Genomic DNA, 60,948 nt, shown 5'->3' with positions numbered 1-60,948 from the left:
TCCCACTGTCACACTACACAACCCTTCCACTGTCACACTACACAACCCTCCTCCCACCGTCATACTACACAACCCTCCCTCCCACCGTCATACTACACAACCCTCCCTCCCACTGTCACACTACACAACCCTCCCACTGTCACACTACACAACCCTCCCTCCCACTGTCACACTACACAACCCTCCTCCCACTGTCACACTACACAACCCTCAAACTGTCACACTACACAACCCTCCCTCCCACTGTCACACTACACAACCCTCCCTCCCACTGTCACACTACACAACCCTCCCTCCCACCGTCACACTACACAACCCTCCCTCCCACTGTCACACTACACAACCCTCCCTCCCACTGTCACACTACACAACCCTCCCCTCCCACTGTCACACTACACAACCCTCCCTCCCACTGTCACACTACACAACCCTCCCTCCCACTGTCACACTACACAACCCTCCCTCCCACTGTCACACTACACAACCCTCCCTCCCACCGTCATACTACACAACCCTCCCTCCCACCGTCATACTACACAACCCTCCCTCCCACTGTCACACTATACAACCCTTCCACTGTCACCATGCACCATGTCTCATCTGTCTGTAAAATCCAGCATGACATATTTACAACAGGAAATCCTGGACCTGAGTAAACTGCACCGCAGTTTCAAATGTCATGTTTCACTCTCTGTGTGTGTCTGTGTGTATGTACTGTATGTATGTATGTATGTATGTATGTGTGTGTGCGTGTGTGAGTGTGTGTGTGTGTGCGCGTGCACGTGCGTCTGTGTGTGCGTGTGGTGTGTGTGTGTGTGTGTGTGTGTGTGTGTGTGTGTGTGTGTGTGTGTGTGTGTGTGTGTGTGTGTGCGTGCACGTGCGTCTGTGTGTGTGGTGTGGTGTGCATATATATATTTTTTAGGGATTACAAAAACATGCTTTCTCTCTAGTTTCAGTTTTGTCTGGTTGTAATTCTGATAACCTTGCTTTTTGATTGAATCAAGCCCAACATGTCTTTCCTCTGTCTTCCGTAGTACAGTTTAATACCAAGTTGAAGATGGTCGGCGTTGTTTTACCTCTGTCATCAGAAGTTCCTCAGCTCTCCCTCTCGTTATGTCTTTGTTGTACCATCTGAAAAAAAAGAATGTGAATTAGAAACAACAAAGACAACCAATAAGATGTCTGAAATAAAAGGCTGAACAGGGTACAATTGTTATTTTATACTTTATAAATAGTCAGGAAAATCGTATTTGATATATATCAGACTCACTCAAACCTGTTGAAGTTGTTGCAGGATTTCTCCGCTATATACAGTACATGCAAGGTACAAAACCTGAGTTTCTGTTGAAGGAATGGACAAAATGGGATGAATACTGTCGGTGTGTACAACTATAAAACCAATAATACATATTACAGATAGGACCACAGGGTTGTCATAAGGTTATCATATGGCATAGGGTTGTCATGGGGTTGTCATAGGGTTGTCATGGGGTTGTCATGGGGTTGACATGGGGTTGTCATAGGGTTGTCATGGGGTTGTCATGGGGTTGTCATGGGGTTGTCATGGGGTTGACATAGCGTTGTCATAGGGTTGTCATAGGGTTGTCATGGGGTTGTCATGGGGTTGTCATGGGGTTGTCATAGGGTTGTCATGGGGTTGTTATGGGGTTGTCATGGGGTTGTCATGGGGTTGACATAGCGTTGTCATAGGGTTGTCATGGGGTTGTCATGGGGTTGTCATAGGGTTGTCATGGGGTTGTCATGGGGTTGTCATGGGGTTGATATAGGGTTGTCATGGGGTTGTCATGGGGTTGTCATAGCGTTGTCATATGGTTATCACGCTCTCCTTACCCTCTGTGGTCCTGTACCGTCCTCCAGTTATGGTGGGAACTGTCAGTCAGGATGTACTCCTGGTCTTTGTGAAGGGGCAGGTCTGTGTCTTTATGGGGACTGTAGTTTTGTAGCGCTACCACCACACCACCCTCTGGCCCGGGTCAGAGAGCCTCCGCTAGTGGCACGATGTAAGGGAAACACTGATCATTAGCATTAATGTGACTCAGCAACATACTGTACATTTACAGGCACAGTGAAGTAAATAGAGGTGACTTATCATATTTACCTGTGGGTCCGGGGTTGGAGGGAGAGGCGATTAAGGAGTGATTAAGTAGTGATTAAGTAGTGATTAGCATTTTTACTTTTGTACTTTACACCACTGGGTTCTAAGTTGACATGTGGAATTGTTTTAAAAAGGTGCTACTATGAATCATTTAGCTATTTGATTTAGAATTTTAGGACCCCTTTAGGTATCAAAAAAAACAATATATATATATATATATCCTGACCCCTTATGTCAAAGACACACATTTTGGTTTCTTCTGACCATATGACATTCTCCCAATTTTCTTCTGGATCATCCAAATGCTCTCTAGCAAACTTCAGACGGGCCTGGACATGTACTGGCTTAAGAAGGGGGACACGTCTGGCACTGCAGGATTTGAGTCCCTGGCGGCGTAGCGTGTTACTGATGGTAGGCTTTGTTACTTGGTCCCAGCTCTCTGCAGGTAATTCACTAGGTCCCCCCGTGTAGTTCTGGGATTTTTGCTCACCGTTCTTGTGATCATTTTGACCCCACGGGGTGAGATCTTGCGTGGAGCCCCAGATCGAGGGAGATTATCAGTGGTCTTGTATGTCTTCCATTTCCTAATAATTGCTCACAGTTGATTTCTTCAAACCAAGCTGCTTACCTATTGCAGATTCAGTCTTCCCAGACTGGTGCAGGTCTACAATTTTGTTTCTGGTGTCCTTTGACAGCTCTTTGGTCTTGGCCATAGTGGAGTTTGGAGTGTGACTGTTTGAGGTTGTGGACAGGTGTCTTTTATACTGATAACAAGTTCAAACAGGTGCCATTAATACAGGTAACGAGTGGAGGACAGAGGATCCTCTTAAAGAAGAAGTTACAGGTCTGTGAGAGCCAGAAATCTTGCTTGTTTGTAGGTGACCAAATACTTATTTTCCACCATTATTTGCAAATAAATTCATTAAAAATCCTACAATGTGATTTTCTGGATTTCTTTTCTCATTTTGTCTGTCATAGTTGAAGTGTACCTATGATGAAAATTACAGGCCTCTCTCATCTTTTTAAGTGGGAGAACTTGCACAATTGGTGGCTGACTAAATACTTTTTTGCCCCACTGTATAGGTAACAGTTGTTGTGGACAACCTGTTGAGACATTTATGCATATTTGAAAAAACTGTGTCATGGCTTATTTATAAATGAACGTCATTGTAAAGTGTTCCCAATGGTCAGTAATTAGCATTCCAGTCATTAGCATTCCAGTCATTAGCATTCCAGTCATTAGCATTCCAGTCATTAGCATTCCAGTAATTAGCTTTCCAGTCATTAGCATTCCAGTAATTAGCATTCCAGTAATTAGCATTCCAGTAATTAGCTTTCCAGTCATTAGCATTCCAGTAATTAGCATTCCAGTAATTAGCTTTCCAGTGGTCTTACCTGGAAGGGGTACTTGTTGCTGTAGGGGATTGGGACTTCACTGCACACTATCTCCACACACTTGATCCTGGAGAGCTCAATGCAGCCTTTCTGGCTGGGCTTTTTCTAAAGATGAATACAGTTTTCTATTAACATCTTCACAACTTACCATTTGCACATCAAACAATACAACCTCCATAAAGCAACTGTCATGTAAAGTCATATTCCTTCATAACTCAATATCTGATTAAAAAAATTACACTGCTGAACTGTAAAATGTAAAATAATTTCAACTAAATGTAATTCTTGCCAGCAATTATTAAACAAACAAACCACACAATTGATCAATAAATATTGTACATGCCCCAGGGCGCTGTTCAGAATAAATCAGGTCCTGGGTGTCCAAGACAAATAATCTTTCCTTGTAATTGCAGGGCGATGTCCTTCGCTTCTGTTGAGGTTTCTTGATGAGAGTCCCCTTCAAGATTACTGTGGGGAGCATAGTGAACACAGATACCTGGCTAACATTGAGAGACAGGGAGAGAGAGAGACAGCGAGGTGGGCTGTAGAGTTAGACTGAACACCTATGGAGGAGTGGAGAGAAGGAAAAGAGTGTTGGGAGTTAGTGTCGTGTGAGTTTCCAGTGTAGACATAGGTAAACCACTTCCTTGAGCATGACAGATAGAAAGAGACCAACTCTCAGACACATACAAACTCATTCTGCAAAGATACACACTCAGACTAAGATGCACACACACACACACCCCACACAAGTCAAAACATCACAAACTGCATGGGTGCACAGAACCACAGGGCCTGAGCAGCTCTCTCCCCAGAAATGAGGCTAAACACACACTTACAAAACTCAAAACTGCCAAACTAATGAAAACATTTGAGTAAATGAGTGATACAAAGTATATTGCTTCCACACCAGTGTGGTTCTTGAGTTAATTAAGCAATTAGCATACCCTCATGCTTAGGGTCATGTATGAAAATGCTGGGCAGTCCATTATTTTGCCTACCATGACTATGGTAGGATGACAATACCCCCATCCACAGGACAGGAGTGGTCACTGTATGGGTTTATGAGCATGAAAATGATGTAAACCATGGCCCTCTCAGTCACCAAATCTCACCACACTTATAGGAGATTCTAGAGCCACGTCTGAAACAGCGTTTTCCACCACCATCAACCAAACACCAAATAATGGAACTTCTTGTGGAAGAATGACATCACATCCCTCCAATAGAGTTCCAGATACTAGTAGAATCTATGCCACGATGCATTGAAGGTGTTCTGGCTTGTGGTGGTCCAACACCCTATTAAGACACTTCACGTTGGTGTTTCCTTTATTTTGGCAGTTACCTCCATATACACACAATATACAGTACAGGTAACTGACTAAATAAAGGAGATGCCTGATTAAAGGCCCAGTGTTTTATATATATTTCCCCACCATGAGGTTGGAATAATACTGTGAAATTGTGAACATTTTGATAATGCCCCTTTAGTGTAAGTGCCTTTTTAAGAGACCAGCTGAAATTTAAGCTTGTTTAGGAGGGATGGAGTTTTGGCCTGCCTGGTGACGTCACCAGGCAGAAAATAAGTTAATAGACCAATAAGAAAGAAAGTCCCAAACCTCTCTGCCTATAACAGCTAGTTTTGTCCTCCCCACTCAGACCACACCAAGACAGTCCGAGCAAAATTATTGCTTGAGAAATTGCTCTTCGCTGAGAAGCTATTTTTATTTATTTTTGACCATTTATTTTTTTGCATACGTTTTAGCCAGTAATTCTGCAAGTAGCACTCAACAGGCCAAAAGTGGTCCAGGAAAATTACTGTGTGTACATGATGTGCCTCTTGCTAGCTGTCACTCATATGGCGAGAAGCTGAAGCTCATTGGATGAACTCGAATTGCTAGGGGCTGGTCCAGGAAATTGTTTTGAGCTAGGGATTTTGTGGCTAATTGCAGTAAGACAGTAAAAATGCTCGTAGTTTATGCATGTATGAATTGCACATTGACACATCCAGCTCAAAGCAGGAGGTTTTAAAAATATTTAGGAGTCACCAAAGTTCTGGAAGATGTCTTTAATTGTTAACCAGGAATGATTTGATATAGATATTCATATAAGGGGTGTGTCTAATCCTGAATGCTGATTCCAGACATGGTCTATTCCAAACTAATGGTCTATTCCACAAATTACCACAGGCTGAATCTAATATGTTAAAATGCCTATTTACTCTGTTCCATCTGACTGTGCAATGCACTGTTACATCAGCCCAGCCAGGCAATTTATAAACTTGATCTCCACAATAAAAAGCATCTAGACATTATCTCAAATTATCTGCACTAACATTTAGTTTTCAACAGAGGACATTTGTATAAACCTTGCTGTCTGTCTCTCTGACATGTGCAACACTATTTCAATATTCAAATTTGATCTCCAGCTTTCGCATAGACAGGCAGGCAGCTTTTCTCAGCCGGTTGAAATTATGAATCTGCATAATTTTTATGGACATATGCAAAGACAAATCAATAGAAAACAGGTCAAATAAAACTAAGTGCAGCTAGTCTGCAGCAGTGGCGACCCATCATTCAGGGCACCTGTTCAGCTAAAAAAAAGGGGGAAAAAGTGTTGCCTTGTTAAGACAGATAGAACAATGAGCCAGATGTGTCACTGGATGTATACATCTGAAGCTTCGGGTTGGCATTTCCATTCACCACCAAATGTGGTGATGAGAGGAAGCCAAGTGGCCGGCAGTAGGAGAAGATGGTGGTTTCCACTAGTTACCACAAACACAAAGTTCATAAAAAACTAAAATGAGCTTTGGGACGTCCCTACACAACTCACTGGGCACAGAAGTCAATTCCTTTTCATGTTTGTTCAACATAATATCATTGAAATGACGTGGAAACAACGTTGATTCAACCAGGTGTGTGGCCAGTGGGTAACCCTAACACCACCCCTTACCTTAACCCTAACCCCCATTTTACAGGGGGGGACATCCCAAAGAACCCAGAGAGTACATACCGACTCAGAGATCAGCTCAGAGATATTAGAGAAAGGAGGAGACAGGAATCCAATTGGGCAATGGAGTATAACATAAGACCTCACCCAGCAGACTGTTGACCAATCGAGTTCGCATTGTCATGCTTCGTCACGCTTGCTAAGCTAATCGTCATGCAATCCCTTCTCAAAGTCACGGTAGGGTGGTGCTTTCAAGACAACTGGGAAGTCGGAACTCTAGAAAGATGCCCGAGTTCCTGACTTGGAATTCCGAGTTGGATGACCGTTCAAAATCATATTCACTACAGAAGTGATACCTCCTAGCCGTTGAGTTAGCAACAGCAGATGCAACGAGGGTTAGGAAGGAACAGACAGAGTATCCAGTCTATCGCCCAACAACGTTACTACAACTTATCCAATAGACAACCAGAGACATTCTTCAAAGGACAAAGGACTCGGTTTGGCAACACGGCCTTCAATCTACCACCAACCTACTGAAGAGTAAATATTTATTGCATTTTCCTTTTCCAAATGGGCAGTAATTTATAATGCATAAGATACTGTATTTACGATAGCACAGCTTTTGCCTTTGTTCCTCAGTCTCCCGCTCTTTCACTCAACCCATCCCCTTTTCCTTTGTGTAACAAGCTGTCATATCTGTTCCGACGTTTTCCTTTATGACGTAATTTGTAATTAAGTTATGATTAATTGTGTGTATGTGAATTCTGTGTGATTAGTTAGGTATTTAGTAAGTAAATAATTAAACCCCATTTTGTATTGCTGATTCAACTTGTTAGCCAGGGTTCTTGCAGATAACCAAGAATTTACAACTTTCAGATTATGAGACTAAAGTAAGATGACGATTAATATTGATTGCTATTGACGTAAAATATTATTAGGTCTTTAAGAGTTTATTCGGAAGATAACAGCTCTATAAATATTATTTGTGGTGCCCGATTCTCTAGTTAATTACATTTACATGATTAGCTCAATCAGGTGATATTAATTACTGAGACATTATTTTATATAATAGCATGTTTTATCAATGAATCCGGCATAGCCAAAGACACGACACCACGCTCCCATCCTCATCAACAGGGCTGTTGCGGAGACGGTGAAAAACATAAAGTTCCTAAGGTATACACATCTCCGATGATCTGAAATGGTCAAATCACACAGACACTGAGGTGAAGAAGGCACGGCAGCAATTCTTCAACCTTTTTTCTTCTTCTTTCTTTTTCCAATTTTTTGTTCCTTTGTTTTATTTTGTTTGTAGCTTTTTTTCATATATATTTAATATTATAATATTCTTCTTTTTTTTGATTCGCAATTTCGTGGTATCCAATTGGTAGTTACAGTCCTATCACTGAAACTCCTGTACAGAGTCGGGAGAGGCGAAGGTCGAGAGCCATGTATCCTCCGAAACACGACCCTGACAAGCAGCACTGCTTCTTGACACACTGCTCGCTTAACCCGGAAACCAGCCTCACCAATGTGTCAGAGGAAACACTGTGTACCTGACGACCATGTCAGCGTGCATTGCACCCAGGCCACCACAGGAGTCGCTAGTGACTTGGGACAAGAACATCCCTGCCGGCCAAACCCTTTCCCTAACCCGGACGACGCTGGGCCAGTTGTGCGCCGCTCCATGGGTCACCCGGTCGCGGCCGGCTGTGACAGAGCCTGGACTTAAACCAGGATCTCTAGTGGCACAGATGCAGTGCCCTAGACCACTGCGCCACACGGTAAGCCTCTTTGCGGTGTTCTACAGGAGCACCATTGAGAGCATACTGTCGGGCTGCATCATGGCCTGGTATGGCAACTCCACCACCACTGAACACAAGGCTCGACAGAGGGTGGTACGCTCAGCCGAATGCACCATTGGATGCTCAATGCCTACCCTCCAGGACACCTACAACACGCAAGAAGGCAAGAACATAATCAAGGACCTCAGCCACTCGAGTCATGGTCTCTTCTCCCTGCTTCCATCACTCAGGCGCAGCCAGTATAGAAGCATCATGGCAAAAACAGTCAGACTGGCCAATAGCTTCTACCCCCAGACCATCAGGCTGCTGAAAAGCTACTAGGCAGCCACCTGCTCAACCTGTCCCCCTCATGCCCTTCAGACTTCCTACCCACACTGTTGGAGCTCGGCGAATGTGAATTTCACTGTACCCTGCGATTACATCTGCGACCCTGTGCATCTGACTAATAAACTCATCTATCATCTATCATTGGTCTATATATCAGAGCCCCATCTGTTTCGAGACCCACCTGTTTAGCTAAAGAAATATATATATTTTTGGGTTGCCTGTTTTGCATGTAATTTTGGCATTAATACGTGTCGCATATCAGTTTGCAAATCATGTAAAAACAAATAATCATTGAGTTAATAAAGCCGAATACAAACATGGTCTCTTTTTTTGCTTTCTTGGTTAAGGCAGCTCCAAAATGCAGGTGTTCCAGCCTAGCTCAGTGTTTTCTGTGGTGGTGGGGCAGCCAGCGGAAAATACTGAGCGTAGGGGTTGGTAATGTTCTCTAGTTGAGCTGTGATTGGCTCAGTGTTTTGTTACTCATGGCGACACTATGTCACTGCCAAATCTACGGGGAGAGCTTGAACATTCAAGCCCCTTGGGTGCTGCCATAGAGTTTCATTAGAAGTGCCCATCCAAGAAGGCTCCAGGTCATTGGCCACAGATAAAATGACATCAAATAACTTATATAGACCTTAGTTTTGATTGGAATGATCATGTTAACAAACAAACTCTTAGCTAGCAAGCAAGACAAGCAGTCATCATCATGAATCAAGTTGACAATCTACAGGCAAATCATTTTCAATCCTTGTCATATGAAGAGAAATTATAGATAAAACGTATCAGTGGTCTTCGGCCATTGGACATAAACATTACCCAAGAAGTTGGACATAAACATTACCCAAGAAGTTGGACATAAACATTACCCAAGAAGTTGGACATAAACATTACCCAACAAGTTAGATATCACTAATTCAACAATGAGTGGTTTGGAAGGAATCAGGGCTAACTGCAAGTGTTGCAAAGCCATCACTAGCCTGCTAGTGGAGTGGGTGTGTGGTCCGAGTCTGGGTTTAAGTGTATCTTTTCCAAGCATAAAAGGATAAACATTTAACACTATGGGCCAGAAAATGTTGACTACATTGGCCATGCTGTCAATCCAACATGACTTCCGCCGCATTCAAAACAACTGGAAAATCTCAGACTTCAGTGATTTCAAGACAACTGGGAACAGGAAAAAAAAAGAGCTCTGACTGGGAAAATACATTTTGAACGGTCATCCAGGATTTCCAAGTCAGGATCGCTGGCCTCTTTCTCAAGCTCCAACCTGAAGATCACTGACGTCATGATTCAACCTTGTTTTTAAAAAAACAAATTCCCAATTGTCTTGAAAGCTCCATAAATCCAGAAAATGTATGTTGTTTAGTAAACTGTTAGTAGCCCATGTGCCTCACCATAATAATTTGGTCCCTTTCCCCCTCATAACTTAGCCTACTTTTCTGATTTGGTGGTGCACATGTAACCTATAGCCTGTTTTAAAGAAATGTAATCATTAAATATTGTAAGAGCTTTCATTATCTGCTTATATGCCCCCTTTATTTGTCCTAAGGTTCTGACTTGGTTTACAGGGAGAATATTGTAATATAACGCCCATGTTCTGAATTCTGTCGCTGTACATTTCAAAAGTGCTGAACAAATAGTTATATTGACTACGTCTGTCCTAGCTCACTCATTAAAATTAATGTCTTAATCAAAACTACGGAATGCTTCTTATCTGTTCATCATCCCCTTATGCCATAGTTTGTACATCTCAATTGTCAATAGAAATCACATTTGTCTAAGCAAGTCAGTCATATCAGCTATGTTTTTTTTAAAGACAGTAAATGAGGCTGAATCGCTGCCAGACAAGGCTTTGCTGATAGTGAAGTGTAGCAGCGGTAAGGATTCACTCCATGGTGCTGGAAAAAAAAGCTTTATGTAGGACCTAACAGTTTGTGGGCACCGTTTGTCACTGTTATAGTGCAATTTATGTATTGTTTGGTGTTGTTTATTTTTTTTATTTCACCTTTATTTAACCAGGTAGGCTAGTTGAGAACAAGTTCTCATTTGCAACTGTGACCTGGCCAAGATAAAGCGTAGCAATTCGACACATACAACAACACAGAGTTACACATGGAATAAACAAAACATACAGTCAATAATACAGTAGAACAAAAGAAAACAAAAAGTCTATATACAGTGAGTGCAAATTAAACACTGGAATGGTAGATTGGCAGAAGATGAATGTGCAGGTAGAGATATTGGGGTGCAAAGGAGCAAAATAAATAAATAAATAAATACCAGTATGGGGATGAGGTAGGTCGATAGATGGGCTGTTTACAGATGGGCTGTTTACAGATGGGCTATGTACAGGTGCAGTGATCTGTAAGATGCTCTGACAGCTAGTGCTTAAAGCTAGTGAGGGAGATGTGAGTCTCCAGCTTCAGAGATTTTTACAATTTGTTCCAGTCAGGGGCAGCAGAGAACTGGAAGGAAAGACGACCAAACGAGGAATTGGCTTTGGGGGGGAACCAGTGAGATATATCTGCTGGAGCGCGTGGTACGAGTGGGTGCTGCTATGGTGACCAGTGAGCTGAGATAAGGCCGGGCTTTACCTAGCAGAGACTTTGAAGATAACCTGTAACCAGTGGATTTGGCGACGAGTATGAAGCGAGGGCCAATCAACGAGAGCGTACAGGTCGCAATGGTGGGTAGTGTATGGGGCTTTGGTGACAAAACGGATGGTACTGTGATAGACTGCATCCAGTTTGTTGAGTAGAGTGTTGGAGGCTATTTTATAGATGACATCACTGAAGTCGAGGATTGGTAGGATGGTCAGTTTTACGAGGGTATGTTTGGCAGCATGAGTGAAGGATGCTTTGTTGCGATATAGGAAGCCGATTCTGGACTGGAGATGCTTAATGTGAGTCTGGAAGGAGAGTTTACAGTCTAACCAGACACCCAGGTATTTGTAGTTGTCCACGTATTCTAAGTCAGAGCTGTCCAGAGTAGTGATGCTGGACGGGCGGGCAGGTGCGGGCAGTGATCGATTGAATAGCATGCATTTAGTTTTATTTGCGTTTAAGAGCAGTTGGAGGCCACGGAAGGAGAGTTGTATGGCATTGAAGCTCGTCTGGAGGTTAGTTAACACAGTGTCCAAGGACGGGCCAGAAGTATACAGAATGGTGTCGTCTGCGTAGAGGTGGATCAGAGAATCACCAGCAGCAAGAGCAACATTATTGATGTATACAGAAAAGAGAGTCGGCCCGAGAATTGAACCCTGTGGCACACCCATAGAGACTGTCAGAGGTCCGGACAACAGTCCCTCCGATTTGACACACTGAACTCTATCAGAGAAGTAGTTGGTAAACCAGGTGTAGCAATCATTTGAGAAACCAAGGCTGTCGAGTCTGCCAATAAGAATGTTGTGATTGACAGAGTCGAAAGCCTTGGCCAGGTCGATGAATACGGCTGCACAGTAATGTCTCTTATCGATGGCGGTTATGATGACGTTTAGAACCTTGAGCGTGGCTGAGGTGCACCCATGACCAGCTCTGAAACCAGATTGCATAGCGGAGAAGGTATGGTGGGATTTGAAATGGTCAGTAATCTGTTTGTTAACTTGGCTTTCGAAGACCTTAGAAAGACAGGGTAGGATAGATATAGGTCTGTAGCAGTTTGGGTCTAGAGTGTCACCCCCTTTGAAGAGGGGGATGACCGCGGCAGCTTTCCAATCTTTGGGAATCTCAGACGATATGAAAGAGAGGTTGAACAGGCTAGTAATAGGAGTTGCAACATTTTTGGCAGATATTTTTAGAAAGAGAGGGTCCAGATTGTCTAGCCCGGCTGATTTGTAGGGGTCCAGATTTTGCAGCTCTTTCAGAACATCAGCTATCTGGATTTGGATAAAGGAGAAATGGTGGGGGCTTTGGCGGGTTGCTGTGGAGGGTGCCGGGCCGTTGACCGGGGTAGGGGTAGCCAAGTGGAAAGCATGGCCAGCCGTAGAGAAATGCTTATTGAAATTCTCAATTATAGTGGATTTATCGGTGGTGACAGTTTTTCCTAGCCTCAGAGCAGTGGGCAGCTGGGATGTGTTGTGTTGTGTAGTGGCTTTGCTGGCATGCATCAAAAGATGTTGGGTTTGCCCCACCAAGATTTACATGCTAAAATCGCCACTGGTCTGCAGTCTTTCCAGCTTCAGTTTGAAGTGATCATGTTTTAAAAAAAATAAAAAATAAAATTATTTTTTATTTGTCACATGCGCCAAATACAACAGCTGTAGTCCTTACAGTGAAATGCTTACTTACAAGCCCTTAACCAACAATGCTTTAAGAAGTGTAAAACAATTAAGTGTAAAGTTTAAAAAATAGATAAGTAAAACATTTTTTTTTTAAAGTAACAAATCATTTTGCTGTTTTGTTGGCTAGCTCCTTTGAACAACAGTGTCCTGACAAGAGAGCACGTTTTATATGCCAGGTTCAGTGTTGCCATGTTTGTGATTTTCTGGCAAAATTGGGCTATTTTGAAAACGATGTTGCGGGTGAAAATGTATTGTTCACAACAAACAAAAACAAACTAAATATATATATACTGTATATACACACAAACATACACACACACACACATATATATATATATATATATTTGCGAAAAATACATGTATATATATATATTCATAACGTAAAAAGAAATATATATTAAAAATATATATATAAAAAAAAATATATATAGGTTGTCGAGTCTATGGTTGTTGCAAAGGCTTGTGTGTAGCCTACTGGTTCAATTCGTGTCTTTTCGCACGAATTAAGTAGCACATAAATTTGTGTATTTTCTCAAGAATTAAACCACACAAAAATGCACAAAACGCACCAAATCTGCTGAAATACATGATGTACATATATGCACGAATTGAATGTAAGGTTGGGCTGGTTCTTCGGGATGCAGGTTTTGCGGCTATTTTTAAGTTGCACTGCGTCCGCCATGGGAGTTCTCTTAAAAAAGATATATTTCACTGTGACTTGCTGCTGACTTTCGGGCAGTGAGGTTGGCTGTTGCTGAGTGAGTGCGTGGTGGGGAGGGCCGGATGTGTGTGTGTGTGTGTGTGTGTGTGTGTGTGTGTGTGTGTGTGTGTGTGTGTGTGTGTGTGTGTGTGTGTGTGTTGAGAGAGCACTACAGTTATTGGCAGCTAGTGAGCCTTGTTTTAGCAGGTTTTTAAAACTGCATTCTAATGTTGACTTTGTTTAAGGAAAACGTTATCAAGCAAAGTGTTTTATGCTTGCATAGTTCTTGGGTCTCGGGGGCTGCCCGAGCGGAAATTTGAAATGGAAGTTATGATGAGACGCTTGCCTCTGTTGGCCATCAAGTAGCCTATTCATGTATATGCCATTGAAGGCTACCATTTCATACAATACATATGTTGAAATTACGATATCACTGAAGTCACTGCAAATCCATTTGTGCCACTAGTGTCACTTACGTGTATTTATTATTTATAGCCTTGTGTTATTATTTAAATATTAAAGGAAATATTTAGTTAATTAAATTGGAAGTTATCAAAGCTCTATTGCGGATAAGTTGATAAAACGCATTAGATTGACGGTAACAGTGGTCAGATTTGACTACAGGTAAAAATACATCTAAAAAAATAAACACTGGCTGTTGTTGTCAAGTATTTTCAGTTCATAAATGTATTATCAAATCAAATACAATAACACTTGATTTGTCACATGCGCCGAATACAACAGATAAACGGTCTGATATACCACGGCTGTTCTTACTTACAAGCCCACAAGACCAGCAATGCAGTTACGAAAATATTTGCTAAATAAACTAAAGTAAAAAATAAAATAAAAAGTAGCACAATAAAATAACAATAACGATGTTATAAACAAGAGGTACCGGTACCGAGTCAATGTGCAGGGGTACATGTTAGTCGAGGAAATGTGTACATGTAGGTAAGGGTAAAGTCAATATGTATAGATAATGCATAGATATTAATGCATATATATTAATATTTAATTCAGTGTTTGAAATTATGAACACATCCTCAGTAGCCTATCCCAGCAGGCTATTTGGAAACAGGCACTTCTTACCTCAAAATCGCCTCACTTTTCATGTTGAATAAATTCGTATGTTATTTTGAAGCTGCTAAATCGTTCAGTTTACATCTTGCCTACATCTTGTCTAGGCTACTGTAGACTATCTGAAAATAGATGCCTATGAGGGGTTATAGGCTACCTGCATGGCAAAATGGAATTACAATCATAAACCCAGATTTTAGTCTAGCCTATGCCTATTGAAATGACAAGTGACAAGTCAATCTGGCAAATGGGCCATTTATAACGGGCTGTAGTCTTAACATCTGTCACATAATAACAGCACAATTGCCAGAAAATTGTGTGAGATTTCGACATCCTCTGACCAACTTTCATCACTCCAACTCTCCTGTCGGATTAATCTATACAATAGTCATGCACATGTGCAAAGGGGATTTATTTAAACTGGTTACCAACGTAATTAGAGCAGTAAGAATAAATGCTTTGTCATACCAGTGGTATACAGTCTGATATACCACGGCTGTCAGCCAATCAGCATTCAGGGCTCGAACCACCCAGTTTAGAACAGACCATATACCAGTGGTATGATATATATATATATATATATATATATATATATGTTTTACTGTTCGATTTTACGTTGGTAACCAGTTTATAATAGCAATAAAGCACCCGGGTGTTTGTGGTATATGGCCAATATACCACAGCTAATGGCTGTATCCAGGCACTCCATGTAGGGTCATACAGAAGAACAGCCCTTAGCCGTGGTATATTGGCCATATACAAAAAGTCAAATGGGTTAAATCGGGATCCATTGCTAGAAAATGATCTGGGGAGTTTATAAAGGCAAATGATCTTTTCTCTAGGATATATTCCAGTTCCTTTTTGGGGGTCATGTCATAGCTCCAAATAGTTCGTCTTTTGAAGAGAACCGAATCTTGCTTCTAACGCCGTTACAAGTTACTACGATATTCCTTCTTAATTGGCTCGATAAGGTTATGGGAAAAGGATTTATTGCATAAATATGGCTACTTCTCTCTTGCTGTGAAAAAAGTGGGCTAATTTTCATGACTTTTCTGTAGTTTTGAGTGGTCATTGGGATAGATATATGAACTGGACCTGGCAACCTTGGCCAGGTGAAACCCTGCATCATTATACCGGGGAAAAAAGACGTAACGACAGGTTTGATTCTCAGGCAACCGAACCGATAGAACGAACGACCAGCCGGCTTGGGTAGAAACCCTAGATTTGTTTCGGGACTAAATATTGTGGAAGGATAAAATTGTATGAATACATTTATAAAATAGCGTGTTTAATTAAAATATGTAAATCATTATTTGAATATGTTGGTAACCCGTTGTGTAAAAATGATAATGCCCTCGAAGCCGGTGTTTGGAGGATATATTGTCAGGGTTTGCCAGCCGGAGACAAACACCCATGCCAGTAAATCCTCCAAACATCGGCTTATCGGGCATTATCACTTAAATAAACAGCTGCATTGGACCATTAAGACACTTTATGTTGGTGTTTCCTTTATTATGGCAGTTACCTACCTGTATGTTGACCATCACAATGAGACATTAATTTATGTCAGATTGAACATCGCACTTTTGACCTCTCTTACGCCACTTTGTTACAAACCTTTACATTGTACAAGTGTGTTGGATGAAACACTTAAATAAACTTGCCAAAATACATCAAATGAAGCCGCCAGTCTGTGAAAACCAATCAAATCGTGCATTACTGACGAGAAACTGGCCAATCCGCACTGCTAACAAATCATGTCAATCAAAAATCCAACCAATGGGATGGGCTGACGGGCATGAAAGGGAAACGAGAAGCGAAGTCGGGCAAACACATTTCTTGTGAAAAGCAATAACGTTAGTTGTGGTGGCGAATTCAGTCTATATTAAACGCAGTAATTGATGACGCGATAGAAAGGTATGTTTTTCCTTTGTATCATTCCTTGTTGTGAAATGACTTCCAAGTCTGCCAAGCTCGCATGTTAGCTAGCTAACGTTAGCTCGCTAGATACTGAATCAACTGAAAATACTGTAGCTAGCTAGATTGTTCACAATCCGTTTGTAGGCTTGTAACTAGCGCATTAGTCCCCCTTGCTCAGCAGGTTACCTTTAGACAACGTAGTCAAGCTGTCCTACGTAACGTTACACACTTCTAGCTACGCTAATTAGCTAACCAGCTAGACGCGCATGCGTGACAAGGTGGGTATCTCACAAAGCTAACTACTGTTACCAGATTAATAGGGGAAACCCTATAAATTGTCATAAATATCTTTGATAATACAGTCTATATAGAGAGGTAAGCCATCCTCGTTGTAAATCAGCAGGATAATAGCCATCAGGTTCTTTCCCCAGCTTATTTGTTATCAATGACAAGACTACTATAAAGGCAAAGTGGGATGATGAAGTAATGTGGGAGGCTATAAGAAATGTCATCTCATCTTCCTCTATCCAGGCCTCCACCATGGGTGAACCACAGCAGGTGAGTGCCCTACCTCCCCCTCCCATGCAGTACATCAAGGAGTACACTGACGAGAACATCCGCAAGGGGCTCGCCCCCAAACCCCCTCCTCCCATTCGAGACACCTACATGATGTTCGGCAACCAGTTCCAGTGCGACGACCTGATCATCCGACCGCTGGAGAGCCAGGGCATCGAGCGGCTCCACCCCATGCAGTTCCACCACAAACGGGAGCTCAAGAAGCTCAACATGTCCATCCTGGTGAATTTCCTGGATCTCCTGGACATCCTGATCAAGAGCCCTGGCAGTATAAAGAGAGAGGAGAAGCTGGAGGACCTGAAGCTATTGTTTGTCCACATGCACCATCTGATCAATGAGTACCGTCCGCACCAGGCCAGAGAGACCTTGAGGGTGATGATGGAAGTGCAGAAGAGACAGCGCCTGGAGACTGCAGAGAGGTTCCAGAAACATCTGGAGAGGGTCATGGAGATGATCCAGGGATGCCTGGCCTCCCTGCCCGATGACCTGCTGCAGACTGAGGCCTCGAGTGGGGTAGGGGATGGGGCGAGGGGTGGTGGAGCGTTGGGGTTGGCCGTCAGGCTAAAGACTGAGCCCATGGAAGTGGAGGAGGCTGGGGCTAGCTGTATGGCTGTTGGACCACAACAGGACAAAAGCATGGGTGGTGCTGCTAAGAAGGACAGAGTATGGGACAAGGATGCAGCAATGTGTAGTATTATCGACGAGATTGCCTGAGTTTTGTATTTAGGGCTGGGGTCTCTATAGAAGGCTGCAATGATGAAGAACGTTCAGATAGAAATGTGTTCTGTAAAACAGATTGTCTGTTATTCGAGTCCTCTTCATTATATTTCTATAATGTTCAGAATCAAAATGATTCACCTTGCTGAATATAGGTTTCTCTTGTTTTGGTTTGTTTGTTTTATTGCTGTTATTGGTCTGTTTAATTGTGTCGTATGCTTAATCTAGTTCTGATCACATACGCTGTGCAGTTTTATAGTATTTTTCATGGACTATGAAATGTCATGGACAATGAGAACACACCTTCCTTGTTCAGAATTGTTTTGGGCTATCATTAACTTTTGGATGCTCTTTAAAATTCATAATTTGATAAGTTAATAAAGCAACTTCCAAGTCCTGTAACATAATTGATTAATTAAATTTTATATGATTCATTTTCACTATCATGGTTGACTGTTGTATTAGACAATTAGGCCTACCACCCGTTTTTCTGTTTTAATCTAAGACTGGTTGAATTATACCACTAGTGGGTCCTACGGATTCCTTTCAGGTTGTCTTAAAACTGATTCCTGACTAGAAACCACTGTTTTCTACTTAGTTATATTTCATACCTTCGATGAGTGTGTGTGTGAACAAACAATCTATAGGTTTAGGAGCTGAATCACTGCATTACACTATGTAGTCTAAGAATTCTGAAAAGATCTTGCACTATGATCAAACCTGAACTCTATTCACATGTCATAACCTAATGTGATTGAATGTCAGTGATACTGCAACAGTCTTTGTTAGACGAAGGGTTTAGTCTGTGAAGCTTTGTGTGTAGCAGCTTGCTATGTAAGCTTATACTTGTAGCAATGTGAGCTAATGTCTCAGTCAGAGACGTGCTACACTACCTCAGTCTCTGTCACTGTTTGGCTGGAGAGAGACAGAGGTTAGTGTGTTGTGACATACAGACACACTGGGATGAAGTTTCCCCTAGCCTAGTGAACAGCATGAGCTGGTACACACCCAAACATTTTAGTAGATGGTGCTGACTGAGCCAGAGTAAACTGTATAGAACTAGTCTCTCACTATGTAAATGCTCCCAACAATTTAGTGGGTAAATCACAAACCTTTTGGCAACACAGTGCCCTGTACCCTAAAGAAGGCAGTGTTTCTGAAATGGGAATTTGCCCATTCAATTACTGGGATCATTTACATAGTGTATGACTAGGTTTGTGCTATGTAACTACTAAAACATGCAGTAACGTGAGATTGCTCATTGGTGGTGACAGACAAAGACATTGAAACCTTATAGAACATGGGCTGAGCTAGTACTGCAGGCAAGCCTTTGTTGTGTAAGATAAGGTGTGAGTCAGAGGAGGCTGGTGGGATGAGATACAGGAGGACATTAATTGGTGGAATGGCATTAATGGAATGGAGTCAAACGTGGTTTCCATTTGTTTGATGTGTTTGATACCGTTCCATTGATTCCATTCTAGCCATTACAATGAGCCTGTCCTCTTATAGCTCCTCCCAACAACCTCCACTGATTTGAGTATGTTAGTACATTAGTCCCATAGACAGACAGATACACTGAACCCCTAGGAGGATTCTAATTCCCTTATTACGGCATACATACAAGCATTGAATTGATGTGGTGTTCGTTTTGGATCAATGAGGACAGATATACCGCTGCCCGTGAAATGTGAATCTGAATTTCCATTCCTGTGTTATGAAAACATGTTTTGTTATTGAACTTTTTGGGAAATAATTGCCTTGTTTTTCTGCATTTAATGTAGCCTAGATACTACTATCTCTGATTCAACATGTCTGTGAAGTCTGTAGTCACATCAGGCATGTTTTATTTCAACAGAAACAGAAAGCACAATACATGTCATTACAGACCCTGGTTTGATTCCAGGCTGAATCTCGTGATTGGGATTCCCATAGGGCGGCGCACAATTGGCCTAGCGTCATCCGGGTCAGGGTTTGGCAGGGGTAGGCCATCATTGTAAATAAGTATTTGTTCTTAACTGACTTGCCTAGTTAAATAAAAGGTTAAATAAACAACATAGGGTGCCATTTAAAACACAACCCTTCTCTTGGCCAGAGACACACGCCCAGTGATTTACCCCAAAACTGGAAAGGTGTTGTGATGGAACAGGGATGAAACCCTAATTAGGCTAACCCTGACATACATAATGTGTGTTACCTGTGCCATGGAGAACAACGGGGGAAAGGTGTTGTGATGGAACAGGGATGAAACCCTAATTAGGCTAACCCTGACATACATAATGTGTGTTACCTGTGCCATGGAGAACAAAGGGGGAAAGGTCAGAGAGTTTACAGCTATATTTAGACTACTGTAGGACGAGGAGGGGGAGCTAGCTGAAGAACTGTACATGGAACCGGTGCCCCTGTATGTAGGCTTGCTACTATTATTTTATTGTTGCGCCTTAATTATTTGTTATTTTATTTCAGTTTATTTTAGTAAATACTTTTAACACTTTTTTTTTTTTTAACTGTATTGTTGGTTAAGGACTTGTAAGTAAGCATTTCACTGTAAGATCTACGCCTGTTGTATTCAGAGCATGTGACAAATACAATTTGATTTGGGTTATATGGGGATGCCAACTTAGCCTGCCCTGCTGTTATAAAACACATATCTTTGTTGGGTTTAAAGGAATGCCAAGTAGGCTGTAGTAATCATCTAATATGTTTTTTGTTGCACAATCACTCATGGACAGATGAAACGGTGTGAACATGTCAAGGCTCACATAGAATGATGTGATTACAAGCAGCAGTTGTTCCTGTTTGGGGTTTTTGCCGTTGATTATTTGGACAAACCCAGATTGGGTGAAGGCAGTGCATGGACTAACCTAGCAGGCGTTAAAGAAACAAAAGATCTTCTGGCAACCGCACAGGTCGTTGGGTTGTCACAGCTGCAAAGTCATAAACCGCGCCTGTTTCTATCAATTCTCTTATTACATTTTAAATCACAGGAGGTTGGTGGCACCTTAATTGGGGAGGACAGGCTCATGGTAATGGCTGGAGCGGAATCAGTAGAATGGTATCAAATACATGCCATTCCATTTGCGCATTATTATGAGCCGTCCTCCCCTCACCAGCATCCCAGGTTTTCAACCTAACCTTAACCACACTGCTAACCTTATTACTAACCGTTACCTTAAATTAAGACCGAAACCAATTTTATTTTTCATGAATTTTGACAATAGCCCAATTTTGGCTTTGTGGCTGTGGTGATTTGTGACAAACCCTAGCACAGACGTCTTGAAAAGAAGAAAAAACCTGTCAGGGGAGGTTCTCTTCTGCACTGTTCAACCAATCCAGTAAATGTGGAGGAGGAGTTAAGATGGAGTGTTGCCTCGTTAACACAGACAGATGTTTCATTGGACGTATAAATCTGAAGTTTCGGGTTGGCATTTTCATTCACCACCAAATGTGATGAGAGGAAGCCCAGTGGCTGACAGTGGGAGAAGATGGGGTTTCCACTAGTTACCACAGGCACAAAGTCAAAATAGGCTATATCGTAAGAATTCATGAAAACTAAAATGAGCTTTGGGACGTCCCTTCCCTACCCACTGGGCACAGATGTCAATTCAACGTCTATTCCACATTTGTCCAACATAATATCTTTGAAATGACATGGAAACAACATTAATTCAACCAGGTGTGTGCTCAGTGAGAAACCCTAACACCTACCTCAAATCAAATCAAATTTTATTTGTCACATACACATGGTTAGCAGATGTTAATGCGAGTGTAGCGAAATGCTTGTGCTTCTAGTTCCGACAATGCAGTGATAACCAACAAGTAATCTAACTAACAATTCCAAAACTACTCTCTTATACACAGTGTAAGGGGATAAAGAATATGTACATAAGGATATATGAATGAGTGATGGTACAGAGCAGCATACAGTAGATGGTATCGAGTACAGTATATACATATGAGATGAGTATGTAGACAAAGTAAACAAAGTGGCATAGTTAAAGTGGCTAGTGATACATGTATTACATAAGGATGCAGTCGATGATGTAGAGTACAGTATATACGTATGCATATGAGATGAATAATGTAGGGTAAGTAACATTATATAAGGTAGCATTGTTTAAAGTGGCTAGTGATATATTTACATCATTTCCCATCAATTCCCATTATTAAGTGGCTGGAGTTGGGTCAGTGTCAATGACAGTGTGTTGGCAACAGCCACTCAATGTTAGTGGTGGCTGTTTAACAGTCTGATGGCCTTGAGATAGAAGCTGTTTTCAGTCTCTCGGTCCCAGCTTTGATGCACCTGTACTGACCTCGCCTTCTGGATGATAGCGGGGTGAACAGGCAGTGGTTCGGGTGGTTGATGTCCTTGATGATCTTTATGGCCTTCCTGTAACATCGGGTGGTGTAGGTGTCCTGGAGGGCAGGTAGTTTGCCCCCGGTGATGCGTTGTGCAGACCTCACTACCCTCTGGAGAGCCTTACGGTTGAGGGCGGAGCAGTTGCCGTACCAGGCGGTGATACAGCCCGCCAGGATGCTCTCGATTGTGCATCTGTAGAAGTTTGTGAGTGCTTTTGGTGACAAGCCGAATTTCTTCAGCCTCCTGAGGTTGAAGAGGCGCTGCTGCGCCTTCTTCACGACGCTGTCAGTGTGAGTGGACCAATTCAGTTTGTCTGTGATGTGTATGCCGAGGAACTTAAAACTTGCTACCCTCTCCACTACTGTTCCATCGATGTGGATAGGGGGGTGTTCCCTCTGCTGTTTCCTGAAGTCCACAATCATCTCCTTAGTTTTGTTGACGTTGAGTGTGAGGTTATTTTCCTGACACCACACTCCGAGGGCCCTCACCTCCTCCCTGTAGGCCGTCTCGTCGTTGTTGGTAATCAAGCCTACCACTGTTGTGTCGTCCGCAAACTTGATGATTGAGTTGGAGGCGTGCGTGGCCACGCAGTCGTGGGTGAACAGGGAGTACAGGAGAGGGCTCAGAACGCACCCTTGTGGGGCCCCCGTGTTGAGGATCAGCGGGGAGGAGATGTTGTTGCCTACCCTCACCACCTGGGGGGTTACCTTAACCCTTACATGAACCATTTTATGCCTCACCCAGCAGACTGTCGACCAATCACCACGCAATCCCTTCTCAAAGTCAGGGTAGAATGGTGCTTTCGAGACAACTGGGAACTCAGAGAAATATGAGATGTAATCATGACATCAGTGAATGTCAGTTCAGAATGTCGGAGCTCTAGAAAGTTGCCAGAGTTCCGTACTTGGAATTCCGAGTTGGATGACCGTTCAAAATAATTTATCCCAGTTGGAGCTTGTTTTTTCCCAAGTTTACAGTTGTCTTGAATGCACTAAAGTCGGAAGTCTTAAGATTTCCGAGTACCGAGTTCCCAGTTGTTTTGAACGTGGCAAATGTTCAGAAACCTTCCTATTGTCCTTGAAAGTATGTAATATCACTTTTACAAACCTATAGAATATCACAGAGATCATGTGATTTATCTCAAATCTCGGAAAAGATTTGTAATGTACTTCTGGTTCATGATATTCATGCTAATGTTGGGTTTTTGAGCTAGCGCCCAATTGACTCCCATTCACTGCTTAAAGGAGAGCTCACCTTGTCCCAGAATAGGCCATAATGCACCGTGTGGCCAATTGAAGACGCATGGGCAATGTAGACAATGGCCATTAATACGATTCCAATGGAGTATCCCATCTCCTCAAAACTATCTGGCTAGTTTAAACTGGTGCAGTGAAAATGGGCTATATCATACACATTAATGAAAACAAAACTTAGGAACATGCTGGACTTCAATACGTCATTCTAGCTTCTGTGTTATCTGAGAAAATTGATCTGTTAATTACTTTCGCCTCGTTCATTTTTTTGTCCCAGCTTTCCTCTATGTCTGGGCCAGGTGGTGAAGGTAGGTAACATGACCTCCTCCATACTGATCCTCACACTGGGGGCCAAACAAAGGTGTGTCCTCAGCCCCCTCCTGTATGCCCACGACAGCATGGCCTCACACAGTTCCATCTCCATCAAGTTCGCTGACGACACAACAGTAGTAGGCCTGATTCCCAGTAACGTTGAGATGGCCTACAGAGAGGAGTTAGGCACTCTGACGGCGTGGTGCCAGGTAAACCTTCCAACAGAAAAACGACCCTAAGCATACAGCTAAGACAACGCAGGAGTGGCTTCGAGACAAGTCTCTAAATGTCCTTGAGTGAACCAGCCAGAGCCCGGACTTGAACCCGATTGAACATGTCTGGAGAGACCTGAAAATAGCTGTGCAGCAACGCTCACCATCCAACCTGACAGAGCTTGAGAGGATCTGCAGAGAAGAATGGGAGAAACTCCCCAAATACAGGTGTACCAAGTTTGTAGTGTTATACCCAAGAAGACTCAATGCTGTAATCCCTGCCAAAGGTGCTTCAACAAAGTATTGAGTAAAGGGTCTAAAAACTTATGTAAATGTGATATATATATATATATATATTCTTTGTAAACCTATTTTTGCAAAAGTTTGGACACACCTACTCATTCAAGGGTTTTTCTCTATGTTTTACTATTTTCTGCATTGTAGAATAATAGTGAGGACATCAAAACTATGAAATAACACATTGAATCATGTAGTAACCAAAACAGTGTTAAACAAATCCAAATATATTTTAAAATGGAGATTCTTCAAAGTAGCCACCCTTTGCCTTGATGACAGCTTTGCACACTCTTGGCATTTTCTCAACCAGCTTCATGAGGTAGTCACCCGGAATGCATTTCAATGAACAGGTGTGCCCCGTTAAAAGTTAATTTGTGGAATTTATTTCCTTCCTAATGTGTTTGAGCCAATCAGTTGTGTTGTGACAAGGTAGGGTGGTATTCAGAAGATAGCCCTATTTGGTAAAAGACAGATTCCATATTATGGCAAGAACAACTCAAATAACCAAAGAAAAACATCAGTCCATCATTACTTTAAGACATGAAGGTCAGTCAATCTGGCAAATTTCAAGAACTTTGAAAGTTTCTTCAAGTGCAGTCGCAAAAACCACCAAGCGCTATGATGAAACTGGCTCTCATGAGAACCACCATAGGAAATGATCCAGAGTTACCTCTGCTGCAGAGGACAAGTTCATTAGAGTTAACTGCACCTCAGATTGCAGCCCAAATAAATGCTTCACAGTGTTCAAGTAACAGACACATCTCAACATTAACTGTTCAGAAGAGACTGCGTGAATCAGGTCTTCAAATGGCTGCAAGGAAACCACTACTAAAGGATACCAACAAAAAGAAGAGACTTGCTTGGACCAAGAAACACGAGCAATGGACATTAGACCGGTGGGAATATGTATTTTGGTCTGATGAGTCCAAATGTGAGATTTTTGGTTCCAACCACTGTGTCTTTGTGCGACGCAGATTAGGTAAATGGATCATCTCTGCATGTGTTGTTCCCACCGTGGAGCACGGAGATGGAGGTGTGATGGTGTGGGGTTGCTTTGCTGGTGACACTGAATTCAAGGCACACTTAACCAACATGGATAACACAGCATTCTGCAGCTATACGCCATCCCATCTGGTTTGCGCAATGTGGGACTATCATGTTTTTCAACAGGACAATGACCCAATACAACTCCAGCTTGTGTAAGGGCTATTTTACCAAGAAGGAGAGTGATGGAGTGCTGCATCAGATGACCTGGCTTCCACAATCACCTGACCTCAACCCAATTGAGATGGTTTGGGGTGAGTTGGACCGCTGAGTGAAAGAAAAGCAGTCAACAAGTGCTCAGCATATGTGGGAACTCCTTCAAGACTTTTGGAAAAGCATTCCAGGTGAAGCTGGTTGAGACAATGCCAAGAGTGTGCAAAGCTGTCATCAAGGCAAAGAGTGGCTACTTTGAAGAATATACAGTATATTTTGATTTGTGTAACACTTTTTTGGTTACTACATGATTCCATATGTTTTATTTAATAGTTTTGATGTTTTCACTATTATTCTCCAAAATAAAGAAATACCCTAGAATCAGTAGGTGTGTCCAAACATTTGACTGGTACTGTGTATATATATATATATGAAAACAAAACTATATATATATATATATATCTATAAATCAATATAGGTACACTACAGTTCAAAAGTTTGGGGTCACTTAGAAATGTCCTTGTTTTTGAAAGAAAAGCAGATTTTATGTCCATTAAAATAACATCAAATTGATCAGAAATACAGTGTAGACATTGTTAATCTTGTAAATTACTATTGTAGCTGGAAACCTCTGATTTTTTATGAAATATCTGCATAGGCGTACAGAGGCCCATTATCAGCAACCATCACTCCAGTGTTCCAATGGCACGTTGTGTTAGCTAATCCAACTTTAGCATTTTTAAAGAATAATTGATCAGTAGAAACCCCTTTTTCAATTATGTTAGCACAGCTGAAAACTGTTGTGCTAATTAAATAAGCAATACAACTGGCCTTCTTTAGACTAGTTGAGTATCTGTAGCATCAGCATTTGTGGGTTTGATTACAGGCTCAAAATGGCCAGAAACAAAGCACTTTCTTCTGAAATTCGTCAGTCTATATTCTTGTTCTGAGAACTGAAGGCTATTCCATGCGAGAAATGTCCAAGAAACTGAAGATCTCGTACAACGCTGTGTACTTCTCCCTTCAAAGAACAGTGCAAACTGACTCTAACCAGAATAGAAAGCGGAGTGGGAGGCCCCGGTGCACAACTGTGGAAGAGGACAAGTACATTAGAGTGTGTAGTTTGAGAAACAGACAACTCACAAGTCCTCAACTGGCAGCTTCACTAAATAGTAGCTGCAAAACACCAGTCTCAACGTCAACAGTGAAGAGGCAACTCCAGGATGCTGGCCTTCTAGGCAGAGATGCAAAGAAAAATACATATCTCAGACTTGCAAATAAAAGATTAAGATGGGCAAAAGAACAGACACTGGACAGAGGAACTCTGCCTAGAAGGCCAGCATCCCAGAGTATGCCCCCTTTATTTATCCTATGGTTCTGACTTACAGGGAGAATATTGTAAGAATGGCCCATGTTCTGAATTATGTTGCTGTACATTTCAAAAGTGCTGAACAAATAGTTATATTGACCACGTCCGTCCTATCTCGTTCATTAATGTCTTAATGGAAACTACGGATTGCCTCGTATCTGCTTGTCGTCCCCTTACGCCATAGTTTGTACATCTCAATTGTCAGTAGAAACCACATTTGTTTAAGCAAGTCAGCCATATCAGCTGTTTATTTTAAAGGCAGTTAATGAGGCTGAATGAAGAGACGCCAGAAGAAAAAAAAACATTTCACGTTTTTCTGTCACATCATGTTTCTGCAGGCGGCAGATTCCCTGTATTTAGATCACTAGAACGGCCCAGGTCATTATAATAGCGTTTGGAGATTAATAACTTGTCCGTGCGCGTTTTATGATTTTCGAGAAATATATAAAGCCACTAGCAGTCGGAGTAAAAGCGTGTTATGAAATCGGTTTCACAACAGGGCGGGACTCGGGTCTGTCCACCAATAGCATACCCGTCACATGATCTTTATTTATGTAAGGTAAGTCCTTACACTGTGTGGCTTGGGTTTTTCGAGCACTATCCACACGATGCGCTTCAGAGCAGGAAGCCTACTTCTCCCGGCTGTGCTTTTACAGTAAGAGTGAGAAGTACGAGACGCGAAGAGACGATCGGACCTTCTGTTCATCATGATGCCAGGAAAGAGAAGACGTTACGTGGTGTTGTTCCAAACCAAATACTTTATGCTTGGAAAACGCATGTGAATGAATCGGAAGGGTTTTGTCAGTTGGAATTACACTAAGGTCTTTATGGTTGGATCTTGGGTTCCGCTAGCCTTTGTTTACTAAATCAGAGAGTCTGGCAGTCAGGTCATGTTAATCGGAGAAGAGTGTCCGTCGTTGCTTAGATGGTGATTAGATAGGGACTCAAACTGCTCACGGACCGGTGGTGGTGACATAACCCCGCAACTGTGCCACCATGGATCTACTTGAGTGCCCAATATGCCTGTTCCTCATGTGTGAACCGGCCACCATGTCCTGTGGTCACACGTTCTGCCGGAGTTGCCTGGGGAACTACTTGTCATCCGGGTGTCCAGCCTGCAAGGAAATATTTAAACAGAGAGACGCCAAAAACATCAAGAACAACATCCTACTATTCAGTGTCATTGAGAAGTGCTGCCCAGAAGAGACGAGGATAAAGTGTCATATTCTGGAGAAACTCAAAACCAGCGAGTTCACAGAAGCTTTACGCATCGCGAATGAAGGGATACGACTAGGTAGGTTCCTAAAAATAATGTGTGAGCTTGAGCACGTTTGGGAAGACATCTCCTTATGCAACCCTCGAGTAGGCTGCAGGACAGACCTATGATCAAATGTGAATGTTCGTTGTGTAAAATGGAATCCACCCACTTATAAAAGCCCCACACGACCCTAATTACGTAAATTTACCATAAACCGCTATTTGCCCGAAAAACCTCCAGCCAAGACGTATGAAATAAAATGTTGTTTAGATGAAATGATTTTGTCTTCAGTGCAATATAGACTACACAATCAAGCCCCCCTTGCAAAACGGTATTTTCCTGGTTAAATAAAATACTGTTGGAACTGCTATAATATGCTAGTGGTGCAGTGACCTGGCATCATTGGCGACCCGTCATTCAAGGCATTGAGCCCCACCTGTTAAAAATATATGTATATTTTTTGTGTGCTTGTTTTGCATGCTTTTTTGGCATTTACGTGTCAAGTATCAGTTTGCAAGCAATGTAAAAGCTCAGTGTTTTTGTTTAGTGTTATGTAGTGGCTTTGCTGGCATGTATCAACATTTTATTTTTGTTGAGTTTGCCCCACCGAGATTGCCACTGCCTGGCATGCACTCCTTCTTGTAGCCCATAGCCTGGTCACATTAGAGCCACATGGTGGGTGGGAGGCAGTACTGCCGTCACAGTGGTCCAACATTACCTAAAGAAACTGAGGTTGTCACCCTGAGCTTTCATACGTTTGGTCATGTAGTGTATGTGGACCCCTGCTCGTCCAACATCTCATTACAAAATCATGTGCATTAATATGGAGTTGGTCACCTTTTTGCAGCTATAACAGCCTCCACTCTTCTGAGAAGGCTTTCCACTAGATATTGGAACATTGCTGCTGGGACTTATTTCCATTCAGCCACAAGCGCATTAGTGAGGTCGGGCACTGATGTTGGGCGATTAGGCCTGGCTCGCAGTCGGGGTTCCAATTCATCCCAAAGGTGTTCGATGGGGTTGAGGTCAGGGCTCTGTGCAAGCCAGTCAAGTTCTTCCACACTGATGTTAACAAACCATTTCTGTATGGACCTCGCTTTGTGCACAGGGGAATTGTCATGCTGAAACAGGAAAGGGCCTTCCCCAAACTGTTGCCACAAAGTTGGAAGCACAGAGTCGTCTAGAATGTCACTGTATCCTGTGGCGTTAAGATTTCCCTTCACTGGAACTAAGGGGCCTAGCCTGAACCATGAAAAACAGCCCCAGACCATTATTCCTCATCCACCAAACTTTACCGTTGGCACTATGCATTTGGGCAAGTAGGCTACTCCTGGCATCCGCCAAACCCAGACTCGTCCGTCAGACTACCAGAGGGTGAAGCATAATTCATCACTCCAGAGAATGCGTTTCCACTGCTCCAGAGTCCAATGGCGGTGAGCTTTACACCACTCCAGCTGACGAGTGGCATTGTGCATGGTGATCTTAGACTTATGTGCGGCTGCTCGGCCATGGAAACCCATTTCATGAATCTCCCGACGAACAGTTATTGTGCTGATGTTGCGTCCAGAGGCAGTTTGGAACTTGGTAGAGTGTTGCAACTGAGGACAGATGATTTTTATGTGCTTCAGCACTCAGCGGTCCTGTTCTGTGAGCTTGTGTGGCCTACCACTTCGCAGCTGAGCTGAGGGGGGGGGTAGCAAGGGAGAGAGGCTCAAATTGACTCATCTTGGCATGAAGGTCTACTATACAAATTGATGGAAAGCTGTTTTGGTGGAAAAACATACATTATAAAAATCAATGTACACAAACAACCCAGCCAGACTTCTGTAACACTGGGTCCAGTGACATGTAATCTGTTGTGAGTGGGTGACACACGTGCACCACACTCAAGTGGCTGTGTTATAAGCATTGGTTGGTGAGTCTTCACTAATGTTCCTCTTTGCTATGGCCGGTCAGTAATGCCAGTAGTCTTCACACGTGACACTCCCCCAGAGAAGCACAGCAGTGTTTAGGAAGGTGACCAGTGTTACTTCTGAGGTGATAGGCACAGTTTCCTTGTCTTTCTTGTGGTGCATTTTTGTCATTGCTGGTTTTCCCCCCTGTTTGGAGTCGTGACTCTCATGACAGCCTTATCCGGCAGCTGATTTGTTTCTGGGTGCTGAGATTAGATTGGTAGTAATGTGTAACAGACATGCAGAGGTGTCAGGGAGTTATGTTTCATAGTGAAGGCTCATACTAATGGTCTAATGGTCTGTCGTTACATTCAATGTGGATCAACAGAGAATGAAACAACTTCCTATAAGAGTAAGTCTGTGACGAGTCTTTGTCCTCCACCCACCAGTAGTTTAATTGCTTTTCTGTCTGGTTTGTCATACTGGGGTGTCAGTGCACCAAACACTTTGCATAAATAACCGTTTCTACGCACCACACAGGACTATGCATGGCAGTTCTGGTTTTAATGCAACCCTGCTGTGCTATTGTTTTGATACACATAATCACATTATATTAATACTCTGCAGGCTTCGCTGTAAAACTAGTAGGTAGCATAGGGAAGGTCAGGGTATGAGATCAGATGTGCAATTTGTAGCAAGAATGGAGTTGGGTTGAGCTCATGTCACTTCAGGTTTTTGGGAGATGTCCAGTGTTATCTAATATTCCATATGCATTGCAGTTGCAAGGGCAAATCGAACTAAACCAATTCTGACTGGGAAGCTGTCATACTACAATCACTGATAGTGATCACTGTTAATTATATCGAACTATCTCTTCCCTCCCTCCCTCCCACACCCTCCCTCCCTCGCCCAGCTCCTTGTGATGTGAGTCTGAAGGTGTGGAGAGCGGAAGCCAATATGGGACTGAGACTTTTCTCTGATGCCCTGAGGGACCTGGAAGACCTCTCCTGTGTTCACCCCAACTGGACAGAGGTAAGAAACACCATGCTATGTCAAATCAAATTTCAAATCAAATCAAATTATTTTATATAGCCCTTCGTACATCAGCTGATATCTCAAAGTGCTGTACAGAAACCCAGCCTAAAACCCCAAACTGCAAGCAATGCAGATGTAGAAGCACGGTGGCTAGGAAAAACTCCCTAGAAAGGCTAAAACCTAGGAAGAAACCTAGAGAGGAACCAGGCTTATGTGGGGTGGCCAGTCCTCTTCTGGCTGTGCCGGGTGGAGATTATAACAGAACATGGCCAAGATGTTCAAATGTTCATAAATGACCAGCATGGTCAAATAATAATAATCACAGGCAGAACAGTTGAAACTGGAGCAGCAGCACAGCCAGGTGGACTGGGGACAGCAAGGAGTCATCATGTCAGGTAGTCCTGAGGCATGGTTCTAGGGCTCAGGTCCTCCGAGAGAGAGAAAGAGAGTGAATTAGAGAGAGCATACTTAAATTCACACAGGACACCGGATAGGACAAGAGAAGTACTCCCGATATAACAAACTGACCCTAGCCCCTGACACAAACTACTGCAGCATAAATACTGGAGGCTGAGACAGGAGGGGTCAGGAGACAATGTGGCGCCATCCGATGACAGGAAGGATATAACCCTACCCACTTTGGCAAAGCACAGCCCCCACACCACTAGAGGGATATCTTCAACCACCAACTTACCATCCTGAGACAAGGCCAAATATAGCCCACAAAGATCTCTTGGCACAAACCAAGGGGGGGCGCCAACCCAGACAGGAAGATCACATCAGTGAATCAACCCACTCAAGCGACACACCCCTCCTAGGGACAGTATGAAAGAGCCCTAGTAAGCCAGTGACTCAGCCCCTGTAATAGGGTTAGAGGCAGAGAATCCCAGTGGAAAGAGGGGAACAGGCCAGGCAGAGACGGCAAGGGCGGTTTTTTGCTCCAGAGCCTTTCCGTTCACCTTCACACTCCTGGGCCAGACTACACTCAATCATATGACCCACTGAAGAGATGAGTCTTCAGTAAAGACGTAAAGGTTGAGACCGAGTTTGCGTCTCTCACATGAGTAGGCAGACCATTCCATAACAATGGAGCTCTATGGGAGAAAGCCCTGCCTCCAGCTGTTTGCTTAGAAATTCTAGGGACAATTAGGAGGCCTGCATCTTGTGACTGTAGCGTATGTGTATGTATGTACGGCAGGACCAAATCAGAGAGATAGGTAGGAGCAAGCCCATGTAATGCTTTGTAGGTTAGCAGTAAAACCTTGAAATCAGATCCTTGCCTTCACAGGAAGCCAGTGTAGGGAGGCTAGCACTGGAGTAATATGATCAAATCTTTTGGTTGTAGTCAGGATTCTAGCAGCCGTATTTAGCACTAACTGAAATTTATTTAGTGCTTTATCCGGGTAGCCGGAAAGTAGAGCATTGCAGTAGTCTAACCTAGAAGTGACAAAAGCATGGGTTAATTTTTCTGCATCATTTTTGGACAGAAAGTTTCAGATTTTTGCAATGTTACGTAGATGGAAAAAAGCTGTCCTTGAAACAGTCTTGATATGTTCTTCAAAAGAGAGATCAGGGTCCAGAGTAACGCCGAGGTCCTTCACAGTTTTATTTGAGACGACTGTACAACCATTAAGATTAATTGTCAGATTCAACAGAAGATCTCTTTGTTTCTTGGGACCTAGAACATGCATCTCTGTTTTGTGAGAGTTTAAAAGTAGAAAGTCAGACCATACCAGGAGCGAGGAGGGGTTTGGATCGAGGTTACAGTATCTTCTGGTGTAACTGTATCGGGCCTGCCTAGGTGTCTATACGCCTGCTGCAGCTTCTACGTTTTCCTTTAATATCACTGTTTATTCCCCTTTAATGATCTGTCATCTATGGGTACATCTCAATAGTCTACTGTGTTTTCAGATCAGTTGTTGTCATAATAGGTCACCAACACGTAACCTTATAAGGAGTTGTACCAAATCAGACTGATTTAGATTTCTTGGCATATTTTCAGTTTCCTAGTGTGCTTCCTAGTGTGCTTCTGAAATGGCACCCTATTATCCTCTTCATAGTGTGCTACGTTTAACCAAACCCCTATGGGCCCTGGTCTAAAGTACTACACTAAATAGGGTGCCATTTTGGACACCATTCTAGTTTTGTGTGTCCTGGTTGTTTTCTCTGTGGCTGCTGCTGATGGAGTGTGTCTGTAGAAGTGTACAGTATGTTGTGTCATTTGAGGCACATTATGCAAATGGATACTTATGTCATCATGTAACTGAATCATTGGACACTACTGGGTGGGTGAGTGCTATGACAGCTATGCGTTGTTGGGGGGACAGAAGCACCAGATCATCAGCAAACAGTAGACATTTGACATCATATTCTAGTAGGGTGAGGCCGGGTGCTGCAGACTGTTCTAGTGCCATCGCCAATTCATTGATTATAAATATATATATATGGGTGGGGCTTAAGCTGCATCCCTGTCTCACCCCACGGCCCTGTGGAAAGAAATGTTTTTTTGCCAATTTGAACCGCAAACCTGTTTGTGTACATGGATTTTATAATGTTGTATGTTTTTTTCCATCAATTTTTCCATCAGACCCTCATGTCAAATTGAGTCAAAAGCTTTTTTGAAATCAACAAAGCATGGCAAGACAAGACTTTACCTTTGTTTTGTTTGTTTGTCAATTAGGTTGTGCAGGGTGAATACGTGGTTTGGTAGTTTAGTAAAAAGCCAATTTGACATTTGCTCGGTACATTGTTTTTGCTGAGGAAATGTACAAGTCTGCTGTTAATGATAATGCAGAGGATTTTTTCAAGGTTTATGTTGATGCATATCCCACGGTAGTTATTGGGATCAAATCGGTCTCCACTTTTGTTGATTGGGGTGATCAGTCCATGTTTCCAAATATTGGTTAAGATGCCAGAGCTGAGGATGATGTTAAAGAGTTTAAGTATAGCTGATTGAAATTTGTGGTTTGTATATTTGATCATTTCATTGAGGATACCATCAACACCACAGGCATTTTTGAGTTGGAGGGTTTGTATTTTGTCCTGTAGTTTATTCAATGTAATTGGAGAATCCAGTGGGTTTTGTTAGTCATTAATAGTTGATTCTAAGATTTATATTTGATCATGTATGTTTTTATTATAAGGCCAAAACAATTGGAGAAGTGGTTTACCCATATTTCTCTGTTTTGGATAGATAACTCTTTGTATTGTAGTTTGTATAGTGTTTTCCAATTTTCACAAAAATGGTTAGTCTTTGGATTCTTCAATTACATTGAGCTGATTTCTGACGTGCTGTTCCTTCTTTTTCTGTAGTGTATTTCTGTATTGTTTTAGTGATTCACCATAGTGAAGGTGTAGGCTCAGGTTTTCTGTAGTGTATTTCTGTATTGTTTTAGTGTTTCACCATAGTGAAGGTGTAGGCTCAGGTTTTCTGTAGTGTATTTCTGTATTGTTTTAGTGATTCACCATAGTTAAGGTGTAGGCTCAGGTTTTCTGTAGTGTATTTCTGTATTGTTTTAGTGGTTCACCATAGTGAAGGAGTAGGCTCAGTTTTTCTGGGTCTATGTTTTTGGTTGGACAGGTTTCTCAATTTCTTTCTTAGGTTTTTGCGTTCTTCATCAAATTTGTTATTGTTTTTAGTTTTCTGTTTGAAATGTTTAGATTTGATAGGGAAGCTGAGAGGTCAAATATACTGTTAAAATGTTCTACCCGGGGGCCTCACGAGTGGCGCAGTGGTTAAGGGCGCTGTAATGCAGCGCCAGCTGTGCCACCAGAGACCCTGGGTTCGCGCTCAGGCTCTGTCGTAACCGGCCGCGATCGGGAGGTCTGTGGGGCGACGCACAATTGACCTAGCGTCGTCCGGGTTAGGGAGGGCTTGGCCGGTAGGGATATCCTTGTCTCATCGCTCACCAGCGACTCCTGTGGCGGGCTGGGTGCAGTGCGCGCTAACCAAGGTTGCCAGGTGCACGGTGTTTCCTCCGACACATTGGTGCGGCTGGCTTCCGGGTTGGATGCGTGCTGTGTTGGGTTGTGTATCGGAGGTGCGGCTTGGTTGGGTTGTGTATCGGAGGACGCATAACTTTCAACCTTCGTCTCTCCCGAGCCCGTACGGGAGTTGTAGCGATGAGACAAGATAGTAGCTACTAAACAATTGGATACCACGAAATTGGGGAGAAAAAGGGGTAATATAAAAAATAATTTCTACTGCCAAGTTTACACCTTCACTATTACAGTGGAACATTTTTGTCCAGGAATTTGTCTAAAAGGGATTGAATTTGTTGTTGCTTAATTGTTTTTTTGGTAGGTTTCCACACGACTTTTTTTTCCATAGCATTTCCTAATATTATACAGTTCCTTTGTCTAGGATGCCTCATGATTTGAGTATTGCTCTGTTCAAGTAGTCGACTGATTTTTCTATGATCTGATAGTTGTGTCAGTGAACGCTCTGAGAGACTCTGGGTTGACATCGGTGATAAAGTAGTCTACAGTACTACTGCCAAGAGATGAGCTATATAGGTGTACCTACCGTAGGAGTACCCTTGAAGCTTACCATTGTCTATATACATACCTAGCGTGTGACAGAGCTGCAGGAGTTGTGACCCGTTTTTGTTGGTTGTGTTTTCATAGTTGTGCCTAGGGGGGCATATGGGGGAGGGAATGCTGTCACCTCCAGGTAGGTGTTTGTCCCACTGTGTGCTGAGGGTGTCAGGTTCTTGTCCAGTTCTGGCATTTAGGTCACCACAGACTAGTAAATGATTCATTCCCCCCTCCAGGATGGAGAAGCTGTCTTCATTAAAGTATGGGGATTCCTGTGGGGGGATATAAGTAGCACACAGGAGGACATTTTTCTCTGTTCAGATCATTTCCTTTTGAATTTCTAGCCAAATATAATATAATATAAAAGAGTTAGGTTTGCTCTATACCAAATTAGCATACCCCCTACCTGTTTCACACCTGGTTGTGTGGTGTATGGGTCTACCAGCTCTCTATAACCTAGAGGGCAACCATTGGGTCCGTCTCCTCTACCATGTTTCTTGTAGGATGACGATGTCTATGTTTCTGATTTCTTTGGGTCTCTCTCTCTCCGTCTCTCTCTATATCTAAGTCTCTCTCTCATCCAGTATTCTCTTGTCTGTTCTCCCCAGGGTTTCTTTCGTAAAGGGAACGTGTTACTGGAGATGGGTCGTCAGTCTGAAGCCCTGATCCAGTTTCACCGCTGTCTCAAGCTACAGGCCGACTTCACTCCTGCCAAGAGCCAGATTAAAAAGGTCAGTAGCTATAGCCAACACTGACTGGCTCATTTACTAACTGGCTCATTTACTGACTGTTTACCAATCACTGGTCCAGTTACTTACTGACTATTTTTCCCTTACTGACTGTCGGCTTGACTGTGCTTTACTGGCTGTTTCACTGTTCCAGTTAGTCTTACTGACTGACTGTTTTCCACTCATTGACTGTCTGCCTGACTGCTTCACTGGCTCATTCAGTCTCACTAGCTTAGTGTGTCAGTGACTGCCTGGCTGAATGACTATGGGGTCAGTTAAGGTTCTAGGAATGGGTGGTAGTTGCTGCTTCTAGGAATGCTTTAAGGACTGGAATGCCTTGGAACAGTGTTAGACAATCTCAACACATACTGTATACTAAACTCAGCAACAAAAAAAAACGTCCTCACTGTCAACTGCGTTTATTTTCAGCATACATCACATGTGTAAATATTTGTATGAACCTAACAAGATTCAACAACTGAGACATAAACTGAACACGTTCCACAGACATGTGACTAACAGAAATGGAATAATGTGTCCATGAACAAAGGGGGGGGGGTCAAAATCAAAAGTAACAGTCAGTATCTGGTGTGGCCACCAGCTGCATTAAGTCCTGCAGTGCATCTCCTCCTCATGGACTGCACCAGATTTGCCAGTTCTTGCTGTGAGATGTTGCCCCACTCTTCCACCAAGGCACCTGCAAGTTCCCGGACATTTCTGGGGGGAATGGCCCTAGCCCTCACCCTCCGATCCAATAGGTCCCAGACGTGCTCAATGGGATTGAGATCTGGGCTCTTCGCTGGCCATGGCAGAACACTGACATTCCTGTCTTACAGGAAATCATGCACAGAACGAGCAGTATGGCTGGTGGCATTGTCATGCTGGAGGGTCATGTCAGGATGAGCCTGCAGGAAGGGTACCACATGAGGGAGGAGGATGTATTCCCTGTAACACACAGCATTGAGATTGCCTGCAATGACAACAAGCTCAGTCCGATTATGCTGTGACACACAGCCCCAGACCATGACGGACCCTCCACCTCCAGACTGCAGGCCTCGGTGTAACCCTCATTCCTTCCACGATAAACGCGAATCTGACCATCATCCCTGTTGAGACAAAACCGTGACTCGTCAGAGAAGAGCACTTTTTGCCAGTCCTGTCTGGTCCAGCGACGGTGGGTTTGTGCTCATAGGTGACCTTGTTGCTGGTGATGTCTGGTGAGGACCTGCCTTACAACAGACCTACAAGCCCTCAGTCCAGCCTCTCTCAGCCTATTGCGGACAGTCTGATCACTGATGGAGGGATTGTGCGTTCCTCGTGTAACTCGGGCAGTTGTTGTTGCCGTCCTGTACCTGTCCCGCAGGTGTGATGTTCAGCTGTACCGATCCTGTGCAGGTGTTGTTACACGTGGTCTGCCACTGCGAGTATGATCAGCTGTCTGTCCTGTCTCCCTGTAGCGCTGTCTTAGGCGTCTCACAGTACGGACATTGCAATTTATTGCCCTGGCCACATCTGCAGTCCTCATGCCTCCTTGCAGCATGCCTAAGGCACGTTCACGCAGATGAGCAGGGACCCTGGGCATCTTTCTTTTGGTGTTTTCCAGAGTCAGTAGAAAGGCCTCTTTAGTGTCCTAAGTTTTCATAAGTGTGACCTTAATTGCCAACTGTCTGTAAGCTGTTAGTGTCTTGACGACGGTTCCACAGGTTCATTGAACAAGCATGGGAAACATTGTTTAAACCCTTTACAATGAAGATCTGCGAAGTTATTTGGAGTTTTACAAATGATCTTTGAAAGACAGGGTCCTGAAAAAGGGATGTTTCTTTTTTTGCTGATTTTATATACAGCAGGGGTGGGCAATGATTTCAGCCCGAGGACCACATCGGATTTCAAAATTCAGATTTGTTTTTCAAAAGCAATTTGCGGGCCAGAAAAAGTTATTTGAAAATGTATTGATCCATTAGTGTTTCTACCTAGTTTTAGACGTTCAAGAGTGTCCTGAGGATTTTTTAACCTCCAAACATCCCCTGGGCCGGATTGAATGGACTCGTGGGATGAATCTGGCTTGGGGGCCATATAACATCCACCCCTGATGTACAGTATACCAAGAACAAGGATGACTGACTGGGTGGGGTAATTCAAGGACAGGCTAGTATTGTAAATGCTTTGATATGTCATGGAACACTGTCAGACGATCTACTAACATGTGTGTCAGGTCAACTAAGGCAAGGGGTCATCTATGCTAGAAAAGGATATGACATGGGACAATATTAGGCAATTTAAACACTTCTACATAACTGCTAAATGGTCAGTTAGAGGGTCAGTTACAGTTGTAAGGTCAGTTGTAGGCTAACCTCAGGTTATCTGAGGTTGGATACGTTTTAGAAATGCAATGTCACAGAAGGCAACCTAGTCATTTACAGGTTCAGCCTAGTCATTTACAGGTTCAGCCTAGTCATTTACAGGTTCAGCCTAGTCATTTACAGGTTCAGCCTAGTCATTTACAGGTTCAGCAAGTTGTGGGTTTCTAAATGATTGATTGATTAAAGCCACGTCTGATGTTGTAGGATGAATTTAGTTGTGGGATAAGTTTATAATGATGGAACGTGTATTATGAAGTAACACTATAATGTTTTTAAATGATGGATGGGATGGATGGATGGATGGATGGATAGATTGATCTGTGTGTATGTTTTCCCTGGTCAGATCCTGGAGACGGAGGGCATGTCAGTGCCTGAGGAGGTGCCCCAGATCCTCCAGGTGGTCTCGGAGTACCTCAGAGGCCACTGCCCCCCCATCACAATCCTGTTCCCTGAGAGCCACACACACAGCCACACACACTGCCTCAACAAAAGCCTCCGATACCCTCAGGTGGAGGGGGCAGACGGGGACAATGGAGGAGACTTGGAGACAGGGCCAAAGGTGAAACATGGGACCAGTACTGAGTGCTGTCTCAGTCTCTGTCAGGCCGTGTCCTTCCTCCCTACAGCGGAGGATGATGAGATGATGAGGAGGAGGGAGGAGAGGCACAGCAGGGGTACATAGAACACACACACATACACACACACACACACACAGGAAGAGAGAAGAGACATGTAGATGGTTGATATTGGTTCTATGTTGTCTCCCTCAGGAGGCTGCCGTCTGGACAGAAGAGAATCTCTGAGTGTCCTCACTGTGTCTGACTTTGAATGTCCCCTCTGTATCAGGTTAGTAGTTTCCATAAGTGGTACATCCTGTGCAGTCTTGTGGTACTGTGTAGTTGAGAAACTTGTGCTGTACTCTGATTTTAGTGCTGTACCTCTACAGGCTGTTCTATGAGCCAGTGACCACTCCCTGTGGACACACCTTCTGTAGGACCTGCCTCGAGAGAAGCTTAGACCACAACCTCCGCTGCCCCCTCTGCAAACAGCCACTACAGGAGGTAACTATGGCCTACGTAACTATGGCCTACGTAACTATGGCCTACGTAACTATGGCCTACGTAACTATGGCCTACGTAACTATGGCCTACGTAACTATGGCCTACGTAACTATGGCCTACGTACAGTGCCTTGTGAAAGTATTCGGCCCCCTTGAACTTTGCGACCTTTTGCCACATTTCAGGCTTCAAACCTAAAGATATAAAACAGTATTTTTTTGTAAAGAATCAACAACAAGTGGGACACAATCATGAAGTGGAACGACATTTATTGGATATTTCAAACTTTTTTAACAAATCAAAAACTGAAAAATTGGGCGTGCAAAATTATTCAGCCCCCTTAAGTTAATACTTTGTAGCGCCACCTTTTGCTGCGATTACATCTGTAAGTCGCTTGGGGTATGTCTCTATCAGTTTTGCACATCGAGAGTGACATTTTTTCCTATTCCTCCTTGCAAAACAGCTCGAGCTCAGTGAGGTTGGATGGAGAGCATTTGTGAACAGCAGTTTTCAGTTCTTTCCACAGATTCTCGATTGGATTCAGGTCTGGACTTTGACTTGGCCATTCTAACACCTGGATATGTTTATTTTTGAACCATTCCATTGTAGATTTTGCTTTATGTTTTGGATCATTGTCTTGTTGGAAGACAAATCTCTGTCCCAGTCTCAGGTCTTTTGCAGACTCAATCAGGTTTTCTTCCAGAATGGTCCTGTATTTGGCTCCATCCATCTTCCCATCAATTTTAACCATCTTCCCTGTCCCTGCTGAAGAAAAGCAGGCCCAAACCATGATGCTGCCACCACCATGTTTGACAGTGGGGATGGTGTGTTCAGGGTGATGAGCTGTGTTGCTTTTACGCCAAACATAACGTTTTGCATTGTTGCCAAAAAGTTCAATTTTGGTTTCATCTGACCAGAGCACCTTCTTCCACATGTTTGGTGTGTCTCCCAGGTGGCTTGTGGCAAACTTTAAACAACACTTTTTATGGATATCTTTAAGAAATGGCTTTCTTCTTGCCACTCTTCCATAAAGGCCAGATTTGTGCAATATACGACTGATTGTTGTCCTATGGACAGAGTCTCCCACCTCAGCTGTAGATCTCTGCAGTTCATCCAGAGTGATCATGGGCCTCTTGGCTGCATCTCTGATCAGTCTTCTCCTTATATGAGCTGAAAGTTTAGAGGGACGGCCAGGTCTTGGTAGATTTGCAGTGGTCTGATACTCCTTCCATTTCAATATTATCGCTTGCACAGTGCTCCTTGGGATGTTTAAAGCTTGGGAAATCTTTTTGTATCCAAATCCGGCTTTAAACTTCTTCACAACAGTATCTCGGACCTGCCTGGTGTGTTCCTTGTTCTTCATGATGCTCTCTGCGCTTTTAACAGACCTCTGAGACTATCACAGTGCAGGTGCATTTATACGGAGACTTGATTACACACAAGTGGATTGTATTTCTGGAGAGAGTTTGCTGCACTGAAAGTAAAGGGGCTGAATAATTTTGCACGCCCAATTTTTCAGTTTTTGATTTGTTAAAAAGGTTGAAATATCCAATAAATGTCGTTCCACTTCATGATTGTGTCCCACTTGTTGTTGATTCTTCACAAAAAAATACAGTTTTATATCTTTATGTTTGAAGCCTGAAATGTGGCAAAAGGTCGCAAAGTTCAAGGGGGCTGAATACTTTCGCAAGGCACTGTAACTATGGCCTACGTAACTACATTGCTTTGCAAAAATATTCAGTATTCACATTTGTCAACAATCAACACAAAATACTATGTAATGTAGATGAGGAAGATGTTTTTTTAGTATAAGATAAATAAAACCTTAACTAAAATATAGTCACTGCATAAGTATTCAGACCCTTTGTTTAGGCAAGCCTAAATTACTTCTGTAAGGTCCCTTACACAGATTCAACTACAATGATCAGGGAGCTTTTGGAAAGCCTCATAAAGAAGGCCAGTGATTGCTAGATGGGTAAAGATAACAAATCAGACATTGAATATCTCTTTAAGCATGGTTAGGTGAATAATTATGCAGTGGATGATATATTAAACCACCCAGACACGTCAAAGATATTGTCATCCTTCTGAACTGAGCTGAAGGACAGGAAGGAAACTGCTCAGGGATGTTTCCATGAGGCCATTGTTGATTTTAAAACGGCTACAGAGTCCGATGGCTATGATAGGAGAACTGAGGATGGATCAACAACATTGTAGTGACTCCACAATAATGACCTAAATGACAGAGTGAAAAGAATAATACAAAAATACTGAATAAAATATTCCAAAACATGAATCTTGTATGCAGTAAGGTACAAAAGTAATACTGCTACAAAATACACTTTTTGAATCCATTTGAATCCCACTTTGTAACCCAATAAAATGTAAAGAAATCCAAGCGGCCTGAATACTTTTGAAAGGCACTGTATGTACACTATTACATAACTAGGGCCTTTGTCTGTGTACATGGACTCAATCAGAAACACATTGTATATAACATCATAATGATGTTACTTTTCTTCCCAATAATGTGGAATCACTTCTTCTTTCCTGTGTAGTACTTTAAGAACAGGAAGTACAACCCCACGGTGCTGCTGCATGAGATCATGTCTCACCTCTTCCCCCTGCAGCTGGATGAGAGGAAGCAGGTCCACGAGGCTGAGATGGCCGAACTATCCAAGTGAGTCCAGTCGCTGACGCACTGTAACCAGGGGTAAACGGAGGTCGGTTTGTTCTAGAGTTTCCCACAACGGTAACCTGGCACCCAATCTGATTTCTCTATGTTTCATCTTTGACTGCAGCGTTCAGTCTGCTTTAACCAGGCTACCAAAATTGGCCCTTACCTGTAAAACGAGCTTTGGAACTATTTTGGTAGAAATTTTTAATGCCTGAATGAAATGAGACTGAAATGTGAAATCGTTGATGAGCTATCATATGCTCGACAGAATGAGCTTGGGGCGAGTTGGCAACCTTAATGGTAACCATGGCAATGGGCATCGGGCATCAGGCTCCTCATACAGTAGAGATTAGACGTTGTGACCGTGAGGTTATTGGCAAAGCACCGCACAAGGCAACAACACCAGCTGCTGGACAAGAGCAACACTGAAACATGTATACAGTAGCAGTCAAAAGTTTGGACACCTACTCATTCAAGGGTTTATTTTTAGTATTTTCTATATTGTAGAATAATAGTGAAGACATCAACTATGAAATAATACTTATGGAATCATGTAGTAACCAAAAAAGTGTTAAACAAATAAAAATATATTTTATATTCAAAGTAGCCACCCTTTGCCTTGATGACAGCTTTGCACACTCGTGCCATTCACTCACCTGGAATTATTTTCCATCAGTCTTGAAGGAGTTCCCACATATGCTGAGCACTTGTTTGCTGCTTTTCCATCACCCTGCGGTCAAACTCAAACCATCATAATTGGGTTGAGGTTGGGTGATTGTGGAAGCCAGGTCATCTGATGCAGCACTCCATCACTCTCCTTCTTGGTCAAATAGCCCTTACACAGCCTGGAGGTGTGTTGGGTCATTGTCCTGTTGAAAAACAAATGATAGTCCCACTAAGTGCAAACCAGATGGGATGGCATATCGCTGCAGAATGCTGTGGTAGCCATGCTGGTTAAGTGTGCCTTAAATTCTAAATAAATAACTGACAGTGTCACCAGCAAAGCATCACACATCCTCCTCCATGCTTCACGGTGGGAACCATACATGCGGAGAACATCCGTTCACCTACTCTGCGTCTCACAACGACATGGCGGTTGGAAGCAGAAATCTCAAATTTAGACTCGTCAGACGAAAGGACAGATTTTCACTGGTCTAATGTCCATTGCTTGTGTTTTTTTGGCCCAAGCAAGTCTCTTCTTATTATTGGTGTCCTTTAGTAGTGGTTTATTTGCAGCAATTCGACATTGAAGGGCCGATTCACGCAGTTTCCTCTGAACAGTTGATGTTGAGATGTGTCTGATACTTGAACTCTGTGAAGCATTTATTTGGGCTGCAATTTCTGAGGCTGGTAACTCTAATGAACTTATCCTCTGCAGCAGAGGTAACTCTGGGTCTTCCCTTCCTGTGGCGGTCCTCATGAGAGCCAGCTTCATCATAGCGCTTGATGGTTTTTGCGACTGCAAAAAGTTATTGAAATTTTCCGCATTGACTGACCTTCATGTCTTAAAGTAATGATGGACTGTTGTTTGTCTTTGCTTATTTGGGCTGTTCTTGCCATAATGTGGAGTTGGTCTTTTACCAAATAGGTCTATCTTCTGTATACCACCCCTACCTTGTCACAACACAACTGATTGGCTCAAACGCATTAGGAAGGAAAGAAATTCCACAAATTAACTTTTAACAGGGCACACCTGTTAATTGAAACGCATTCCAGGTGACTACCTCATGAAGCTGGTTGAGAGAATGCCAAGAGTGTGCAAAGCTTTCATCAAGGCAAAGGGTGGCTACTTTGTTTAACACCTTTTGGGTTACTACATGAATCCATGTGTTATTTCATAGTTTTGATGTCTTCACTATATTATTTGACAAAATAGTAAAAATAAAGAAACCCTTGAATGAGTTGGTGAGTCCAAACTTTTGACTGTGTGTATTAAATACACACCTCCTCAACACCACTGTTATCCTGATTAAATATATATTTGTCTTTCTCTGTATCCTCTCTTTTTTTCATCCTCTGTCACTCTTTCTGCTTTCTCTCTGTCTCGCTCTCTGTTTCTCTCCCTCCATCCCCCAGTCTAACTAAGGACATCCCAATCTTTGTGTGTACGGTGGCATACCCGGGCGTGCCCTGTCCTCTCCACATCTTCGAGCCTCGTTACCGCCTCATGATGAGACGATGCATGGAGACTGGCACCAGGAAGTTTGGCATGTGCAGCTACGAACATGGAAAAGGGTGGGTCGTGGCTGTATACAATCTGAAAATACTGGTATGAAAATTAACCCTGAGTGTATCTGGCTCTCTTCCCTTTTACACTACTATGCTGAGCCACACTGTGCTGGGGATCTGATTGTCTTTCACATGACCCTTTCAGCTTGCTTCCAACAACTCTCTGTCTGTGTGTCCTCCAGATTTGCAGACTACGGCTGTATGCTGGAGATTCATAGCTTAGAGGTGTTGCCTGACGGTCGCTCCTATGTGGACTGTGTGGGAGGAAGTCGCTTCAGGGTCCTGAAGAGAGGACAGAGAGATGGATACCACACCGCTGATATAGAGTACATGGAGGACCACAAGGTACAATCCCACACACACTGAAGAGAGCTAGATACCACACTGCTGATATAGAATACATGCAGGACCACAAGGTAAGTGACCACAGGTTGTTCTAACCTAACCCACAATTCCAGTCTTCTCCAACCTGGCTGGAATGGTATTTATTTAATTTAATTAGCCCCTGTTTCATGCTCCACAATCCCTTCCATATGAATTAATATTGTTTATATCCGAGTTTCATTAGTTATAGTTCTATTTAAAATGTAGATATTGTTTATTCATAATATTCCTAACACCAACCAAGGAGGGCCTGCAGCAGCACCTAGACGGCATCCCCAGCCGCGCCCTCAGAGCATGCGCAGACCAGCTGGCCGGTGTGTTTATGGACATATTCAATCAATCCCTATACCAGTCTGCTGTTCCCACATGCTTCAAGAGGGCCACCATTGTTCCTGTTCCCAAGAAAGCTAAGGTAACTGAGCTAAACGACTACCGCCCCGTAGCACTCACTTCCGTCATCATGAAGTGCTTTGAGAGACTAGTCAAGGACCATATCACCTCCACCCTACCTGACACCCTAGACCCACTCCAATTTGCTTACCGCCTCAAATAGGTCCACAGACGATGCAATCACAACCACACTGCACACTGCCCTAACCCATCTGGACAAGAGGAATACCTATGTGAGAATGCTGTTCATCGACTACAGCTCGGCATTCAACACCATAGTACCCTCCAAGCTCGTCATCAAGCTCGAGACCCTGGGTCTCGACCCCGCCCTGTGCAACTGGGTACTGGACTTCCTGACGGGCCGCCCCCAGGTGGTGAGGGTAGGCAACAACATCTCCACCCCGCTGATCCTCAACACTGGGGCCCCACAAGGGTGCGTTCTGAGCCCTCTCCTGTACTCCCTGTTCACCCACGACTGCGTGGCCACGCACGCCTCCAACTCAATCATCAAGTTTGCGGACGACACAACAGTGGTAGGCTTGATTACCAACAACGACGAGACGGCCTACAGGGAGGAGGTGAGGGCCCTCGGAGTGTGGTGTCAGGAAAATAACCTCACACTCAACGTCAACAAAACTAAGGAGATGATTGTGGACTTCAGGAAATGGCAGAGGGAACACCCCCGGGGGCAAACTACCTGCCCTCCAGGACACCTACACCACCCGATGTTACAGGAAGGCCATCAAGATCATCAAGGACAACAACCACCCGAGCCACTGCCTGTTCACCCCGCTATCATCCAGAAGGTGAGGTCAGTACAGGTGCATCAAAGCTGGGACCGAGAGACTGAAAAACAGCTTCTATCTCAAGGCCATCAGACTGTTAAACAGCCACCACTAACATTGAGTGGCTGCTGCCAACACACTGACACTGACTCAACTCCAGCCACTTTAATAATGGGAATTGATGGGAAATGATGTAAAATATATCACTAGCCACTTTAAACCATGCTACCTAATATAATGTTACATACCCTACATTATTCATCTCATATGCATACGTATATACTGTACTCTATATCATCTACTGCATCCTTATGTAATACATGTATCACTAGCCACTTATCTATGCCACTTTGTTTACATACTCATCTCATATGTATATACTGTACTCGATACCATCTACTGTATCTTGCCTATGCTGCTCTGTACCATCACTCATTCATATATCTTCATGTACATATTCTTTATCCCCTTACACTGTGTATAAGACAGTAGTTTTGGAATTGTTAGTTAGATTACTTGTTGGTTATTACTGCATTGTCGGAACTAGAAGCACAAGCATTTCGCTACACTCGCATTAACATCTGCTAACCATGTGTATGTGACAAATAACATTTGATTTGCTTTTGATTTGATTGGCTCTTTTGCACAGATTCTGTCAGACATGGGCCCTGACAGTGAATCTCAGTAAAACATAAAATATTATGGTGTTCCGAAAAAGGTCCAGTTACCAGGACCACCAATACAAATTCCATCTAGACACCATTGCCATAGAGCACAAGAAATGATGCATACCTCAACCTAAACATCAGCACCACAGGTAACTTCCATGGAGCTGTGAACAATCTGAGAGACAAGGCAAGAAGGGCCTTCAACGCCATCAAAAGGAACATGGAATTCGACATACCAATTAGATCTGGCTAAAAGTACTTGAATCAGTTATTGAACCCAATTGCCCTTTTATGGTTGTGAGGTCTGGGGTCCGCTCACCAACCAAGAATTAACTAAATGAGACAAACACCAAATTGAGAGACTGCATGCAGAATTCTGAAAAAATATCCTATGTGTACAATGTAAAACACCAAATAATGCATGCAGAGCAGAATTGGGCCGATATCCACTAATTATCAAAGTCCATAAAATAAATGTTAAATTCCACCACCACCTAAAAGGAAATGATTCCCAAACCTTCCATAACAAAGCCATCACCTACAGAGAAATTAACCTGGAGAAGAGCCCCCTAAGCGAGCTGGTACTTGGTTGTTCCACTACATGGAACAACCAAGCCCCCTCTCTTAAAAAATAAATAAGTGTCTATCCTATCTCTGAGAGATATAAGATCAGGATTGAATTTTTTCACTTAAGTCTCCATAGATAATTCCCTACATGTTTTCGACTGTTAACCTTCAGACGAGTTTTGTGAGGCCTCTGGGTGTCCAAGAGCTGGTACCTGGTCGGGAGAGTTTCCATACAGGGGTCATAATAGTCTTTGGCCAAACCGTTCGGACTCTAATTACTTTCGGGATGTCTCATGGTCTGACAAACACCGCTCTACCTCTGTCACCGTTCACTGCGAAATTGGGCTGATGCGATGGATTGAGATGCATCCAGAATCAGAGAATCAATTGTATTTTGCGTTGAGAATCCCCTCCTTTGTTTCTAGGCTGAGGGGTCAGAGTTGGAGTTATTGCAGAGCCTCCATGACAGTGTGTATGAGCAGGCCCAGGACTGGTACACACTCCTCAACACACAGCTCAGAGAACAGATCAGCAGACAGTATGGAACCATGCCTGACAAGGATAACAACATACAGGTACACACACACACAGACACATGGACCTTGCCGATCACTTCCAGACCAGCACTCATCTAGTATCGAAAATCTCCTGTATCTCCCCATCTCTCTCTCTCCTCTCTCTCTTCCTGTCTCTCTCTCTCCTTTTTATCTCCCTGTCTCTCTCTCTCCTCTCTCTCTTCCTGTCTCTCTCTCTCCTCTCTCTCTCCCTGTCTCTCTCTCTCCTCTCTCTCTTCCTGTCTCTCTCTCTCCTCTCTCTCTTCCTGTCTCTCTCTCTCCTCTCTCTCTTCCTGTCTCTCTCTCTCCTCTCTCTCTTCCTGTCTCTCTCTCTCTCTCCTCTCTCTCTTCCTGTCTCTCTCTCTCTCTCCTCTCTCTCTTCCTGTCTCTCTCTCTCCTTTTTATCTCCCTGTCTCTCTCCATCAGGCCTCCAACAATGGTCCAGCGTGGTGTTGGTGGTTGTTGTCAGTTCTCCAGCTGGATCCTGCCTACCAGACGACCGTCCTGTCCCTGCCCTCCCTCAACGACCGCCTGGGACACCTGCGCATGGTTCTGGGGTACTCCTCCCAGAGCTAGAGAAGAGGAGGAGATAAAGGGATACAGCTTTACTGGGCTTTCTGCCGCTTATCCAGTACCCTACACAGAGGAGAGGATCAGCTCTACAGACTGGATAATGTGAAACATCACACACACACCCACTAATATATCACTCACACACAGATCCCACATACACTACCTGTCAGGCCCACTCCCCACCCCTGTATCTTCAGCAAGATGTTACTGGGTTTAGAGCCTGTCGCCATGGAGATCATATGTCCTAGCTTGAACCCATTTTACCTGGCCAAGAGCAGAAAGAGATTGTTTTATCACTTACATGAATAATGTGTTTGTTCGTAGATGCATCATAGGTAAAAATCAGATTGAATCAAAGGTGCTTTTTGGGTGAAACTAGCTTGAAATACTTGAAACTATACTGTTTCTTGTTTGTGTCCAGCTCGCTAATAATCACTCAAATTAAAGATAGACGGTCACTAACGATGGATATATTGGACTATCTCTTGTAAATTTTGACGGCAAAGAAATTGAACACATTTTCATTGCGGCCTTCCGGACCTCGTTGAAGACCGAATGCAGCACCCGGGACAAAATAAGTGTGACACCCCTGCAGTATAAGGTTCAACTCAAACTGTTCTGATTCTTGCCAAGGGATGTAAACCTGGTGGTAATGTCTCAGATAACCACTAGGTGTCCCTGTTCTCACTACTGTTTCCCTTATCAGCCAAGCATAAAGAACACTGCCATGGCAACTGACCCTCATGCATGACATAACCAGCCATCTCAGAATCAGATCTGATTCCTATGGCTGTAAAGTGCTTGAAGAAAAGCCATTTAAAAAAAGTGTCACAGATCGCTCTGCCTTGCAGAGCTGAAAACTTGATTTCCTGGGTAACGCACAATATGCTATTTATAAGGCTTGGGTTAAAGTTATATATAGTTTATAATAATCATATTGTATTTTTGGGGGGTTCTTAAAACCTTGGGAAGCTACTATATTGTGACAAACACAGTCAGCAGCCATTTTGAGTGACTAGCGCGACAGTATAATTACTATTGCAGTTACTGTATCTTCACTGCCTTGTTACCAATATTGAGTAGGATGTAATATTAGTGTGTTATTGCAGTAATGATCTATTATGAAACATTGAAACTTAAAAAGGCGCCGCCTGGGTGAAAATAATAATATTTCAGAGTAATGTGAATTAAAGCTGCTGAAGCCTGACTTCTCTTTAGTGTTTGAAGATGTATTGAACAGGGTTCCACCCCAAATGGCACCCTAATCACTTCATTGTGCACTACCTTTGATCAGGTCCGCAATAGGACTGTGGTGAAAAAGTAGTGCACTATATAGGGAATAGGGTGCTATTTGGGATTCAGACCCAGGTCTTTGTTAAATAAGGTGGAAAAAGACAACAGGTGGTACAGCTTAGCTGTTCTACACATGTGTAAGCAGGTGTGTTCTGTACACATGCATATGTATGTATGCAGAGGAGGCTGGTGGCACCTTAATTGGTGAGAATGGGCTTGTGGTAATACCTGGAGTGGAATCAGTGGAATGGTGTCAAATACAGTAAACATGGCTTCCAGGTGTTTGAAGCCATTTAATTAGCTCCGTTCCAGACATTATGATGAGCCGTTCTCCTCACAGCAGCTTCCTGTATGTAAACAGTCTTTGGAAAGCAGTCCTCCCTCTGACAACACAAACAAGTTGATGCTTTGTTGGACAGTAGAGGTGTGTGTGTGTGTGTATTGAAGAGACTACCTGTGTAATATGAAAGCTACCACTCCTGAGTTCAAATAGTATAGGTTTTCTTTCAAATGCTTGAGTTATTGAGTTTGCCTGACGCAATAGTCCCAAAAATGCACACCATGTCCATCAGGCTCAGTCAATCGTTCAAATTATTTGGAAATAAATCAATCAAATCATATTTCCTTTAACCCAGTTCTGGTAGCTTTCACACCCACAGGCAGGACAGAAAGGAGTTGCCTCCCTAGCCCATCCCAGGCTCACACCACCCTCTGCCCCCTGTAGCGCCCCCTACCTATGTGGCCCTCTCACCACTAGTGTTGGGGACTACAGTGCCTGGCCACCCACTAGGAGGTGACTACAGTGCCTGGCCACCCACTAGGAGGTGACTACAGTGCCTGGCCACCCACTAGGAGGTGACTACAGTGCCTGGCCACCCACTAGGAGGTGACTACAGTGCCTGGCCACCCACTAGGAGGTGACTACAGTGCCTGGCCACCCACTAGGAGGTGACTACAGTGCCTGGCCACCCACTAGGAGGGTGACTACAGTGCCTGGCCACCCACTAGGAGGGTGACTACAGTGCCTGGCCACCCACTAGGAGGGTGACTACAGTGCCTGGCCACCCACTAGGAGGGTGACTACAGTGCCTGGCCACCCACTAGGAGGGTGACTACAGTGCCTGGCCACCCACTAGGAGGGTGACTACAGTGCCTGGCCACCCACTAGGAGGGTGACTACAGTGCCTGGCCACCCACTAGGAGGGTGACTACAGTGCCTGGCCACCCACTAGGAGGGTGACTACAGTGCCTGGCCACCCACTAGGAGGGTGACTACAGTGCCTGGCCACCCACTAGGAGTGACCTGTGCCTGGCCACCCACTAGGAGGGTGACTACAGTGCCTGGCCACCCACTAGGAGGGTGACTACAGTGCCTGGCCACCCACTAGGAGGGTGACTACAGTGCCTGGCCACCCACTAGGAGGGTGACTACAGTGCCTGGCCACCCACTAGGAGGGTGACTACAGTGCCTGGCCACCCACTAGGAGGGTGACTACAGTGCCTGGCCACCCACTAGGAGGGTGACTACAGTGCCTGGCCACCCACTAGGAGGGTGACTACAGTGCCTGGCCACCCACTAGGAGGGTGACTACAGTGCCTGGCCACCCACTAGGAGGGGACTACAGTGCCTGGCCACCCACTAGGAGGCAGCATTTTATGTTTGAGCAGAAGGGAATAGACAAACATTGTTGTTTTTCTTTTTTGAGTTTATTAGTGCCACATTCCATCGAATGTTGAAACTGCAAATCTTAACATGATTTACTAACACACAGGCTTGAACTGGGTGAAAACATACACAAGCTGTGTTTTTCTACTATAATAATTGTGCCATAGATACTGTTATTGTGTTTTTATTTAGAGATTTAGTTGTATTCAGTCATGAAATGTTTATTAAGATTACAACCAACCTTCATCTTAAGCGTTGTAATTAATTCCCCATGTTTTCTATCCGCTGGACAGTGAAGGACCAGCTACCACCTGACACATTAGATTGACCTCATTGTTTTTCACAGACGGGTGACTCAGCATTGTAACTCGCCTGTTTATAGACTACAGTAGTGTAGCTATAATATAGATAATAACCCTCTGTGATTGGACTGACCTGTTTGTGTTAGATTTTGGAGGGGCACATTTAAAGGCCTGACATTACGCACGACGATACCCCTCCAAAGGACAGACAGACAAATGGACGGATGGTTGGACACAGGGGCAGGCCGGGCCTCGGCCCCAGGTTATTCTGGCCTCTGACTTATCCCCTAACATTTAACCTGGTGGCCCATGTTTCCCTCTAACATCGCCGAGGAAGGCCTGCCTTCTGTTAGTTTGGCTTCAGTTGGTTCAGTTGGACGTGGTTGATGCTGACACTCCTGAAAACCGCTTTTTGAGCTGGTTTAGACAGGTCATCTAAGTAAAAACCAATCTGACCGGCTATGTACAGTTCAGTACCCACACAGAACCTTAGAACCCACACCAGCTTTCTGAATACGCGCAATACAGCAACGATCATGAGGTCCAATGTAGACCGACTCTAAAGCTCAGATTTTGACAGGATCACTACAGATCACTGGCTGTCAGACATGTACAGGAAGTGTGTATAGAAGTCTTCAGCTGATTGTTTGCCGATGGAAACATAAAGACTTGAGGTCCAATCAAAAACATTGATCACGTTACACTTCGGCCATCTTGAATTCCCCTGGCTAATTCGACTCAAAGGGACTGATCAGGAACAGGCAGAAGTCTACATGGTTTATCCTCATAGGTGACTATGATGTACATGAGAACAGGTAGCGATCAGTGTCTGCTCTATTCAGGAACCAGACTTGACTGTTAAAATGAACAACTGGGTGGAAATTGACTACAGTTGACTTGTCCTTGATTGAGGCGACTCCCCTCTCGCGTATGATTTATTATTGGAGAAGAAGACTTCTATTCTTGCACAGTATAATAGATCTGCATGACCTGTTTCCTCAAATGTTCAGCAGTGGTATCCATGTTATTTTGTCCGACTATTCATCATAGTATTTTATTTTTTTCTCCTTTCCCTTTTTTTCTTTCTTTTGAATGATCAGTTGTGTAGCTACACACAGACAGGAATGTTCAGTTGTGTAGCTACACACAGACAGGAATGTTCAGTTGTGTAGCTACACACAGACAGGAATGGTCAGTTGTGTAGCTACACACAGACAGGAATGGTCAGTTGTGTAGCTACACACAGACATGAATGGTCAGTTGTGTAGCTACACACAGACATGAATGGTCAGTTGTGTAGCTACACACAGACAGGAATGGTCAGTTGTGTAGCTACACACAGACAGGAATGGTCAGTTGTGTAGCTACACGCAGACAGGAATGGTCAGTTGTGTAGCTACACGCAGACAGGAATGGTCAGTTGTGTAGCTACACGCAGACAGGAATGGTCAGTTGTGTAGCTACACGCAGACAGGAATGGTCAGTTGTGTAGCTACACGCAGACAGGAATGGTCAGTTGTGTAGCTACACGCAGACAGGAATGGTCAGTTGTGTAGCTACACGCAGACAGGAATGGTCAGTTGTGTAGCTACACGCAGACAGGAATGGTCAGTTGTGTAGCTACACGCAGACAGGAATGGTCAGTTGTGTAGCTACACGCAGACAGGAATGGTCAGTTGTGTAGCTACACGCAGACAGGAATGGTCAGTTGTGTAGCTACACACAACACACAGACAGGAATGGTCAGTTGTGTAGCTACACACAACACAGACAGGAATGGTCAGTTGTGTAGCTACACACAACACAGACAGGAATGGTCAGTTGTGTAGCTACACACAACACAGACAGGAATGGTCAGTTGTGTAGCTACACGCAGACAGGAATGGTCAGTTGTGTAGCTACACACAACACGCAGACAGGAATGTTCAGGTGTGTAGCTACACGCAGACAGGAATGTTCAGGTGTGTAGCTACACGCAGACAGGAATGGTCAGTTGTGTAGCTACACGCAGACAGGAATGTTCAGGTGTGTAGCTACACGCAGACAGGAATGTTCAGGTGTGTAGCTACACGCAGACAGGAATGTTCAGGTGTGTAGCTACACGCAGACAGGAATGTTCAGGTGTGTAGCTACACGCAGACAGGTGTGTTGTACTGCTTCCATACTACGTTGCTTCATACGAAGTAGCTAGGACACTAGTGTGGATATTGGATCAGAACCAATGATTGGGAATGATTTTGACACATAAGGACACAAGTCATCATCAGAGACTTCAGTTTATTTAGTGTTCCCTGGCCAGTGTAGTTCTATCGAATGAGATGTATACATTAAATGGTAGAGAAAGGTATTGGCCAGGAAGCCATTCTAGCTTAATACACTACTGTCTGTCTAAACAGTTGATATTTATACACCCCTGTTCTGCTGTGTACAAGCTGCCTGGCAACCGATGATGAACCGTAAAATACTTTATGGATTTATTTGCTTCAAATATCCCTGGATGATGATGTTTAAATGTTAATATTATAAATAAAGTTATTCAAATGAAATTGTATGTTATGTTTTTTTAAATACATTTGATTGATTAATTGTTTGTTTGAATGATATTTTGATGATTGGCAATCAAATGTTACCCAGAAACCCTTGGAGTGGAGACGTCCAGGCAGAGATAGTTGAGTGGCATCGACTGATGCAACCTGGAAAATCTTGCCTTGATCTGAGTGAGGACATTGGTCAATTGCCTATACTCCTGATAGGAGCCAATGGCTTAAATAAAGTCAATTGTACATTTATTGATCTATCAGGAAGTGGAGTAGAGTTATTATATTATTCCCAAGATCTTTTTTTCATGCTCAACAGTTTCTCGTGTGAATCAAGAACGGTCCACCACCCAAAGGACATCCAGCCAACTTGACACAACTGTGGGTAACGTTGGCGTCAACATGGACCAGCATCCCTGTGGAATGCTTTTGACAGCTTATAAAATCCATCCCCTTGACGAATTGAGGCAGTTCTAAGGGCAAAGGGGGGGTGCATCTCAATATTAAGAAGGTCTTTCCTAATGTTTTGCACACTCGGTGGATATCCTCTGCAGCTCTGTTGGTAGTGTGGCGCTTGCTACACTGTGTTCTTTTCCCGGGACCACCCACATGTTAAAATACATGTATGCCTATAATCCACTTTGGATAAAAGAGTCTGCTAAATAGCATTTGATATTATTATTATTATTATGTTAGAATCTCTCTCAAATGTATACAGATGTAATGACCAAAGCCCCCACCAGGGGTCAGTGTGTAGCTATGGATGGACAGCTGGAGTTCTATGGAACAGGAAGTAGAGCGAATTACTCTGTTGAAGAGAACAGTTGTTCAAGAGAGAGCAGTAGTAATGGCGTCTTTTTGTAAGCATGAACTCCTCCATGGTTTGTTGGACAAAGCCTATGGGAAAATGGATGGTAGGGGTTTTGGATAAATGCTGATTATGAAGTCTGGTAAACACAGGGTTAGGAGATATTATACATCATTTTTGTTCTATGATATAATCTTCCTCAGCTAACATTACTTTTTTTGTGAATTTTTAACAATTTCTGTAATAAAAACAGTCACAGAGAGCACATAAAGGCTTCCTAATTAATGAAAGTCATGTTAACTGACTGACATTACCTCATAGAATAAAACGTAGAAGGTCTAAGCCTTAACTTTATTTTGGTGTTCCAAAACAATATTTTTTCCCCATAGGAATAGCTGAATGAACCAGATGTAGCTTATTTCTGGTTTTGGGACTACAACCTGGCTAGCTCTATTCAAGAGAGTCAACATAAAGCCAAATCAAACCACTTGCAGTGCATTTTACATGAAGTGTACCAGCCCAGGGTACCTTACAGACAACTGAAGGCAAGCTGATTAAAACAATACTAGGTTGTGTGTGTGTGGCACATGTGTGTATGAGACAGAAACATGTATGCATATCTATTTCAAAAGAAAATACTTCCAAATTGAATGGGAGAATGTCACTATATTATTTCTTTGAGCTTTCTGGGCATAGTCCCAGTTGGTTTTAGATAGAATGTTGCGGCCCCTCCCGCCAGCGGGGGAAGAAAACCCATGGTTACCTAGGTTACTCCATTGGCTCACAGCAAAAACTTGACCTTTTTCAAACACAATTTTCTTGTCTGCTTGTTTTAGTCAATTACATTATTACATTTAAGAAAAGTACAGCATGTCTGAAGAGGACCTTTCAACATGGCGTCTCCCTACCGTTCTCACCTCCTAGACATGAGTGAGTGGAGTTACAAACTATACTAAACAAGAGGGGTCGTACCTGTGATGAAATGTTTTCCATACACAGCTATGTGTAGCCTACTTGGAGATGGAGTCCCCACATCTACCACATCTCCCACTCCAAATAGCCTGAAGCCACAGGGCTCTTCTCGCAGCCTCTATTTCTCTACCTGGGAGCATTGCGGTTGGGATTGTTTTACCTGGTTGCCTGTACATTGTGCTCCTGAGTGGCGCAGTGGTCTAAGACACTGCATCTTAGCGCAAGAGGCGTCACTGCAGTACCTGGTTCGAATCCAGGCTACGTCACATCCGGCTGTCATTGGGAGTCCCATAGGGCGGCGCACAATTGGCCCAGCGTCATCCGGGGTGAGCCGTCATTGTAAATAAGAATTTGTTCTTAACTAACTTGCCTAACTTGCCTGATGGAGATGAGAGAGCACTATTACCAACTATTACTTGCTATAGCAAGCAGGACTATAGCAAGTGTCAAAATTCCACAAATCATCAGAAGCAAAAAAAACTAATGTAATTTCCTTGGTGCCAATCAGAAATGAGAAAAAGGGATGACAATAATGTCTTACACTGTGTATTCTTCATCTAAAGAGTCAGTCAAGCACGAAACCATTCACACACGCATGTGCACACACACACACACTGAGTGCCACTTAGTTGCTATAGGAACAGAGAGCTGATAGGTGAGAGGAAAACTCAAAGTGGAGAGAGGATTATCAATTAGAAAATGAACGAACTTTGTCCTTGAAGTGTGAAATGTTTTGAGAGACAGTATGTACTAAGCTAATACAGGAAGATATGTGTACGGAGGAATGAATGAAGGGAGGGGATAGAGAGAGACCGAGGGAGAGAGAGACAGTGGAAGAGAGCGAGAGCTCAATTTGACATATCTGTGTGTTTTCTGTGGCGCTCTTTGCCCTTTTTATACGGCGCTAGGGATTAGAATGATTTGACAGGATGCTGAGTGTGTCTGCGTGCGTGTGTGTGTTTGCATATGTGAGGGTAAAGCACTGATAAAGGTGGCTTGTTTCTCTGCTGTATAATCCCTACAACACTGTGATAAACCCCCTGGTGTGCACAGCACCCATCCTCCCTCTGTCTCTGTGTTAAACCCTGGAGGACCCAGCACCCATCCTCCCTCTGTCTCTGTGATAAACCCTGGAGGACCCAGCACCCATCCTCCCTCTGTCTCTGTGATAAACCCTGCAGTACACAGCACCCATCCTCCCTCTGTCTCTGTGTTAAACCCTGGAGGACCCAGCACCCATCCTCCCTCTGTCTCTGTGTTAAACCCTGGAGGACCCAGCACCCATCCTCCCTCTGTCTCTGTGATAAACCCTGGAGGACCCAGCACCCATCCTCCCTCTGTCTCTGTGATAATCCCTGGAGGACCCAGCACCCATCCTCCCTCTGTCTCTGTGATAAACTATGCAGTACACAGCACCCATCCTCCCTCTGTCTCTGTGTTAAACCCTGGAGGACCCAGCACCCATCCTCCCTCTGTCTCTGTGTTAAACCCTGGAGGACCCAGCACCCATCCTCCCTCTGTCTCTGTGATAAACCCTGGAGGACCCAGCACCCATCCTCCCTCTGTCTCTGTGATAAACCCTGGAGGACCCAGCACCCATCCTCCCTCTGTCTCTGTGATAAACCCTGCAGTACACAGCACCCATCCTCCCTCTGTCTCTGTGTTAAACCCTGGAGGACCCAGCACCCATCCTCCCTCTGTCTCTGTGTTAAACCCTGGAGGACCCAGCACCCATCCTCCCTCTGTCTCTGTAATAAACCCTGGAGGACCCAGCACCCATCCTCCCTCTGTCTCTGTGATAAACCCTGGAGAACCCAGCACCCATCCTCTCTCGCTCTCTGTGTTAAACCCTGGAGTACACAGCACCCATCCTCCCTCTGTCTCTGTGATAAACCCTGCAGTACACAGCACCCATCCTCCCTCTGTCTCTGTGATAAACCCTGGAGGACCCAGCACCCATCCTCCCTCTGTCTCTGTGATAAACCCTGCAGTACACAGCACCCATCCTCCCTCTGTCTCTGTGTTAAACCCTGGAGGACCCAGCACCCATCCTCCCTCTGTCTCTGTGTTAAACCCTGGAGGACCCAGCACCCATCCTCCCTCTGTCTCTGTAATAAACCCTGGAGGACCCAGCACCCATCCTCCCTCTGTCTCTGTGATAAACCCTGGAGAACCCAGCACCCATCCTCTCTCGCTCTCTGTGTTAAACCCTGGAGTACACAGCACCCATCCTCCCTCTGTCTCTGTGATAAACCCTGCAGTACACAGCACCCATCCTCCCTCTGTCTCTGTGATAAACCCTGGAGTACCCAGCACCCATCCTCCCTCTGTCTCTGTGATAAACCCTGGAGTACACAGCACCCATCTTCCCTCTGTCTCTGTGATAAACCCCCTGGTGTGCCCAGCACCCATCCTCCCTCTGTCTCTGTAATAAACCCTGGAGGACCCAGCACCCATCCTCCCTCTGTCTCTGTGATAAACCCCCTGGTGTGCCCAGCACCCATCCTCCCTCTGTCTCTGTAATAAACCCTGGAGGACCCAGCACCCATCCTCCCTCGGTCTCTGTGATAAACCCTGGAGGACCCAGCACCCATCCTCCCTCTGTCTCTGTGATAAACCCTGGAGGACCCAGCACCCATCCTCCCTCTGTCTCTGTAATAAACCCTGGAGGACCCAGCACCCATCCTCCCTCTGTCTCTGTGATAAACCCTGGAGTACACAGCACCCATCCTCTCTCGGTCTCTGTGATAAACCCTGGAGGACCCAGCACCCATCCTCCCTCTGTCTCTGTGATAAACCCTGGAGTACACAGCACCCATCTTCCCTCTGTCTCTGTGATAAACCCTGGAGTACACAGCACCCATCTTCCCTCGGTCTCTGTGATAAACCCTGGAGTACCCAGCACCCATCCTCCCTCTGTCTCTGTGATAAACCCCCTGGTGTGCACAGCACCCATCCTCCCTCGGTCTCTGTGATAAACCCTGGAGTACCCAGCACCCATCCTCCCTCGGTCTCTGTGATAAACCCCCTGGTGTACCCAGCACCCATCCTCCCTCGGTCTCTGTGATAAACCCTGGAGTACCCAGCACCCATCCTCCCTCGGTCTCTGTGATAAACCCTGGAGTACCCAGCACCCATCCTCCCTCGGTCTCTGTGATAAACCCTGGAGTACACAGCACCCATCTTCCCTCTGTCTCTGTGATAAACCCCCTGGAGTACCCAGCACCCATCCTCCCTCTGTCTCTGTGATAAACCCCCTGGTGTGCACAGCACCCATCCTCCCTCGGTCTCTGTGATAAACCCTGGAGGACCCAGCACCCATCCTCCCTCTGTCTCTGTGATAAACCCCCTGGTGTACCCAGCACCCATCCTCCCTCGGTCTCTGTGATAAACCCTGGAGTACCCAGCACCCATCCTCCCTCGGTCTCTGTGATAAACCCTGGAGGACCCAGCACCCATCCTCCCTCTGTCTCTGTGATAAACCCTGGAGTACCCAGCACCCATCCTCCCTCTGTCTCTGTGATAAACCCTGGAGTACCCAGCACCCATCCTCCCTCGGTCTCTGTGATAAACCCTGGAGTACACAGCACCCATCCTCCCTCTGTCTCTGTGATAAACCCTGGAGGACCCAGCACCCATCCTCCCTTGGTCTCTGTGATAAACCCTGGAGGACCCAGCACCCATCCTCCCTCGGTCTCTGTGATAAACCCTGGAGTACACAGCACCCATCCTCCCTCTGTCTCTGTGATAAACCCTGGAGGACACAGCACCCATCCTCCCTCGGTCTCTGTGATAAACCCTGGAGTACACAGCACCCATCCTCTCTCGGTCTCTGTGATAAACCCTGGAGTACACAGCACCCATCCTCCCTCGGTCTCTGTGATAAACCCCCTGGTGTACCCAGCACCCATCCTCCCTCGGTCTCTGTGATAAACCCTGGAGTACCCAGCACCCATCCTCCCTCGGTCTCTGTGATAAACCCTGGAGTACCCAGCACCCATCCTCCCTCGGTCTCTGTGATAAACCCTGGAGTACACAGCACCCATCTTCCCTCTGTCTCTGTGATAAACCCCCTGGAGTACCCAGCACCCATCCTCCCTCTGTCTCTGTGATAAACCCCCTGGTGTGCACAGCACCCATCCTCCCTCGGTCTCTGTGATAAACCCTGGAGGACCCAGCACCCATCCTCCCTCTGTCTCTGTGATAAACCCCCTGGTGTACCCAGCACCCATCCTCCCTCGGTCTCTGTGATAAACCCTGGAGTACCCAGCACCCATCCTCCCTCGGTCTCTGTGATAAACCCTGGAGGACCCAGCACCCATCCTCCCTCTGTCTCTGTGATAAACCCTGGAGTACCCAGCACCCATCCTCCCTCTGTCTCTGTGATAAACCCTGGAGTACCCAGCACCCATCCTCCCTCGGTCTCTGTGATAAACCCTGGAGTACACAGCACCCATCCTCCCTCTGTCTCTGTGATAAACCCTGGAGGACCCAGCACCCATCCTCCCTTGGTCTCTGTGATAAACCCTGGAGGACCCAGCACCCATCCTCCCTCGGTCTCTGTGATAAACCCTGGAGTACACAGCACCCATCCTCCCTCTGTCTCTGTGATAAACCCTGGAGGACACAGCACCCATCCTCCCTCGGTCTCTGTGATAAACCCTGGAGTACACAGCACCCATCCTCTCTCGGTCTCTGTGATAAACCCTGGAGTACACAGCACCCATCCTCCCTCGGTCTCTGTGATAAACCCTGGAGTACACAGCACCCATCTTCCCTCTGTCTCTGTGATAAACCCTGGAGGACCCAGCACCC

At 44.2% G+C, this 60,948-nt stretch overlaps 2 protein-coding genes across 3 annotated transcripts; both read left to right on the top strand.

Moving 5' to 3' along the window:
* The first annotated feature begins 16,461 nt into the window (after positions 1 to 16,461).
* LOC115118493 (mediator of RNA polymerase II transcription subunit 7-like) lies at positions 16,462 to 18,298 on the top strand. The gene is made up of 2 exons (XM_029647099.2): positions 16,462 to 16,568; positions 17,103 to 18,298. Exon 2 carries the CDS (start codon positions 17,112 to 17,114, stop codon positions 17,859 to 17,861), a length of 750 nt encoding a protein of 249 aa, XP_029502959.1. The 5' UTR covers positions 16,462 to 16,568; positions 17,103 to 17,111; the 3' UTR covers positions 17,862 to 18,298.
* Positions 18,299 to 27,452: 9,154 nt separating this feature from the next.
* LOC115118494 (LON peptidase N-terminal domain and RING finger protein 1-like) lies at positions 27,453 to 49,762 on the top strand. Of its 2 annotated transcripts, XM_029647100.1 has the most exons (11): positions 27,453 to 28,155; positions 30,925 to 31,043; positions 36,191 to 36,313; positions 39,014 to 39,344; positions 39,441 to 39,516; positions 39,617 to 39,731; positions 42,287 to 42,408; positions 44,482 to 44,640; positions 44,817 to 44,979; positions 47,854 to 48,003; positions 48,409 to 49,762. In XM_029647100.1, the coding sequence occupies exons 1-11, from the start codon at positions 27,858 to 27,860 to the stop codon at positions 48,556 to 48,558; spliced, it is 1,806 nt and encodes a 601-aa protein (XP_029502960.1). In that variant the 5' UTR covers positions 27,453 to 27,857; the 3' UTR covers positions 48,559 to 49,762. The 2 variants fall into 2 exon arrangements, with proteins under 2 accessions (XP_029502960.1, XP_064875935.1); XM_065019863.1 differs by lacking the exons at positions 47,854 to 48,003; positions 48,409 to 49,762 and adding an exon at positions 45,263 to 45,766.
* Positions 49,763 to 60,948: the final 11,186 nt, after the last annotated feature.

Source organism: Oncorhynchus nerka, linkage group LG6 (genome assembly GCF_034236695.1).
Source record: "Oncorhynchus nerka isolate Pitt River linkage group LG6, Oner_Uvic_2.0, whole genome shotgun sequence".
Taxonomy (NCBI): domain Eukaryota; kingdom Metazoa; phylum Chordata; class Actinopteri; order Salmoniformes; family Salmonidae; genus Oncorhynchus; species Oncorhynchus nerka.
The sequence above is the reverse complement of the archived record's forward strand: the minus strand, read 5'-3'. Positions and strand labels throughout refer to the sequence as shown.

Coding starts and splice junctions, on each gene's coding strand:
- LOC115118493 (XM_029647099.2), top strand. CDS start 17,112: ATGGGTGAACCACAGCAGGTGAGTGCCCTACCTCCCCCTCCCATGCAG.
- LOC115118494 (XM_065019863.1), top strand. CDS start 27,858: ATGGATCTACTTGAGTGCCCAATATGCCTGTTCCTCATGTGTGAACCG. Junction 28,156..30,924: donor GAATGAAGGGATACGACTAG/GTAGGTTCCTAA, acceptor TCCCTCGCCCAG/CTCCTTGTGATGTGAGTCTG. Junction 44,641..44,816: donor AGCTACGAACATGGAAAAGG/GTGGGTCGTGGC, acceptor TGTGTCCTCCAG/ATTTGCAGACTACGGCTGTA.